The sequence below is a fragment of the Pseudoliparis swirei genome, chromosome 1, assembly GCF_029220125.1.
Source record: "Pseudoliparis swirei isolate HS2019 ecotype Mariana Trench chromosome 1, NWPU_hadal_v1, whole genome shotgun sequence".
NCBI classification, from domain to species: Eukaryota; Metazoa; Chordata; class Actinopteri; order Perciformes; family Liparidae; genus Pseudoliparis; species Pseudoliparis swirei.
This window is the reverse complement of record NC_079388.1, coordinates 20,186,773-20,258,654: the sequence shown is the minus strand read 5'-3', so window position 1 is coordinate 20,258,654 and position 71,882 is coordinate 20,186,773. Positions and strand designations below refer to the sequence as shown.

The window sequence follows — 71,882 nt, the reverse complement described above, 5'->3', positions numbered from 1 at the left end:
AATATAATGTTAAATAGTAAGAAATTTTTATTTTTTTTTGGGTTTGTGTAACCCATGTATAAATATTTTAAATTAAACTGGGTATTAATAATTTTTAAATTTTATAATATTAAAATTAAAGGGTTTGTTTTTTTATTGTGTAATTGAATTTTTATTAATTTTTTAAATATTGAGATTTTTTGTGTTGATGGATAATTTTAAAAATTTTTTAATATTTTGAAAAATTTTTGTTTAGGGTATAATTGTTTAAATTGTATTATTTGAGTTTAGTTGGGGTTTGTTTATTTCCCCCTTGGGGGTTTGTGTTTTGTGTTGTTTTCTTTTAATGTGTCTGTGTTGGTTGTTGTGTTTTGTGTTGATTTTTGGGTTGTATTTGTTGGTGATTGTGTTTTGTTTATTGGTGGTTGGGCTTTTGCCCCCTTGTTCATGAGTTTTTGGGGGGGCACCCCTCCTCGGCCCGTGGTTCTTTTCCCGGAGCCCCACCTTGCCCTGCGGGGGCGCTTTGCCTTCTTGGGCCGCCGGGTTTTTTGGGGCCGGACTTTGGGAATGAAGGCCCTTCGGGGTAATGGGGGGAAAGGCTCGGGGTTGGGAGGGGCCGGGAAAAGGAGGCTCTGGGAAAATGGGGGGAAGAGGTTTTCTGGGTTTGGGGAGGCCAGGGGAAGGGGAAGGCTCTTGGGTTTGAGGAAAAAAGGTCTTAAAAAACCTAATCGGGGTTTAAGGGGGGTTGGGGCCTTTTGGGGAGGGGCTCGGGGAAAAAGGGTAAAATTTAAACCTTTTGATTTTTCAGGGGAATTTTAATGGGGGAAAAATGGGGATTTTTGGGGCTTCATGGGTTAAACCCCCATGGGTTTGGGGGGACCTTTTCCTCATTGCCGGGAGGGGGCCATGGGAAATACACCGGGGCCTTTTCCCCGATCCAAGGGGGGTAATAAGGATTTTCTTTCCCTTTTTAGGTTTAGGGGGGAAAAAACATTACCCAGGGGTTGGGGAAACCTCCCTGGGCCCAGGGTTAATGACCCCAACCATGGGGTGGGGGGGCCCGGGGGCCCCTTTTGGGTGTAGGCGATGGGGCCTTTTTGGGAACCTGTGATTTCGTGGTTCCGGGACTTTTGGGTTTTAAAAAAAACCCCCTTTTCCTGATCCCTCCCGATCGTCCTTTTTTTCTGCCTGCCCCCGGGGCCGGGACACAATAAGCAACCCCTTTGAAACCGGAAAAATCAAAACCTGCATGAGGAAAATGAATCAATGCATTTAGCTAACACTAAGATTGTGTGTGTGTGTTTATGTATGTATGTATGTGTGTGTATGTATGTATGTGTGTGTTTTGTTTTGTTTGTGTGTTTTTAATGTATGTGTGTTGTGTTTTGTTTTTGGGGAATATGTTGTGTTTTGGTGTGTTTGTGTGTGTTGTTTTTTATTTTTTTGTTTTTGTTTTAAATATAGATTTTTTTTTTGTTTTTTGTTTGTTTTTTGTGTGTGTGTTTTCAATTTCCCCTTGTGTTTCAAATTTAAAAGGGTATGGGAAAGTTTAAGCAAAATTCCTTGTTTTGGCCAAATTGTAATTATATAAATTAAATTTGAAAAAAAACAAAAAGGGGGCCCCGGGGGAAAACCTGGGGGGGCCTTGGGGGGCGGGTTGGGGGTTGGGGGGGGCCCGGGCCCGTTTTGGGGGGGGGTTTTTTGGGGGGGCCCCCGGGTTGTTTTGGGGTTGGGGCCTGGGGCCCCCCCCTTGAGGGGGTTTGGGGGGTTTGGGCACCCCCTGTGCACCCCAAGGACCAAAACCCCCCCAGCAAAAAATTTCCCCCTGTTTTCAGGGTGTCACGCCTTCAAACCCCACACAAAAGCATCCTCTGCATCTGCTCGTTGATCTGATTGGCCGACGTGCTGCACGACTCCTCGTCCTTGGCCCCGCCCCCCTCGTCCGACTGCCCGCTCCGCCTCCTGGCGTCCAGCGTGGAAGGGGGCGTGGCCACGTGCTGGAAAAGAGGGACATGCACGTTTACTGAAGAAAACACAAAGAAAAAAAAACCCGAAGGCGTCCGATTGGTCGGGGAGGGAAAGGGGGCGTGGCCGACCTGGAACATGTGGATCGTGTCCTCGCAGCTCCTCTGCTGGGCGACGTCACACAGGCGAGCCGTGATGTCGATGCGGCGGCAGATGTCCATGTCCACCTTCATGGCCTTCTCCTGGATCTGAGAGTCCAGGGCCGACAGGTTCTGGTGGAGCGAGGGAGGGTTCTCCTCCTCCGGCCCCCCCGAGTACTGAGGAGGAACCACGAGTCAGCACATTCCTGAGGTTCTGACGAGTCATGCTGACGGAGACTCACGCTGCTCACGAGGGGCCCTTTTAAAACAGGCTCATCGGACAGCTGCTTAGCCCCCAGGGGCAACTCTCCTGGCACCCGCCCTCCTCCGCCACTGCACACACACACACAAAAACACACATGAAAACACAACACACACACACCCAAACACACACACACACACACACATGAAACAAAACATGAACACAAACACACACCCACACATGAAAACACACACAACAAAAAAATAAAAAAGAACAAAACAAAAAAAACAAAAAAGAACAAACAAAACAAAAGAAGAAAAAAAAGAAAAAAGAAAAAAAATAAACATAACCCCCACCAAACCCCACCCCCTGAACCCCCCCACCAAAAAAAAGGAAAAGAAGAAGGAACAAGAAAAAAAGAAAAAACAAAAAAGAAAAAAAAAAGAAAAAAAGAAAGAAAAAAGAAGAAAGGAACATTTAAAATTTTTATAATTAAATCCCCCTTATTTAAAGGGATACGTAATACTATCATGAAATACTTAGTGTACTATAATAAAGTACTATAAAAAGTACTATAAAAAGTACTACAGTAAAATACTATAAAAAGTACTCAGTAAAGTACTATAATAAAGTATTATAAATAAAAAAGTACTATAAAAAAGTACTTAGTAAAGTACTATAATAAAGTATTTTAAAAGAAATACCCATTTTATAAAAAATACTTACAGTTTTTGAAATTTTTTTTTATAAAACATAAAAAGGTTTTTAATCTTTAAAATCCCCCCCAAAAAGACAAAAAAAAAAAACACACCACCCAACAACAACCCACACCCACACCCCAACACACACACACAAAACACACACACACACACAAAACACACACACACACACGCAGACACACACTCACACACACACACACACACAACACAAAACACACCAACAACACACACACACAGACACACACAAAACCCCAACACACACACACACACAGACACACACAAAAACACACACACAACACACACACACACAGACACACACCCACACACACAAAAACAAACACAAAAACACACACAAAAACACACACACACAGACACACACACACACACACAGACACAACACACACACAACACACACACCACAACACAACACAACACAGACACACAAAACACACACACAACACACACAACACACACACACACAGACACAAGAACACACCAAACAAAGAAAAAAAAAAAAACACAAACAAGGGAAAACACGGCCAACACCCAACAACAAACACACACAACCAGACACAAAAAAGGGCGGGGGTTGAACTTTTGGGGGCGGGGTTTTTAGAACAAAGGGGAAAGAGGTTTGTGAGTGTTTTAAACCCAAACTTTGGAAACACAGCTGTAACACCTCCCCAACAAAACTTTTAAAAACCCCTTTTGTTTAGAGGGCTCAGACAGGGTTTAAAAACCCTGGGGGCCGGGGCTTCAGGACCATGGGGGCCCGGGGGTTCAGGACCCATGGGGACAGAGCCTTTTCCCGTTTGGTTTTGCTTTTCTCTTAAAATTTTCCTTTTCTTTTCTGGGTTAAAATCATTTATGCTGTTTAATTAGCCCCCATCCTTTCTGAGGGAAATTCTGTTTCCAAATTTCTTCCTTTGGTGTTTGAGAGTTTTGGGCCCTTTTCCCGACAGGGAAAAAAACAGCTTTTCTCCTTAGCTTTAGCTTTAAAACTCCCTTAGCTTCATGGGTTTGCTTCCTGCTGTTTGCTCGTTAGCTTCTGGGTGGGGAGGCTCGTTGGGGTTCCCTCCTGTTAAAACTTCATTGGCCGGGTTTTGTTGCCCCAAAACTGTTTACCCCCAAAAAGGGGGTTTGCCGAAAAACCTGTGTTTGCTTTTGCCGACCAAGTTCGGCCCCCAAAGGGGGGGGCTTCTCTGTTAATAGTTGGGGTTAAAATTTTTTTTTCACTTCTTTAAAGGGTTGTTGAAACCGAGGTTTCCCCCCTTTGGGCCCAAAAACGGGAAACTAAAAGATTTCATATAAGTTTTTACAGGTGTTTTTTTTTAAATTTTTTACTAAATTTTAGGGGGCCCCCTAGCCCCCTAGGAAAAACCGGCCCTGAACCAAAGCCATCACGGAAAATAATAAACGATTCCTTTGGGAAGGCAAAGGCGCCCCAAATTAAAGTTTCAAAAATTAAAAAAAAATCCGCCGAAAACCTGAAAAAGGGGGAAGGGGGGGGAAAGGGGGGGGAAGGGGAAAAAAAAAAAAAAGAAAAAAAAAAAAAAAAAAAAAAAAAAAAAAAAAAAAAAAAAAAAAAAAAAAAAAAAAAAGAGAGGTGACATCACTGGCTGTCACAGGCCAGTGCTGCATTGCAGGTACCAGGACAAGAGGGGGGGGCAGACAGACAGACAGGTGGAGGTGGTGGGGGGGGGGGACAGACAGACAGGTGGAGCTACAATGAAAGACGGAGAGGTCACGACCTCTATGGACGGCTGCAGCCCAGAGGGCAATTCAGTGGAACGGCTTCAGATTCTACAATACCCATGAGCCTCCTGCTCCTCCAACCTGACCTGCTCCACCCTTAAACCTGACCCGCTCCACCCTATGTATATGTATATATATATATATATATATATATATATATACACATATACAGGGTATATGTTCTTTAGGTGTTATTGATTTACAAAATTATTATTTTTTATTAATTATTTCAAGAAAAGTTATTTGTTTAATTTATAAGGCAAATAAAAAAAGTTTTTCATTTGATTTATGCCATATTGTGATATATATATATATATAAAATAATATACATATGGTTTAATAATAATAAATACAGTTAATTGTATAGTTTATGTGATTTTTGCCGCATTGTGATATTTATATTATATAGAAAATATAAAAATAAAAATATATATATATATATTCTATATTTAAAATAATATAAGTATATATATTAATATAAATAATAAATATATATATATATATATATAAATAAATATATATGATTTTAGTGATATTTCAGTGGACCATCAACAGGGCTCACCTGGTCTTGTACTCGTCCCTCTCTCTCTTCACTTTGGCCAGCACGTTGTTGAGGGCCCGGATCTCTGGGGTGATGGTGTCCACCTGGACCCCGACGCCGTCCGGCTGCGCCCAGGGGCCCCCGGGGGGACCCGGGGCGCACGACTCCCTCCCGAACCGGCGCGTGGGGTTGAAGGACCAGATAGCGCCGGGGAGGAACCGCGGCTGGGGGGGAGGGGGCCCGGTTCCGTTGCCGTTGGCGATGGTTCTGGACGGGTCGCTGGGGCTCAGGGCCGGACTGCTGGGGAACCCGGGCGTGGTGAGGTTGCAGTTGGAGTCCTTGGCCCCCGGGTGGAGGCCGGCCCCCAGGGGCTTGTTGTCACACAGAGGAGGGGCGTTCAGGGTCGGGGAGAGGAGGCCGCCGGGAAAGGGAGGTCCCTTGTTGGCGTTGTGGGGATGAGACCCGGTCTGGCCGGGATGGGCCCGATGAACCCGGTCTGGACCCCCATCTCCTTGGTCGGGGGCCTCTGGGCCCCGCCCCCGCCCTCCAGCGCCTGCTGCAGCTGCTTCTCCAGAACCTTGTTCCTGCGCTCCAGCTCGTGCACCTTGGCCAGGAAGCAGCGGAAGCGCAGGTTCAGGGTCTTCAGGACGCTGATGTTGGAGCCCAGGTCGTTGCGCAGCTCCGCGGCCCCGGGGGGCGGAGGGGGCCCCTGCAGGTGCAGGTAGGCGAGGCCCGAGGGCGGGAAGGAGCCCAGGTCCGGCCCGGACAGCCCGTCCGGGCCGAACCCCCCGTGGTCCCCCAGGAAGTAGCCCGGGTCCAGGATGGCGTAGTCGTTCATCATCTGGTGGGGGGGGTGGGGGTACTGCTGCTGCGGCGGCGGCGGGGGGGCCAGGACGCCGCTGTCCCCCAGGGCCGGATTCATGCTCGAATAGGAGAATCTGAAGTGCTCGAAATCCGGCATCAAGCCAGACTCCTGTCAGGACCCCCTGGCGTGTCTGAGCCCCCCCCCCGCTCCGAGACCCCGAACGTGTTTTTTTGGGAGGGGGGGCTGCGGGCTCGTCCGGTGACGCGGGTTAGAAAGAAGAAGCTTCTTCTCGGCCCCAAAACCGCAGCGACAATAACGAGGATGGAGGATCACGAGCAACGACGACACTGTGCCGCTAAGACCATGAACGCACCGCGAGGGGGGGGGGGGGCTGCACCAAAAAAGAGATGAGTTTACTTTTTATACGCCAACGTGCGCGCGCACTATAACGAAACGTTTATTCTAAGCCTTAGAATGAAGCGTTTGCGAGATATTTTTGCAGCTGTAATAGAAAAAAAAGAATCATACGTATAAATATATAAATATATCTTTATATAAATCTATAAACATATATGAGCTCCGTACCTGCAGTCAGAGGAGGAACACCGGGACTCGGCACCGGGCGGTGAGGTGTCCACGCCGGCGGCTGACTGACTGACTGCGGCGTTCAGGGACCGGAGTGACTGTAGTAGAGGAGCGCGCTCGGGCTACCGTAAGCACCGGAGGAGAGGCGCACCGCAATATTTACAACGCGTCCTGGATCAACCACGTGACTGGAGGGTTTACAACCTTAAAACACAAGACGTGCTCCTCACGGGAGTTCCTGTGCCGGACAATAGAAATATACTTAAAATATTGATAGTAATAATCATATACGGGGTTCTCTGATGATGTAATGGTGTTAAAATAAACTTTAACTTCTTACCTTTCGATCTAAAATGTTGTATTAATATTACAGGGTTCTTACATATTTAGACCAGTGGATTTCCAGGACTTTAAACCAGATGTCTGTGATTAAACTGAAATCTCTGTATAAACATGAAAAATGTAGAAAGTGTTGCGTATCGAGAGCGTACGCCGGCTTATATTTTTTTAATTACTTCATACTCGGCGTAAATGAACATGTGATTATAACACATTTCCATGACTTTTCCCAAACTTTTATGATTTAAGTTTTTTCCATGACTTTTCCAGGCCTGTAAATGACCATTTAAAAATTCCATGACTTTTCCAGGTTTTCCATGACCGTATGGACCCTGACATTAAAGTGAGCTCTGCCGTCGTGGAGACATTGATATGAACCTGTAGATCGTTCCAGTCAAACAAACGACACGGCGGTGCTCCACTCAGGACTTTATTCTCACGCTCAACAGGTCACTTCAATAAAGTTCAGTGTATATAAAAAAGGTTTTCTAATCTCTCTGGGATTGGACGGACGTCGTGGAGGACAGGGCGGCGGCGTCCAGTTACAGGTGAAGGTCGGGACGGGGATGGGGGGTCATGGGACGGGGGGTCATGGGTCGGGGGGAGGACTTCACTCCTTGGAGCTCATGTGCAGGACGAGGTCGCACACTCTGTGGCTGTAGGCAAACTCGTTGTCGTACCTGAGGAGAATAAACGTGATATTTATGAACGGGAAAAATGTTTATATATGGATATATAAATAAATATCCATAAATATTATTATATATGTATGTATTTATATATATTTAAATATATATGTGTGTATATTTATATATATACATACATATATATATAAATGAATATCCATAAATATTATTATATATGGATGTATTTATATATATTTAAAGATATATATATGTGTAAATTTATATATATACATACATATTTATATATATATAAAACATTTTAAAAATTTTAAAAAATATATACAAAATAAATATATATATATATATATATATTAATATATATTATATATGTATATATTTATATCTAAATCATTTTAAAGCCTTTTAAAATATATATATATAACACTTTTTAAAACCTTTAAAAGAAAAAAAAATATATATATTCTTATATACATGTAAATACATATATATATAATATATATATTTATATATAAGACATGTTAAAGCCTTTAAAATACATATATATATATTTAAGGAGTTTCAATACATGCTTTAAACTAAAGTGTGCAGGAAATGTAGATTTAATTAACTTTAATGTAACTAAGACGTCGTTTCCAGGCGCTCTTTAAATTATAAACTCATGAATGTTTTCTCCACTCAGTTGATAATTGGAAATTCACTTCCATCCATTTCTCATCGATCCGTTTGAGTCAGATGAAGTATATTTGATCCCGTATTTCCCTCCATGTGCTGTGTGTGATGAAGACGTGTCGTCTCGGTTCCCAGAGGACACACGCGTGTCTCTGAGCAGCCGGACACGCCCACCAGGACACACGCGTGTCTCTGAGCAGCCGGACACGCCCACCAGGACGTCCTGTCCACTCACCATGACACCAGCTTCACGGGTCTTTAGGGCGATGCCCCCGGGGGCCGGCGGGCAAGATGGAGGAGCGAGTGTCTCCGTTGAAGTCCGTGGACACGACCTGGGAGGAAGAGACACACGTTGACCTCCTCATGCTGAGAGTCCTAACACCTGTGCAGGTGTGTCTGAGGTAGTAATGCAGCATGAGTTCAGCTGGAAGAGGCTTCATAAGCTCTGGTTCCAGGGAGACGCCGTGCTGCCACCTGGTGGCTCGTAGGGGCGCTGCACCCTCTCTGCTATACCTGGTCCTCTGTGTATCCCAGAATGCCCTTCATGGGCCCGTCAGCCGCGGCTTTGATCACCTTCTTGATGTCATCGTACTTAGCCTGAAGGTAGAGACGTTTGAATTAAACGGGTTACGCCGTAATGATGATGCCGCGATGACCCCCCAAAGATGTATGATGGGTGGCGTTGATGTCATAATGATGTCCGGGTGCTTCGTTATGATGCTGTTGATGTCATGATGAGTCATTTAAGCTGTCATAATGATGTCATGATGCTGTCGTTATAATGTCATGTTTGATGTGCATGATGCGTCATGATGTGTCGTTTATGCATAATGGCGTGATGCTGTCGTTATGATGTCAAAAGGGCCAAAACGGGTTATGATGTCATAAAGGGGGGTCCGGGTGCTGTCGGGTGTCATTTTGCTGTGCAATGTGATGTCATGTTGATGTCGCGATGTCATGTTGATGTCAGATGTGTCTTTGATGTCATGATGGTGTCATGATGCCCGTCATGTTTCTGTCATGTTGTATGATGCTTTGGATGTGTTTTTGATGTCAAGATGCTGTTATGTCATGATGCTGTCCCTTATGTGTCATGATGCTGTCTGGTTTTGTCATGTTTATGTCATGTTTTGTCATGATGCTGTTTATGTGTCATGTTGATGTCGATGATGTCATTTTATGCTGTCTGCGTTTGATGTCTGAGCTGTCATGTTTATGTCATGTTTTGTCATGATGCTGTCGTGTTTATGCCCGGTTTCTGTCATGATGCTGTCGTTTTTGTTTATTTTCGGCATGATGCGTTGTCAAAGCGTTTATGATGTCATGTTGTGTCGATGGTTGTTTTTTTTCATGATGCTGTCGTATGATGCTGTTAGCGTCTGGGTGCTGTCATGTTGATGTCATGATTGTCGCTGATGATGTCATGTTGATGATGTTATGTCCGGGTGTCATTTTATGCCCTTTTATGATGGTGTCATGATGTGTATTTATGATGTCATTTTTGATGTCAAAGATGATGTCATGTTATGATGCTGTTGATGTCATGGTGTCATGATGATGTCATGGTTTATGTCATGGTGGTGTCATGATGCTGTCTGTTTATGTCATGTTTATGTCATGGTGATGTCATTTATGATGTGTCATGTTTATGTCATGTGATGTCAAAGCCGGATGCTTTTTCATGTTTATGTCATTTTATGTCATGATGATGTCATGATGAAGCTGTTGTGTTATGATGTCATGGTGATGTCATGTTTTGTCGATGATGTCATGGTTTTAAAGTCAAAGATGGTGTCATGATGATGTCAAAGTTTGATGTCATGTTTATGTCATGATGAAAGTATGATGATGTCTGGTGATGTCATTTTATGCTGTTATGTTGATGTCCCCGATGATGCCCTGTTTTGTCATGTTTCTGTCATGTTTATGTCATGATGATGTCATGTTTATGTCATGTGTTTGATGTCATGTTTATGTCATGTTTATGTCATGATGCTGTTGGGTTATGATGTCAAAGATGCTGTCGTGATATGTTATGCGTTTATGTCATGATGCTGTCGTGATGTGCCCTGTTGATGTCATGATGTGTCGAGATGTCATGGATGATGGCGTTGATGTCATGTGATGTCATGGATGTCATGGTGTCATGGTGATGATGTCATGGTTTTGTCTTTATGATGTCATGGGTGATGTCATGGTGATGTCATGATGATGTCATGATGGTGTCGTTTATGTCATTTATGTCATGGCGTTTATGTCATGGTGATGTCATGTTTCTGTCATGATGATGTTGGTGATGTCATGTGATGTCATGGTTTATGTCATGATGATGCTGTTGGGATGATTTTCATGTTGTGTCTGATGAGTGTCATGATGATGTCTGGTTTATGTCATGTTTATGTCATGATGTGTCATGTTTTGTCATGTTGATGTATGCGATGATGTTATGATGTCATGTTGATGTCATGATGATGTCATGTTGCTGTCATGATTTTATGTTATTTTTGGATGATGTTATGATGTCATGTTGATGTCATGTTTATGTCATGATGTGTCGTTTATGATTTTTCCCCTGGTTGATTTTCTGATGATGTCATGTTTATGTCATATGATGTCAAAGATGTCTGATGATGTCATGTTGATGTCATGATTTTATGGGGTTTTATGTATGTTTGATGTCATGATGATGTCATGATGATGTCATGATGATGTCATGTTGATGTCATGATGATGTCATGTTGCTGTCATGATGTTATGATGCTGTTGTGATGATGTCATGATGATGTTATGATGTCATGTTGATGTCATGTTGATGTCATGATGATGTCATGATGATGTCATGTTGATGTCATGATGATGTCATGTTGATGTCATGATGATGTCATGATGATATGTTGATGTCATGATGATGTCATGATGCTGTCATGTTGCTGTCATGTTGATGTCATGATGATGATGTTTGATGTCATGGTTTTATGTCATGTTTATGTCATGATGATTTATGATGTCATGATGCTGTCGTGATGATGTCATGTTGATGTCATGATGATGTCATGATGATGTTATGATGTCATGTTGATGTCATGATGATGTTATGATGTCATGTTGATGTCATGTTGATTTTCATGTTTTGTCATGATGTGTTATGATGTCATTTTTGGGGATGATGTCAATTTATGATGTCCCCTGATGTCATGTTTATGTCATGATGGTCAAAGATTTTATGTCATTTTATGTCATGTTGATGTCATGATGATGTCATGTTGATGTCATGATGATGTCATGTTGATGTCATGATGATGTCATGATGCTGTCATGTTGATGTCATGATGATGTCATGATATTTTTATGATGTTATGATGTCATGATGATGTCATGATGATGTTCGTGTGTCATGTTGATGATGATGATGTCAAAGGTTTATGTCAAAGATGTCATGTTTATGTCATGGTGTTATGATGATGATGTCGATGTTTATGCGTTTATGTCATGGTGTCATGTTTTCATGATGTTATGATGTGCTTGATGTCCGGTTTATGTCATGATGTGTCTGTTTATGTCATGTTGATGTCATGGGATGATGTCATGATGCTGTCTGTTTATGTCATGTTGATGTCATTTTGGATTTTATGTTATGATGTCAAAGTTGATGTCATTTATGATGTCATGATGATGTCATGATGTCATTTTTGATGTCATGATGTGTTTGATGTCATTTTTGGTGTCATTTATGATGTCATGATGATGTCATTTTTGAGATGTGTCATGATGTCATTTTATGTCCAAAGATGTGTCATGATGTGTCATGATGATGTCATGTTGTGTCATGATGTGTTATGATGTCATGTTTATGTTATGTCATGTTTATGTCATGATGATGTTTGATGTCGTTTATGTCATTTATGTGTTATGATGTTTTGATGCTGTTGGGTTTTGTCATGATGATGTTTATGATGTCATGTTGTGTCATGTTTTGTCTGATGATGCCGCGTTTATGTCATGTTTATGTTATGATGTCATGTTGATGTCATGATGATGTCCCATGGCATGTTGCTGTCATGTTTTGTCATGATTTTATGTCATGAGATGTTATGATGTCATGTTGATGTCATGATGGGGTGCTGTTGATGTCATTTTATGTCGTTTATGTCTGATGTGTTATGATGTCATGTTGATGTATGATGATGGCATGTTTTGCGTTTTGTTATGATGCTTGGGGGGCCCCTGTTGATGTCATGATGATTTTTCATGTTTTGTCTGATGAGTCATGGGTTGTGTCATGATGGTGTCATGATTTTATGTTTGTCATGTTTATGTCATGATGTTATGATGATGTTTGATGTTTGTTGATGTCATGATGTGTCTGATGTGTCGATGATGTCATGATGCTGTCATGTTGCTGTCATGATGATGTCATGATGCTGTCGTGATGTCATGTTGATGTCATGATGATGTTATGATGTCATGTTGATGTCATGATGCTGTCATGATGATGTCATGGTTTAAGAGAATTTACGGGCTTCCCAGCGGGGCGGGGAGGGGACCCCGGGGAGTTATGGCCCCGGAAAAACCCTGGGGGGGGTTTCTGGGGGAGGAAGAGGAGGGAATGAGAAGGGGAAGAATTGGGGAGGAATGAAGGAGGGAAGGAGTAGAGAGAAGAAGGGGATGAGGAAGGAAAAAAAGAAGATGAAAAAAGAAGGAGGGAAGGGAAGGGGAAGAAGAAGAAAAAAAAAAAGATGAGGAGAAGGGTGTTTTATGAAGTCTTTGTGTCGTTTTATTTATGAAAGGATGTTTCATGTTTTATTAAGATATTTTTGGGGCGGGGTTAAGGCCTTTAGTCATGTGATAGTTGAGTGGGATGATTTTCCCCCGTTGGGGGCCCTGAGGGGGGGATGATGTTTTGGGAGGGGCCTTAGAGTTAGGGGGGTCCCCCTTTTGGGGGGGGGGTGATGGGTATGGTTTCTTTTGGGGGTCAGTTATGTAGATAGAAAAAAAAGATTCTTTTTTCCCCGGGAAATTTTGTCGTGACAGTTAGCGCAAACCCCGAAAAAAACAAACCAAAATTGCAGGGTGAAAAAAAATGGTATCTTGTAAAAACCAAAAATTTATGTAAAAATTCAAAATGTCAAAACCAAATGACCAAAAAAATCTTTTAAAAAGAAGGTGCAAAAGCTGTTGTTGCGGCAAAAGAAAAGAAAAGTTTGTGTGTGGATGAAAAAAGGAAAGTTTAAGTCAGATAAAAAGTTAAGATTCAGTTATTGTTTTGGGGTTTAACCATAAACTGGCGATGATCGTTATGAGCCCCATGCCGCCGGAGGAAAGTTTCCCGATCTGTTTTTGGAGGGGGGTAGGGGCGTCTGGGGTCTTCTGCCCTGTTTTGGGGGTGGTTTTGGGGATGGGCCGGGTTTTCCTATGGGGCCCGTTTTTCCGTCCCCCTTTTAATGTTCCCGGTGCTTCCCGTTGGGGGCCGGGTGGAGAGCCCTTTTAACCCTTTGTTAAGGCGGTTTTGTCATGATGCTGTCCCCGAGACAAACAAAGGGGAAAAACACCCCGGGGCCCAACCGGGCGGTGAAATCCACCCCGGAACGTTGGGGTGAACCCGGAAAAAGGCCATCCCTTTTTACCAAAGGGAAGGGAGGAAATGGGGAAGGGGGGAAGAATTAAGAGGAAGGTAAGGGGAGGAGTGGGAAGAAAGGTTTTGGAGAAAAAGGGGGGGATGGAAAAAGAAAGGAGAAAAAAAGAAGGAGAAAAAGAAAAAGAAAAAAGGAAGATGGGAGGGAAAATGGGGTTCATGAAGGGGAAAAAAGAACGTTTTTAAATTTTTTGAATTGGAGCCCCTTTTCAAAATGTTTCCTTATTAAGGGTCCAGGGTTTTTTGGGGGGGGAACCGGCCCACCCCAGCTTTACCACCGTTTGGGTAGGGAAAAGACCCGGGGAAAAGGCCCCTTCCGGCCGGTTACCGGGGATGATGTTCGGGAGGGGCCCCGTCCCTCCCCAGAGGGTTAACCGGGGGGTCCACCGTTTCCCCGGGGGCCCGGGGGGGGAAGGGCCCCTAGAATTACACATGGGAAAATAGGGAAAAAGGATGTTGGGGAGATTTGTTAATTTTTTAAGGGAAATTTTGGGGTTCCCCGCCTATAAAAGGTTAAAACCCCAAAAAACCCAAAATTTTGGGGGTTTTTTCCCCCTTTTCAGGGGTTACTTTGGGGGTTTTAAATTTTTAAAGGGAAAAAAAATTAAAAATAACCCAAAATTTTATTAAAATTGGGGTTCAACTTTACAACAAATTTAAAAAAAAATTTAAAAAGAAGGGGGTTAATTAAATTAAAAAAGTTATGGGCCCTTCCCAAAATTTTGGTGTTCCCCCAATTAAAAAGTTTTCTCTTATGAAAATTTTTTTTTTGTAGTTTTGGGGTAAATTCCCCCGGAAAAAAGTTTGGGCCTTAAAAATTAAATTTATTTCTTTTAATTCCCCGTTAAACCTGAAAAACTTTTAAAAAATTTAAAGGTTTACCCTTAATTTTGTTAAAAACCAAAAAATTTGGGGGCAAAAAAAACTTTTTTCCAAAATGGGCAATTTTGTCCCCCTTTGGGTTTTCCCCAAACTTCCTTGTTGAAAACCGGGCTTTTATTAAAATCTAAAGTCCCCTTGGCACAATTTCCCCCAAAGGCAGACCGGGCCCCCCGGGCCGGTAGACCCTCCAAAGGGGATCCCTTTCTCCAGTTTGATAAAAATCCGGTTTTAGGCCGGTTTGGGGGGTCCTTTTTGTGGAAAGGGGAGGGCCTTTTTCCCAAAAGGGGGGGAAAGTCACCCCGGTTTTTTGGCCTTTAATGTCCACGGTTTTAGGACAACCCCCCTTTTGTTTTTGGGTTGGCCCCTGTCATGAAATTTTTTGGGGGGATTGGGTTTTTGGGCGGGGTTAAAAAAAAAATGCCCCTATTTTTGGGGCCTTTCCCTTGGTTTAAACCCCTTCAAAAAATAAAAAAAAATGGGATTTTGTAAAAAAAAAATTAAAAAATTTAAAGAAAAAAAAGAATTTAAAAATTCCTTTTAAAAATAAAACCCGTGTCCGGCTGCACTTTTTATAAAATGGGGTTTTTAAAAACCCTGCATATTGTTATTGGTATAAAATTTTAAAAATTTTAAAATTTTTTTAAAAAACCTGTTGGGGGACCCCATCTTTCTTAAGGCGGCTAATTTGGGAAATCCATAAATCGGATTATTGTTTTTTCCCTTAGGTCTTAAAAAGTTAAATGGGAGCCAAAAGCTTTTGGTTTCCAAGTCCTTTTTTAAGGAACACTTCCTTTCAGGGGAGCGGCCTAAACTTTTAAGATAAACGGGGCCCCCTTTAAAAACATTTGGGCAAAAACAGGGCCCTTTTTGGTTTCCCCCCCTTTTTTATGCTAAAAGGCTTATCTGGGGGGCAGGTTTTCCCTGGACCAAACCCCTTTCTTCCCTTAAAGGATGGGAAATTTTTTTAATCCACGTTAAAGTCCCCCGGATCCCTTTTTCTTTTCTCATTTTCATCGGCCCCTTTTGAAGGAAAAATTTTGTTAGGTTTTTCTTCTGGTGGATTCGCCCCTATTGCCACTGCCTTAACTCCGTTCTTTCCAGTTGCTGGGGGTCGTGTTCTCCACTGGGGAAAATCCTACTTGCCTATTTATTTTTCAAAAAACAGAATTTTTTAAAATTTTCTTCCTTCCCCCTTTTTGGTGATGTCCTCCTAAAAAAGGGCCCTCCCTTTGCCCCTGGCCCTTTTTTTCCTAAAGGGGGTTTTGGTTTGGCCCATTTGTGGGGCAAGGGTTTGCCCCAGGGCCCAGAATTGTAAAACCTCGAAAGCAAATTTTTTGGAAATTAGGTTTCATTTCCCGGGTTACTTTAATTGTTATTTGTGGGGGGGTTGTGTTTGGTTATTTTTTTTTTAAAGTGATTTTTTTTATTTTATATTTTTTTGATTTGGGGTTGTTTTTGGGGTGGTTTTGGGGGATAATTAGTTAATTTTTAATTTGTATATAAATTTGTTGGTGTTTAATTGTGTGGTGGGGTTTTGTTTTTTTATATAATTTATAATTTATATTTTGAATTTTTTAATTAATTGTTTTTAAAAATTAATTTTTTTTTTATTAATTTTTTTTTTTTTTTTTTTTTAAGTTTTTACTTTTGGGTATTATTTTTAAAAATTTAGTTCAATTTAAAATAAAAATTTGTAATTTGTGTTTTGGTTAAATTTAAATAAGAATTTTAAATTAAAATGGTTTTTTTGGGGTGGGGATTTTGATAATTTTTTAAAATTTTAAGGGTTTGTTTTTGTGTTTGTGTTGGTTTTTGTTTGTAATATTGTTTTGTGTGTGTTGTATATTTTTTTTGTGTTTTGGGGTTTTTGGTATAATATGATTATTATTTGATTATTGTGTTGTTTATTTTTGAAATTGTGTGTTGTTTTTTTAGTGTTTGTGTTTTTGTGTGTTTGTGTTGTTTGGTGTTTGTGTGTTTTTTTTTTGGTGGTTGGTTTTGTTTTTTGGTTTTGGCGGGTTGTTGTTTGAAATTTTTGGTGGGGGGTTTTGGGGGGTTTTTTGGGTTTTTTTGGAATTGGGTTGGGTTAGGGGTTTTGGGGGGGGGTTTTGGGGGGAGGTTGGGAATGGGGGTTGGGTTTAAGGGGGGTTGGGTTTTTTGGGGGTTTGGGGAAGGGGGGTTTATTTTTGGGGGGGGGTCGGGTTTTGAGGGGTTGGGGGGGGGAAATTTTGGATTTTTGGGTTTTGGGGGTGGGGGTTTTGGGAAAATGGGAGGTTTTTTGGGTTGGGGGCCTTTGGGGGGGGGCCCCCCTTGGGTAATAGCCCCTAAGGCTAGGGGGGGACTCCCATGGGCACCTTTCCCCTGGGGGGAGGTTCTTGGGGGGGGGCGGCCGGGCTCTTTTGGGGAGGGAGGGGGCTATTTGAACCATGGTAAGGGGACTCAGGGGAAGAAACTCATGGGTGGGGGAGGAAACTCAGGGGAATGAGGAGACTCTTTTAGGAGGGGGTCGGGGAATGGGGGAAAGAAAACCATTAAAAAGGGAGTGGGGTATGGGTTGGGGTAGATCTGGGTTGGGGTTTTGGGGGGGGGAAAAAGGGGGTCTGAAAATTGGTGATATTCCCGGATTTGGTAAATGGGGGGAAAATAATACAAATGTTATTAGGGGTAATAAAATAAAATGCATAAAAATGAATCAATGATTTAGTCACTGATTGTTGTGTGTGTTTTATTATGTTTTATTTGTGTATGTATTTTTTGTGTGTGTTTTTGTATTTTTTTGTTTGTGTTTTTTTTTGTGAATATATGTGTGTGTGTCTGTGTGTTTGTGTGTGTTTTTTGTGTTTTTTTTGTTGTGTTGTGTGTTTGTGTGTGTCTGTTGTGTGTGTGTGTTTTTTTTTTGTGTTTTCTGGGTTCCCGGGTCTTCCCCGGGGTTTTCTGTTTTGGGCTGTGTATTTTTTGGGTGGGGGGGCCCCCTTGCCCCACCCCCAGAGAACCCCCGGGAAAAAGCCCCTTCCCACAAAAAGGAGCCCCCCCCCACCCCAACCCCAAAAAAACACAAACCCTTTTCCCCCCACCCACACAACATCCTCTGCATCTGCTCGTTGATCTGATTGGCCGACGTGCTGCACGACTCCTCGTCCTTGGCCCCGCCCCCCTCGTCCGACTGCCCGCTCCGCCTCCTGGCGTCCAGCGTGGAAGGGGGCGTGGCCACGTGCTGGAAAAGAGGGACATGCACGTTTACTGAAGAAAACACGAAGAAAAAAAACCCCGAAGGCGTCCGATTGGTCGGGGAGGGAAAGGGGGCGTGGCCGACCTGGAACATGTGGATCATGTCCTCGCAGCTCCTCTGCTGGGCGACGTCACACAGGCGAGCCGTGATGTCGATGCGGCGGCAGATGTCCATGTCCACCTTCATGGCCTTCTCCTGGATCTGAGAGTCCAGGGCCGACAGGTTCTGGTGGAGCGAGGGAAGGTTCTCCTCCTCCGGCCCCCCCGAGTACTGAGGAGGAACCACGAGTCAGCACATTCCTGAGGTTCTGACGAGTCATGCTGACGGAGACTCACGCTGCTCACGAGGCCTTTGAAGAGCACGAGCTCATCGGACAGCTGCTTCGCCCGCAGGGACAACTCGTCCTGGCACACCTCGCCCTCCTGCAGCTCCTGCACACACACACACACACACACATGAACACACACATGCACACACACGAACACACACACACACACATGAACACACATGAACACACACACACACACACACACATGAACACACATGAACACACACACACACACACCCACACACATGAACACACACACAATCAAAAGGAAAAGTAAGAAGAAGAACAAGAACAAAAAGAAGAACAAGAAGAAGAACAAGAACAAAAAGAAGAAGAAGAAGAAGAAGAAGAAGAAGAAGAAGAAGAAGAAGAAGAGGGAACATATTTACCTCCTCCAGCTCAGAGACTTTCTCCTGGAGGTCCATCCTGGCCGAGACCTCCTCCTCCCACCTGACCACAGGTATGACGATGAGGTACTATCATGAAGTACTATAGTAAAGTACTATAATAAAGTACTATAATAAAGTACTATAATAAAGTACTACAGTAAAGTACGATAGTAAAGTACTACAGTAAAGTACTATAATAAAGTACTATAATGAAGTACTACAGTAAAGTACTATCATGAAGTACTCTAGTAAAGTACTATAATAAAGTACTATAACAAAGTACTATAACAAAGTACTACAGTAAAGTACTATAATGAAGTACTCTAGTAAAGTACTATAATAAAGTATTATAATAGAGTACTATAATAAAGTACTATAGTAAAGTACTATAATAAAGTATTATAATAGAGTACTATAGTAAAGTACGATAGTAAAGTACTATAATAAAGTATCTTGACAGTTTTCCTGAGTCTTCTTCTATACAACATGATGCTGCTGTTTTCCACATCTCTCACACTCCCCTCCAACACACACACACGCACACACACACACAGACACACACACACACACAGACACACACACACACACAGACACACACACACACACACACACACACACACACACACAGACACACACACACAGACACACACACACACAGACACACACACACACACACACAGACACACACACACACACACACACACACACACACACACACACACACACATACACACACACACACACACACACACACAGACACACACACACACACAGACACACACACACACACAGACACACACACACGCACACACACACACAGACACACACACACACACACACACACACACACAGACACACACACACACACACACACACACACACACACACAGACACACACACAGACACACACACACACACACACACACAGACACACACACAGACACACACACACACACACACACACACACACGCACACACACACAGACACACACAGACACACACACACACAGACACACACGCACACACACATACACACACACACACACGCACACACACAGACACACCAGTGGCGGCTGGTGAATCTTTTTTTTGGGGGCAGTTGGGCGACGCGGTTTAAATATCACTGAACAATGAGAAAGAGGTTGTGAGTAGAATATATAGAACACAAAGCTTTAAGGAACACAGCGTGCTCAACACGGTCCAACAACAACTAAACACACTGTGACTTTAGAGGCTCAGAGCAGCTTTAAGGAACATGGGGGGCGGGGCTTCAGACACATGGGGGGCGGGGCTTCAGACACATGGGGACAGAGCCTCTCCTGTAGAGTCGCTCCTCTCTCTAAAGTCTCCATAACTCTCTGGTTAAAGTCATCATGTCTGTAATCAGCCTCCATCATTCTGAGGGAAAGTGTCTGTTTCACAACTTCTTCCTTGTGTTTCGATGCAGTTCGGTCTGCAGACAGGGTTAGCTTCAGGCTGTTAGCTCGTTAGCTTCATGCTGTTAGCTTCATGCTGTTAGCTTCATGCTGTTAGCTCGTTAGCTTCATGCTGTTAGCTTCATGCTGTTAGCTAGTTAGCTTCATGCTGTTAGCTTCATGCTGTTATCTCGTTAGCTTCATGCTGTTAGCTTCATGCTGTTAGCTCGTTAGCTTCATGCTGTTAGCGAGTTAGCTCCATGCTCTTAGCTAGATGCTGCGTTAACATTCGTGCTTTCCACTTGTCTGCAGCTCTTTAGGCCCCTCCCCCCGTTGTAGTCCAGAGAGTTTCAGTCCCTTTGGAACAACAGACAGGGGAAACTAAACAGCATTACTCACTGAGCTCCAGCTGACAGCTCCGTTAGCTAACAGCGCCGTTAGCTACCTGCTCCCGTAGCTCTGTGGAGCTCTCTGGCTGAGGGAACGATACCGGTCTCTGATTGGCCGAATAGTCCAGTCACGTGAAATAATAAACGATGTCATTGGCCAGGGCACATTTTTGCGCCCCAAGATTCTCGTTTCATCCTCCAATGAGAAGCCGTCCTTGCCGAAACGACCGTGAAATGTTTGCTCGCTGTCAGACACATCGTTGGGCGCCCCGTAAAGGGGGCGGGGCTTCTCTCCGTGATAATGGCGATATATTATATTTGTTCACATTAACTTAAGTGGTTGTTGACAGGCTTACGGTCTCCCGCACACATTTAGCGCGTCAACACGGTATATTTACTATTGAAATGATTTGGCATATAATGTTTTTTGACAGGATGTATTTTTATTTTAAATTTTTTTTCATCTCAAAATTTTAAGAGCGGCGGCGCCCTAGCGCCCCCTATGGACGCACCGCCACTGACACACACACAGACACACACTCACAGACACACACTCACATACACACTGATCCCTCCTGAGATGATGAGTCAACAGGGACGACAAATAACGTTTCAATAAATAAATAAAAAATACACAGAACAAGAAAACATGAAAATGGAGAGAGAGAGAGAGAGAGAGAGAGAGAGAGAGAGAGAGAGAGAGAGAGAGAGGGAAAGAGAGAGTAGACCGGTGACATCACTGGCTGTCACAGGCCAGTGCTGCATTGCAGGTACCAGGACAAGAGGGGGGGACAGACAGACAGACAGGTGGAGGTGGTGGGGGGGGGGGGGGGGGGGTGACAGACAGACAGGTGGAGCTACAATGAAAGACGGAGAGGTCACGACCTCTATGGACGGCTGCAGCCCAGAGGGCAGTTCAGTGGAACGGCTTCAGATTCTACAATACCCATGAGCCTCCTGCTCCTCCAACCTGACCCGCTCCACCCTTAAGCCTGACCTGCTCCACCCTTAAACCTGACCCGCTCCACCCTATGTATATGTATATATATATATATATATATATATATACACATATATATGTTTTTTAGGTGTTATTGATTAACAAAATTATTATTTTTTATTAATTATTTCAAGGAAAGTTATTTGTTTAATTTATAAGGCAAATAAAAAAAGTTTTTCATTTGATTTATGCCATATTGTGATATATATATATATATAAAATAATATACATATGGTTTAATAATAATAAATACAGTTAATTGTATAGTTTATGTGATTTTTGCCGCATTGTGATATTTATATTATATATAGATATATATAATATATATATATATATATATATATTCTATATTTAAAATAATATAAGTATATATATTAATATAAATAATAAATATATATATATAAATAAATATATATGATTTTAGTGATATTTCAGTGGAACATCAACAGGGCTCACCTGGTCTTGTACTCGTCCCTCTCTCTCTTCACTTTGGCCAGCACGTTGTTGAGGGCCCGGATCTCCGGGGTGATGGTGTCCACCTGGACCCCGACGCCGTCCGGCTGCGCCCAGGGGCCCCCGTGGGGACCCGGGCGACGACTCCTCCCGTGGCGTGGGGTTGAAGGACCAGATGGCGCCGGGGAGGAACCGCGGCTGGGGGGGAGGGGGCCCGGTTCCGTTGCCGTTGGCGATGGTTCTGGACGGGTCGCTGGGGCTCAGGGCCGGACTGCTGGGGAACCCGGGCGTGGTGAGGTTGCAGTTGGAGTCCTTGGCCCCCGGGTGGAGGCCGGCCCCCAGGGGCTTGTTGTCACACAGAGGAGGGGCGTTCAGGGTCGGGGAGAGGAGGCCGCCGGGCAGGTAGGCCGCGTTGTTGGCGTTGTGGAGCGGGATGAGACCCGGTCTGGCCGGGATGGGCCCGATGAACCCGGTCTGGACCCCCATCTCCTTGGTCGGGGGCCTCTGGGCCCCGCCCCCGCTCTCCAGCGCCTGCTGCAGCTGCTTCTCCAGAACCTTGTTCCTGCGCTCCAGCTCGTGCACCTTGGCCAGGAAGCAGCGGAAGCGCAGGTTCAGGGTCTTCAGGACGCTGATGTTGGAGCCCAGGTCGTTGCGCAGCTCCGCCGCCCCGGGGGGCGGGGGGGGCCCGCGGTGCGGAGGGGGCCCCTGCAGGTGCAGGTAGGCGAGGCCCGAGGGCGGGAAGGAGCCCAGGTCCAGCCCGGACAGCCCGTCCGGGCCGAACCCCCCGTGGTCCCCCAGGAAGTAGCCCGGGTCCAGGATGGCGTAGTCGTTCATCATCTGGTGGTGGTGGGGGTGGGGGGGGTGGGGGTACTGCTGCTGCTGCGGCGGCGGGGGGGCCAGGACGCCGCTGTCCCCCAGGGCCGGATTCATGCTCGAATAGGAGAATCTGAAGTGCTCGAAATCCGGCATCAAGCCAGACTCCTGTGTGGTCTCCTCGAGGAATCAGGACCCCCTGGCGTGTCTGAGCCCCCCCCCGAGACCCCGAACGTGTTTTTGGGAGGGGCTGCAGGCTCGTCCGGTGACGCGGGTTAGAAAGAAGAAGCTTCTTCTCGGCCCCAAAACCGCAGCGACAATAACGAGGATGGAGGATCACGAGCAACGACGACACTGTGCCGCTAAGACCGTGAACGCACCGCGAGGGGGCTGCACCAAAAAGAGATGAGTTTACTTTTATACGCCAACGTGCGCGCGCACTATAACGAAACGTTTATTCTAAGCCTTAGAATGAAGCGTTTGCGAGATATTTTTGCAGCTGTAATAGAAAAAAAAGAATAATACGTATAAATATTTAAATATATCTTTATATAAATCTATAAACATATATGAGCTCCGTACCTGCAGTCAGAGGAGGAACACCGGGACTCGGCACCGGGCGGTGAGGTGTCCACGCCGGCGGCTGACTGACTGACTGCGGCGTTCAGGGACCGGAGTGACTGTAGTAGAGGAGCGCGCTCGGGCTACCGTAAGCACCGGAGGAGAGGCGCACCGCAATATTTACAACGCGTCCTGGATCAACCACGTGACTGGAGGGTTTACAACCTTAAAACACAAGACGTGCTCCTCACTGGAGTTCCTGTGCCGGACAATAGAAATATACTTAAAATATTGATAGTAATAATCATATACGGGGTTCTCTGATGATGTAATGGTGTTAAAATAAACTTTAACTTCTTACCTTTCGATCTAAAATGTTGTATTAATATTACAGGGTTCTTACATATTTAGACCAGTGGATTTCCAGGACTTTAAACCAGATGTCTATGATTAAACTGAAATCTCTGTATAAACATGAAAAATGTAGAAAGTGTTGCGTATCGAGAGCGTACGGCGGCTTATATTTTTTTAATTACTTCATACTCGGCGTAAATGAACATGTGATTATAACACATTTCCATGACTTTTCCCAAACTTTTATGATTTAAGTTTTTTCCATGACTTTTCCAGGCCTGTAAATGACCATTTTAAAATTCCATGACTTTTCCAGGTTTTCCATGACCGTACGAACCCTGACATTAAAGTGAGCTCTGCCGTCGTGGAGACATTGATATGAACCTGTAGATCGTTCCAGTCAAACAAACGACACGGCGGTGCTCCACTCAGGACTTTATTCTCACGCTCAACAGGTCACTTCAATAAAGTTCAGTGTATATAAAAAAGGTTTTCTAATCTCTCTGGGATTGGACGGACGTCGTGGAGGACAGGGCGGCGGCGTCCAGTTACAGGTGAAGGTCGGGACGGGGACGGGGGGTCATGGGACGGGGGTCATGGGTCGGGGAGGACTTCACCCTTGGAGCTCATGTGCAGGACGAGGTCGCACACTCTGTGGCTGTAGGCAAACTCGTTGTCGTACCTGAGGAGAATAAACGTGATATTTATGAACGGGAAAAATGTTTATATATGGATATATAAATAAATATCCATAAATATAATTATATATGTATGTATTTATATATATTTAAATATATATGTGTGTATATTTATATATATACATACATATATATATAAATGAATATCCATAAATATTATTATATATAGATGTATTTATATATATTTAAAGATATATGTGTAAATTTATATATATACATACATATTTATATATATATAAAACATTTTAAAGCCTTTACAAAAATATATACATATATATATATTGATATATATGTATATATTAATATATACATATATATGTATATATTTATATCTAAATCATTTTAAAGCCTTTTAATATATATATATATAACACTTTAAATCCTTTAAAAGAAAAAAAAATATATATATTCTTATATACATGTAAATACATATATATATAATATATATATTTATATATAAGACATGTTAAAGCCTTTAAAATACATATATATATATTTAAGGAGTTTCAATACATGCTTTAAACTAAAGTGTGCAGGAAATGTAGATTTAATTAACTTTAATGTAACTAAGACGTCGTTTCCAGGCGCTCTTTAAATTATAAACTCATGAATGTTTTCTCCACTCAGTTGATAATTGGAAATTCCCTTCCATCCATTTCTCATCGATCCGTTTGAGTCAGATGAAGTATATTTGATCCCGTATTTCCCTCCATGTGCTGTGTGTGATGAAGACGTGTCGTCTCGGTTCCCAGAGGACACACGCGTGTCTCTGAGCAGCCGGACACGCCCACCAGGACACACGCGTGTCTCTGAGCAGCCGGACACGCCCACCAGGACGTCCTGTCCACTCACCATGACACCAGCTTCACGAAGTGCTCGTTGAGGGCGATGCCGGCGCCGGCGTCGAAGATGGAGGAGCGAGTGTCTCCGTTGAAGTCCGTGGACACGACCTGGGAGGAAGAGACACACGTTGACCTCCTCATGCTGAGAGTCCTAACACCTGTGCAGGTGTGTCTGAGGTAGTAATGCAGCATGAGTTCAGCTGGAAGAGGCTTCATAAGCTCTGGTTCCAGGGAGACGCCGTGCTGCCACCTGGTGGCTCGTAGGGGCGCTGCACCCTCTCTGCTATACCTGGTCCTCTGTGTATCCCAGAATGCCCTTCATGGGCCCGTCAGCCGCGGCTTTGATCACCTTCTTGATGTCATCGTACTTAGCCTGAAGGTAGAGACGTTTGAATTAAACGAGGATTCACGCTGTAATGATGATGTCATGATGACGTCATGATGATGTCATGATGACGTCATGATGATGTCATTATGCTGTCATGTTGATGTCATGATGATGTCATGTTGATGTCATAATGATGTCATGATGCTGTCGTTATGATGTCATGTTGATGTCATGATGACGTCATGAAGCTGTCATAATGATGTCATGATGCTGTCGTTATGATGTCATGTTGATGTCATGATGACGTCATGATGCTGTCATGATGATGTCATGTTGATGTCATAATGGCGTCATGATGCTGTCGTTATGATGTCATGATGACGTCATGAAGCTGTCGTTATGATGTCATAATGACGTCATGATGCTGTCATGTTGCTGTCATGATGCTGTCATGATGCTGTCGTGATGATGTCATGTTGATGTCATGATGATGTCATGTTGATGTCATGATGCTGTCGTTATGATGTCATGATGCTGTCATGATGATGTCATGATGCTGTCATGATGCTGTCATGTTGATGTCATGATGATGTCATGATGCTGTCATGTTGATGTCATGATGCTGTCATGTTGATGTCATGATGGTGTCATGATGCTGTCATGTTGCTGTCATGATGCTGTCATGATGCTGTCGTGATGATGTCATGTTGATGTCATGTTGATGTCATGATGCTGTCGTTATGATGTCATGATGCTGTCATGATGCTGTCATGTTGATGTCATGATGCTGTCATGATGCTGTCGTGATGATGTCATGTTGATGTCATGATGATGTCATGTTGATGTCATGATGCTGTCGTTATGATGTCATGATGCTGTCATGATGATGTCATGTTGATGTCATGATGCTGTCGTGATGATGTCATGTTGCTGTCATGATGCTGTCGTTATGATGTCATGATGGTGTCATGATGCTGTCATGTTGCTGTCATGATGCTGTCATGATGCTGTCGTGATGATGTCATGTTGATGTCATGATGATGCCGCGTCATGATGCTGTCGTGATGATGTCATGTTGCTGTCATGATGCTGTCATGTTGATGTCATGATGATGTCATGATGCTGTCGTGATGATGTCATGTTGATGTCATGTTGATGTCATGATGCTGTCGTGATGATGCCATGTTGATGTCATGATGCTGTCATGTTGATGTCATGATGATGTCATGATGATGTCATGTTGATGTCATGTTGATGTCATGATGCTGTCGTGATGATGCCATGTTGATGTCATGATGCTGTCGTGATGATGTCATGTTGATGTCATGTTGATGTCATGATGCTGTCGTGATGATGCCATGTTGATGTCATGATGCTGTCATGTTGATGTCATGTTGCTGTCATGATGATGTCATGTTGTCATGTTGATGTCATGATGATGTTATGATGTCATGTTGATGTCATGATGATGTTATGATGTCATGTTGATGTCATGATGATGTCATGTTGCTGTCATGTTGATGTCATGATGATGTCGTGATGATGTCGCGTTGATGTCATGATGATGTTATGATGTCATGTTGATGTCATGATGATGTCATGTTGCTGTCATGTTGATGTCATGATGATGTCGTGATGATGTCATGTTGATGTCATGATGATGTTATGATGTCATGTTGATGTCATGATGATGTCATGTTGCTGTCATGATGATGTTGTGATGATGTCATGATGATGTTATGATGTCATGTTGATGTCATGATGATGTCATGATGCTGTCGTGATGATGTCATGTTGATGTCATGTTGATGTCATGATGCTGTCGTGATGATGCCATGTTGATGTCATGATGCTGTCATGTTGATGTCATGATGATGTCATGATGATGTCATGTTGATGTCATGTTGATGTCATGTTGATGTCATGATGCTGTCGTGATGATGCCATGTTGATGTCATGATGCTGTCGTGATGATGTCATGTTGATGTCATGTTGATGTCATGATGCTGTCGTGATGATGCCATGTTGATGTCATGATGCTGTCATGTTGATGTCATGTTGCTGTCATGATGATGTCATGTTGTCATGTTGATGTCATGATGATGTTATGATGTCATGTTGATGTCATGATGATGTTATGATGTCATGTTGATGTCATGATGATGTCATGTTGCTGTCATGTTGATGTCATGATGATGTCGTGATGATGTCATGTTGATGTCATGATGATGTTATGATGTCATGTTGATGTCATGATGATGTCATGTTGCTGTCATGTTGATGTCATGATGATGTCGTGATGATGTCATGTTGATGTCATGATGATGTTATGATGTCATGTTGATGTCATGATGATGTCATGTTGCTGTCATGATGATGTTGTGATGATGTCATGATGATGTTATGATGTCATGTTGATGTCATGATGATGTCATGATGCTGTCGTGATGCTGTCATGTTGCTGTCATGATGCTGTCGTGATGATGTCATGTTGATGTCATGATGATGTCATGTTGATGTCATGATGATGTCATGATGCTGTCATGTTGCTGTCATGTTGATGTCATGATGATGTCATGATGATGTTATGATGTCATGTTGATGTCATGATGATGTCATGATGCTGTCATGATGCTGTCATGTTGCTGTCATGTTGATGTCATGATGATGTTATGATGTCATGTTGATGTCATGTTGATGTCATGATGATGTCATGTTGATGTCATGTTGATGTCATGATGATGTCATGATGCTGTCGTGATGATGTCATGTTGATGTCATGATGATGTTATGATGTCATGTTGATGTCATGATGATGTCATGATGATGTCATGATGCTGTCATGTTGATGTCATGATGCTGTCATGTTGATGTCATGATGATGTTATGATGTCATGTTGATGTCATGATGATGTCATGATGATGTCATGTTGATGTCATGATGATGTCATGATGATGTCATGATGATGTCATGTTGATGTCATGTTGATGTCATGATGATGTTATGATGTCATGTTGATGTCATGATGATGTCATGATGATGTCATGTTGCTGTCATGATGCTGTCATGATGATGTCATGATGATGTCCTTGATGATCATATGATGTCATGTTGATGTCATGATGATGTCATGTTGATGTCATGATGATGTCATGATGATGTCATGTTGCTGTCATGATGCTGTCGTGATGATGTCATGTTGATGTTATGATGTCATGTTGATGTCATGATGATGTCATGATGATGTCATGTTGATGTCATGATGATGTCATGATGTTGATGCGTTGATGTCATGATGATGTCATGATGCTGTCGTGATGTCATGATGATGTTATGATGTCATGTTGATGTCATGATGCTGTCACATGTCCGCGATGATGTCATGTTGATGTCATGTTGATGTCATGATGATGTTATGATGTCATGTTGATGTCATGATGATGTCATGTTGCTGCCGCGATGATGTCAGCGTTGATGCCGCGATGATGTTATGATATGTTGATGTCATGATGATGCGTCGATGATGTCATGATGCTGTCATGTTGATGTCATGATGATGTTATGATGTTGATGTCATGATGATGTCATGTTGATGTCATGATGCTGCGATGATGTCATGTTGATGCCGCGTGATGATGTCATGTTGATGTCATGATGCCGCGATGATGTCCTTGCCGCGTGATGATGTCATGATGATGTCATGATGATGTCATGATGATGTCATGTTGATGTCATGATGATGTTATGATGTCATGTTGATGTCATGATGATGTCATGATGATGTCATGATGCTGTCATGTTGATGTCATGATGATGTCATGATGCTGTCGTGATGATGTCATGTTGATGTCATGATGATGTTATGATGTCATGTTGATGTCATGATGATGTCATGATGATGTCATGTTGCTGTCATGATGCTGTCGTGATGATGTCATGTTGATGTCATGATGATGTTATGATGTCATGATGATGTCATGATGATGTCATGTTGCTGTCATGATGCTGTCGTGATGATGTCATGTTGATGTCATGATGATGTTATGATGTCATGTTGATGTCATGTTGATGTCATGATGATGTTATGATGTCATGTTGATGTCATGATGATGTTATGATGTCATGTTGATGTCATGATGATGTTATGATGTCATGTTGATGTCATGATGCTGTCATGTTGCTGTCATGATGATGTTGTGATGATGTCATGTTGCTGTCATGATGCTGTCGTGATGATGTCATGTTGATGTCATGATGATGTTATGATGTCATGTTGATGTCATGATGATGTCATGATGATGTCATGTTGCTGTCATGATGCTGTCGTGATGATGTCATGTTGATGTCATGATGATGTTATGATGTCATGTTGATGTCATGATGATGTCATGATGCTGTCGTGATGTCATGTTGATGTCATGATGATGTCGTGATGCTGTCGTGATGATGTCATGTTGATGTCATGATGATGTTATGATGTCATGTTGCTGTCATGATGATGTTATGATGCTGTCGTGATGACGTCATGTTGATGTCATGATGATGTTAAGCTGTCATGTTGATGTCATGATGACGTCATGAAGCGGCCATAATGCTGTCATGATGGTGTCATGATGCTGTCATGTTGCTGTCATGATGATGTCATGATGCTGTCGTGATGATGTTATGATGCTGTTGTGATGATGTCATGATGCTGTCGTGATGATGTCATGATGATAATATGATGCCGCGATGCTGCCGCGATGATGATGTCAGCGATGCCGTGATGTCATGTGTCGGCGATGATGTTATGATGTCATGTTGATGTCATGATGCTGTCATGATGATGTCATCAAAAGGTGAAGAGACACTCACGGGCTTCTCCAGACGGATGACGATGGGGTCCGCGAGGAGGCGGAGACGTTCCGCACACACTGAAAAGCCATGCCGTGAGTTTACTGGTGAGGAAGAAGAGGGAAGAATTGGAAGAGGAAGGTGAAGGAGGAGAAGAAGTAGAAAGAGAAGAAGGAGAAGACGAGGAAGAGAAAGAAGAAGATGAAAAGGAAGAAGGAGGAGAAGAAGAAAAAGAAGGAGAAGAAGAAGAAAAAGAAGAAGATGAGGAGAAGGATGTTCTCATGAAGTCTTTCAGATGAATCGTTTTATTTATGAATGGATGCTTCTCTACTCGTTTCTATTAATGATCCAGTTCTTTGGGGGCGGGGCTTAACGGCCTCCTCCAGTCATGTGACCTACCCGTTGAGCTCGGGGATGACCTTGCCCACAGCCTTGGCGGCGCCGGTGGAGGCGGGGATGATGTTCTGGGAGGCGCCGCGTCCGTCTCTCCAGAGCTTACCGGAGGGCCCGTCCACCGTCTTCTGGGTGGCGGTGATGGCGTGGATGGTGCTCTGGAGGGGGGGGGGGGGGGGGGGAATACACGTTATAGATAGATAGAAAGATAGATATATACTTTATTAATCCCCAAGGGGAAATTTGTCGTGACAGTAGCAGCAACACACAAGAGTAAAAACAAAACACAAAATATAAGAAACAGGGATGAAAGATATAGAAGTATACAAGTAAAATAAAAGTAAAATACAAACAAAATATATATGTAAATATACAACACACATGCATACACAACACACAACAACACTGACAAATCAAATACACAAAATATTAAATATAGACAGAGTGCAAAAAGCAAAGTGTGTGTGTGCAGAGCAAATGAAATGAAATGTGTGTGTATGTGTGTAGTGCAACCAAATGAGATGTGAAGTGCAGATCAACATAGTAAGTATTCAGTTATTGTTGGGTTATATTGCAATCACGATCTGGCAAGAGGTGGACCGTTATAGAGCCTCATAGCCGCCGCAGGAATGTTCTCCTGTAGAAGTTGCTGTCCTTGTGGCAGCGTGAGGAGACGCCTGGAGAAAGTACTCCTCTGTCCCTGTAGGAGGTGGTGGAGAGGGGTCGGGTGGTCCGGTTGTCCAGTATGGACAGCAGTTTCTTCAACGTCCTCCTCTCCACCACCTGTTCCAGGTGCTCCAGCCTTCCTAACCAGTTTGTTGAGACGGCGAAAGTCACTGCCCGGCGTTGCCCCCAGCAGACAATGGCAAAGGTAAAGACACTGGGCTACAACCGACTGGTAGAATAACTCCAGCATCTGCTGCACACGCTGGAAGGATCGAAGCTTCTTGTGAAAAAAAAGAGTCGACCTCCCCCTTCTTGTACAGTTGATGTTGGCCTTCCAGTTCAGTCAAGGTCATGGAGACGCCCAGGTACTTGTACTCCTCCACCATGTCCACGCCCAATTTGCGTGACACTCCAGAGGGGAGAGCTCTCCTCCTGAAGTCCACCACCATCTCTCTGGTCTTGGCCACGCGTTCAGCCGAAGGTGGTTCCCATCGCCCACCTTTACAAAGTCACTCACCACTGCTCCTGTACCTCCTCCTGTCCATCCCCATTACACCTGACCACTGCAGAATCATCAGAGTACTTGCAGATGGCATGACTCGTGTTGTACTGGAAGTCACTGGTGTACAGGGTGAAGAGGAAGGAGACAGAATAGCCCTCAGCCTGGGCCACTGACCACTGCTCTAGACAGCACACGCCCCATTCTGACAACCGTGGCCTGTGAGGTGGCCAGTGATCCAGAGATGGTGGACGGGCTCATTCTACCACTGGCATTTCTCACCAGGCAGCAGTGGCTGATGGTGTTAAATGCACTGGAGAAGTCAAAGAGTGACTCTCACAGAAAGACACCGGGTTCCATCCAGGTGCGACTGGAGCTCGCTGGTGGCAGGTAGATGATGGCGTCCACCCCACATGAGGCTGGGAAGCAGATTGCAGAGGGTCCAATCGACGATTTCACCTGCGTCGGAGGTGGGCTAAGACCAGCTCTCCAGCACCTTCATCACATGGGAGGTGAGGGCGACCGGTCGGTAGTCGTTGAGGCTGATGGTGTTGACTTTGGGATAGGGACCAGGTACTGGCTGTCTCCATAGCACCGGGATTTCAGCCCAGGCTGAGGTTAAGAGGCGCTAGAGGACACCAGAGGAAGCGGGTGAAGCAGGTCTTTAGGACTCCTCAGCTGATATCAGGATTCCTTTCAGCTTCCGCGCTGGTGTGAAGCCCAGCTGTCTCTCACCTGGGTCAGCCTTCGCCACAGAGAGAGGGGAGGTGATGGTTTACTGTTATTGAGGCCCGGTGGATGTGCAGCCCATAGGGGGACAGAGGGGAGGTGTTTGGTGTGATGTGTGAGAGACAGAGAGGGTCAGAATCAACCTATTGAAAAACAGTTCAGCCTGTTGGTGTCGCCCGACTCCGTCTCTCTCCCCCAGCAGACAATGGCAAAGTGCAGCACAGCCTAACAAATAGTAGAATAACTCCAGCATCTTGCTGCACCACGTTGAAGGATCGAAGCTTTCTCGGGAAAAAGTGACTCCTCCCTTCTTATTACAGGTGATGTTGACCTTCAGATCAGTGTCGACTGTCGATGGAAGCCATGAGGTACTTGCTGTGTAGGTTTCCAGCTGTCTTCTCACCTGGTCAGTGTCACAGGAGAGGGGTGGAGGGCCCATTGTTATTGAGGAGCTGGGTGGTGCAGCTCAGCAGGAGACAGAGGGGGAGGTGTTTGGAGGGTGTGATGTGTGGAGAACAGGAGGGGCTGTGAACGCTGAGCCTATTGAAAAACAGTTCAGCACAGTTGGCCCTCTCCAGGGGAACCCCCAACTGTCTCCTCCCACCACTTAAACCAGTGTCTGCTTCATGCCAGACCACACATCCTGTGTTTGCATTCGCTGAGTTTGGCCTCCAGCTTCCTCCTGTGAGGTCCTTGCCCACTCCCTGAGCACCTTTTTAAGTTTAGCTGAACCTCATCATCCTGTCTCCCGGGCCTGAAAGCAGCAGCTTTCTTCATGTTGGCTGTGAGTCCCTGGTGATCAGGGCTTGTTGTTGGGAAGCAGCGCACGGTGTAGTGATGGGATGGTGGTGTCACAGAACTTGATGTATTCCGTGATGCAGTCGGTCATACTGTTGATGTCCTCCCGTGCGGTCCACACAACACATCCCAGTCCGTTGACTCGGCAGTCCGGTAGAGCGTCGTTAGCCTCCAGAGACCACCTCCTCACAGTCCTGGTGGTCACAGCCCTCACCAGAGGAACAGACCTGGTGTCAGCCGACCAGGTCATGATCAGACCTGCCGAGGGGGAAGGCAGTGGCGCTGTATGCGTCCTTAGTATTAGCATACAGCAAGTCCAGAGTTTTATTGTTCCTTGTTGGGCAGTCTATGTATTGATGGAAGGTTGGCAGAGCTTTATCCAATGTGGTGTGGTTAAAGTCACCAGTGATGGCCATGAATGCTCCAGGCTGATGATTCAGCAGAGCAGACACAGTGGAGTGGATGGTGTTGTATATATGTTGCCATGTGCATGTATTTGTTTACGTGTATTAGTTTTTTGGGTTCAGAATATAATAAGAAATAAATGCAGTATTTTTTGGGGTTCTTCTTCAACACTCGGTATGAATACATTACATTTAATTAAATAAAGTAAAAAATGCATTAAAGTAAAAAAAAAATTATATATAACAAATTAAATGAAGTAAAAAATGAATGAAACATTCAAACTTAAATAAAGTAAAACATTTAACAAAGTAAAAAATTAATTAAATTAAAATGAAAGTAAACAATTCAATAAATGAACTAATAAAAAAACATAACACATTTTAAAATGTAAAAAATTCAAGAAAGTAATTTTCTTTTATAAAGAAATTCAAGAAAGTAAAAAAAATGAAACATTAAAACTTAAATATATATATCTTTTTAAATAAAAATAAAAAACTTAAACAATGAAAAATGTAAAAAAATAAATAAAAGAAACACAACTAATTAAATGACATTAAATTTCAGAAAATAAGTCATTTTTGTCTTGGGTTTCAGGCATCAGGCTTCTTGTGAATTGCTTTTATTAATAATGAATAAATAAAGTCTAAACTGTGACCATTTGACTAAGTAAGCAAACGGGCTCTTTACCATGAGACCCTCCACGATGCCGAAGTTGTCGTTGATGACCTTGGCGACGGGCGCCAGGCAGTTGGTGGTGCAGGAGGCGTTGCTACGGAGACGGAGACCCATTACAAACCAGCCATTGAAAAGTCACCCACGACGTTTTCCTGCCCGACGACACGCCACTCACCTCACCACCTTCATGGAGTTGTCGTACTTCTCGTGGTTGACGCCCATGACGAACATGGGGGCGTCGGCGCTGGGGGCGGAGATCACCACCCTCTTGGCTCCGCCCTTCAGGTGAGCCTGGACGGACCAATGAGGTGGAGGCGGGGGGTCAGCGGCTTAAAAAATGCAGCTTTAAATCCATTGAATCACTTTAACTGAGCTTACGGAGGCCTTCTCGATGGTGGTGAACACGCCGGTGGACTCCACCACGTAGTCGGCGCCGGCGTCGCCCCACTTGATGTTGGCGGGGTCCTTCCTGTTGGAGCAGACGGGTTTTAAACTGCGCTGGGATCAAATGTTAAAGAAGAAGACGTGACTTTAACGATAATAGTTCTCTAAAGTGGTCGTACTCGTGGAAGATCGTGATGTGCATGCTGCCGATGACCAGCTTGCCGCCCTCGGCCTTCACCTCTCCGAGCTTAAACACGCCGTGGGTGGAGTCGTACTTGAACATGTAGACCTGCGAGACGGGGAGAAGGGCAGCAGAAGCTCTTCGGTCAGATGTGATTGGAACGTTTGGAAAGTCTCTCGTTCTCTCTCAGGAGAGACGGGTGAGCAACAGGAAGTGCCCTCACCATGTAGTCCAGGTCGATGAAGGGGTCGTTGATGGCCACCACCTCCACTTTGCCTCCCGAGGCGGCGGCGCGGGTCACCAGGCGGCCGATACGGCCAAATCTGAAGAGGAGAGGCTGTTTATTCATGGAAGCGACCGCTGCACTGCCCCTCTCCGGCCAGCAGGGGGCACTGTGAGCCAAACTGAGAAGGGAGTCGCGGGACGAGGGACGCGGCAGGGGGCCATGAAGGCCCCGCCCCCTTTACTGAAGATAACGATGGCCGGCAGCCGAGAGCCTAAACATGGCCGCCGGCACGGGGTCAAACGGAGAGGGGGGGGGGACGGGAGTCGGGTTACATACCTGCTGCGTCTCGTCGAGACAGTTTGACAATCACTGCCCCCCCCCCCCCTCTCGTAAAGGTCAGGTCCTGAAAGGTCCTGGAGGATTGGCTCTGACATCAGAAGCAGCAAGACGTGCTTCATGTGCTTCATCAGACTCCTGAAGAAGGTTCTCAGTAGAACCTTCTGGGGGGTTCTGTGAACCCACTGGATGACAACAACCCGGCTGAAACCTTCAGCATAGAAAAGGGGTTGTCGGTAGAACGCCCTGGTCCGGTTCTTGTAGCAGCCATAGAAAGTGGAAAGGTTCTCTAAAGAACCTCTCAGAGGGTTCTGGTGGAACCATTACACCTGATAAGAGTCCTCTATAGAACCTCTCAGAGGGTTCTAGTGGAACCATTACACCTGATAAGAGTCCTCTATAGAACCTCTCATCGAGGGTTCTGGGTGGAACCATTACACCTGATAAGAGTCCTCTATAGAACCTCTCATAGAGGGTTCTGGGTGGAACCATTACACCTGATAAGAGTCCTCTATAGAACCTCTCATAGAGGGTTCTGGGTGGAACCATTACACCTGATAAGAGTCCTCTATAGAACCTCTCATCGAGGGTTCTAGTGGAACCATTACACCTGATAAGAGTCCTCTATAGAACCTCTCATAGAGGGTTCTGGGTGGAACCATTACACCTGATAAGAGTCCTCTATAGAACCTCTCAGAGGGTTCTAGTGGAACCATTTCACCTGATAAGAGTCCTCTATAGAACCTCTCATCGAGGGTTCTAGTGGAACCATTACACCTGATAAGAGTCCTCTATAGAACCTCTCATCGAGGGTTCTGGGTGGAACCATTACACCTGATAAGAGTCCTCTATAGAACCTCTCATAGAGGGTTCTGGGTGGAACCATTACACCTGATAAGAGTCCTCTATATAACCTCTCATAGAGGGTTCTGGGTGGAACCATTACACCTGATAAGAGTCCTCTATAGAACCTCTCATTGAGGGTTCTAGTGGAACCATTACACCTGATAAGAGTCCTCTATAGAACCTCTCATAGAGGGTTCTGGGTGGAACCATTACACCTGATAAGAGTCCTCTATAGAACCTCTCAGAGGGTTCTGGTGGAACCATTACACCTGATAAGAGTCCTCTATAGAACCTCTCATCGAGGGTTCTAGTGGAACCATTACACCTGATAAGAGTCCTCTATAGAACCTCTCATCGAGGGTTCTGGGTGGAACCATTACACCTGATAAGAGTCCTCTATAGAACCTCTCATAGAGGGTTCTCGGTGGAACCATTACACCAGAGATGAGTCCTCTATAGAACCTCTCATAGAGGGTTCTAGGTGGAACCATTACACCAGAGATGAGTCCTCTATAGAACCTCTCTCAGAGGGTTCTGCGTGGAACCATTACACCTTAGATGAGTCCTCTATAGAACCTCTCATCGAGGGTTCTGGGTGGAACCATTACACCTGATAAGAGTCCTCTATAGAACCTCTCAGAGGGTTCTAGTGGAACCATTACACCTGATAAGAGTCCTCTATAGAACCTCTCATCGAGGGTTCTGGGTGGAACCATTACACCTGATAAGAGTCCTCTATAGAACCTCTCATAGAGGGTTCTGGGTGGAACCATTACACCAGAGATGAGTCCTCTATAGAACCTCTCATAGAGGGTTCTAGGTGGAACCATTACACCAGAGATGAGTCCTCTATAGAACCTCTCTCAGAGGGTTCTGGGTGGAACCATTACACCTGAGATGAGTCCTCTATAGAACCTCTCATCGAGGGTTCTGGGTGGAACCATTACACCTGATAAGAGTCCTCTATAGAACCTCTCATAGATGGTTCTGGGTGGAACCATTACACCTGATAAGAGTCCTCTATAGAACCTCTCAGAGGGTTCTGGGTTCCGTGATCAAGAGCAGAACGTTCCTGAGGCTCAGTGTCGGTTCCAAAAGGTTAGAGGATTAAAAATAGACAAGAGGGGGGGGGGGGGGGATGAAAGGAGTGAGACAGCTGAGGAGTGATACGGACGGAGAGGAGATTGGAGGCGGAATGAGGGAGGGGTGTGTTTGGGGGGGGGGGGCAACCGTGCCACCGCAACCCTAAGAATAACCAGAGAATAGACGGGTCCTTAGGCTCCGCCCCCAAACCGCATTTCGAGAGCTTTGAAGATCAACAAGCGTTCAACATTCTTCAGGCTGTTTGTCTGTTTGTCAGAAAATCAACGTTTGTGCATTTTTTATTATATTTTATTTTGCGTTACGTTCATTTGTGATTTAAAATGTATACGCTTAAAATTCATTTAATTGTATTAATTTAATGCATTTAATGTAACGTTAAGGCTTTAATACTGTGTAGAGATAACACATATGTGGTATTAATTGATTAATAATGTGAGGAAATGCTTAAAATTATTATTATCCAATATTCACAATGTCCTAAAAACTAAATTATTCTTTAAAAAAATCATCAAGTTAATCAAATAAAAACTAAATAATCCTAACATGTTGCGTACAGTATTTAATCCATAAACCACAAAGAGGAAGTTATATTTTGTATTTCTTTTGGATTAAATCAGCAATAAAATATTAATTTCGTTAGTAGTAATAATAATAATAATAATAATGCATTTATAGCGCTTTTCAAGCTACTCAAAGTCACTTTACATAACATTTAAAACATCCTAAAAGCTTCACAATACAAATAACTAACATGACAATAAAAACAATAAGAACATTAAAACAACAACAGAGAGCTTGGACTCACCCGTTGATTCCGATCTTCACCATGTCGTCTGAGTGTTCTCACTGCAGAGACGGCGTCATGCATTAACTCAGAGACACGTCACGACAGGAATAAACAAATACATTTACAAACAAACAAAACTTTAACTTACAAACTTCATAAAAACTGAACTTTGAACATGAATTAACTTTTTAAAGCTGCAGAAGCTTTAAGACCTCAGGAAATATGAGACGAGTTTGTTTCTCTACAAATTTGATGCATACAAAATTAAATTAAACTAAAATTAAACTACAGCGTTGGTTCATAAAGTGTAAAGTATAAAGTACAAAGTATAAGGAGTATAAAGTATAAGGAGTATAAAGTCTACCGTGAGTGAAGTCTGTCCTCGGCTGGGAGAAGTGAGAGCGGGGGACGAGCTCGAGGACTCAGGGCCATATATTCTCACAGCCCCCCCCCCCTGTCACACACACACACACACAGAATGTCAAGGTCGCGTGCAGCTGCCGGTCAGTCCAGAGGTCACGGGGTTTACAGGAGAGTCTTTTTACACAAAACTAAACTCATGTCAAACATTCAGATTTATTCTTTCTTTATTTATTTATCCTGTATTCATGGGATAAAAATATTTACGGCGTAAACAATGTGGGTGCTTTAAAATTAATAAAAGTGATATTCAACACATTCCTCCTCAGAGCAAACTACATTAAATCATAGAAAATATTCCTAATAATATGCCCCCTGGTGGTCAGGAGAGAGAATGCAGCTTTAACACATGAAGCATAGACTTCTATACAACCAGAGGAGTCGCCCCCTGGTGGTCAGGAGAGAGAATGCAGCTTTAACACATGAAGCATAGACTTCTATACAACCAGAGGAGTCGCCCCCTGGTGGTCAGGAGAGATAATGCAGCTTTAACACATGAAACATAGACTTCTATACAACCAGAGGAGTCGCCCCCTGGTGGTCAGGAGAGAGAATGTAGCTTTAACACATGAAGCAGAGACTTCTATACAACCAGAGGAGCCGCCCCCTGGTGGTCAGGAGAGAGAATGCAGCTGTAACACATGAAGCATCGGCTTCTATAATAGTGTGAATAAGTTTAGCAGCTGTATCGTGAACTGGGTCTCGAGGCTCTCGTGTCTGAGCCTGCAGGACGGAGATGAGGGATTAAACCCAAACGTCACCAGAGAGTTGCGTGGGATCCGAACCCGAGCGCCCACAATGCTGCCGGCCGACGGAAATACAGTTCTTTAAGTCAGCCGGGGCGGGTCGACGTAAAGGTCGGTCTATAAATACGACGCCCGACCTTCTCGTGCTCCGAGCCCGACGCCGGCCGGGACCTCGAATGTCAAAGGGTTCCACATTTGGTCGCGAGACCCGACGAGCCGGGAGGTCAAAGGTCGGGAGCGTCTCTGGAAAAAGAAGAAAGAAAATAAAAGGGACCGTCTCTCTGCGTTTGAGCTAAAACAAACAAAAATAACGATAACATGTTGATGAATATTATAAGCCTAGGTTGTTTTATCTGTGGAAACGGGTTAAATAAATACATTAAAAGGTAAATATCTATCAAAGCTTTGGTGTTTTCTTCCAGGTGAGTTTCGGTCTCTCAAGGTGCAGCAGGTATTACGTAACTTTAAAACCCATTTGGATTTGCCCAAAATGAGGATTACAGCAACAAGCAGCTGACTTTTGTATTTCACATTTATCATTTTGTTCAAAGGAACTTCAAAAAACATGTTTCCATACCTGTGCTTAAGTACACAATTGAGATCAGACTTGTTTTATTCTCACTTCAAAATAAAACGGACATGTTTTTTTATTGTGGCGTTCCCACTTGAGCATATTGGCCGTTTGTGTATTTTTGGACTCCAGTGTCTCGTGAGGGTCGTTGGTCGTCACTGAAGTTCAGGAGACGCGTCACATGACCTTCTGCTTGGGTTCTGATTGACACGAGTCACCTCTAAATTATAATTAAAACAAATTTAAAATGTACCAATTAGTAAAAAAAGATGATGCCACGGAAAGTAAAAATAACTAAAATAAATTCAGATTTAGATTTTTTGTGCCACCATCTTTTTTTTTGTTATTTACAAAATAAAGGAAAATAAATCCTTATTTGTTTGAGTTATATTTACTTTTTTAAATGTTATAAAAAAGGTTAGCATTTTTTTAAATAAAATTATTTAAAAAAGTAAAGATAACTATAATAAATATTTTTTCAAATGTTATAAAAAAGTTATAACATTTTTTCTAACATTATTTAAAAAAGTAAAGATAACTAAAATAAATATTTTTTCAAATGTTATAAAAAAGTTATAACATTTTTTCTAACATTATTTAAAAAAGTAAAGATAACTAAAATAAATATTTTTTAAATGATAGAAAAAAGAAAAAAAACGTAACCATTTATTTTTACTTTAAAATGTATTTTTATTTACTACATATTACAAAATAAAAAAAAGACATTTCTTTTCTTTGATATCATATTTATATTTTAATATGATATAGGAAGACGCACCATAAAGGTCAAGAAGCGGATTAGTGGGCGATGAAACCCGCCGACCCCCCGGGCGAGTCTGTTATCGTCTTCATCCTAAAACATGACGAAGACGAGCCGGGAAAAATGTTTATAGGGAAATAAAAATACGACACAGGACTTTCACCCAGGAGACCGGTGTTCAAGTCCAAGAAGTGGACCAAGAAGTTTTGTTGCGTTTTCATGATTGTTTTTTAACATTTTGAGTCAAACCTTCTTTTTTATTTTGATAAAACTAAAATGAAACGTTGACGACGTTTACTCTGAAACGTAACTGGAGGATGAAGAGAAGAAGAGTCAGAAGAAGATAAAAGAGGACGAACAGATGATCTGCTTGAAGAGGTCTCCATCGCTCTCTCTGCTCTCTGGCGCCCTCTAGTGGAAACACCAGGAGACGCACCGCCGGCACAGCTGTGACCTTCTGAAGTCGCTGGAGTCTCTTTGTGTCTCTTGACAGCTTCTGCCTGGAGTCGTGTTGTGTGTCTTTGTGTGTCTTTCTTTCCCCTCTGCTGTTCTCCCTGTACACCAACAGCTGCACCTCCAGTCACCAGTCCGTCAAGCTCCTAAAGTTCGCGGATGACACCACCCACATAGCAAACTGACTCCGTTCCAGATCCGCCCCAAATCCGCCATAGACTCCGGGAAGGCTCCGCAAAACGGGTCCGGATCGGCGGCTAAATGCACACCGCGCCGGATCCGGAACAGATGCGCGCTGCGTAATATTGGCGGATACGGGGCGGATACGGGGCGGATCCGCCCCGTATCCGCCAATATTACGCAGATATTCATAAAATATTGACCCTTCCATAAAGCGGCTCATTTGGCCCAGATCAAGCTAACAAATATGCATCAATGCAACAACAACAAAATGCAAACGTAAATAATGTCAAACAGTTTTTTATTTGAAAGGACAAATTTATATACACACACATTTAAAAAAGATATATTTTAAGTCTGTTCAGTGTGGGGGACGTCTACAGTAGCACGCCTCCTGGAGCTACCCCGGTCTGCTGCCAGGTTGAACCACCGAATGGCGTGCTTAAGAACCTGGTCGTCAGTGGACGCATGTGTTGAGTGATTCTTTCTGACAGCATCTGTAATCACACAAGCAGATACAAAATCACATGAATACTCAGTGCAACATAAATCAGACATGCAGTCTAAAATCTAGTGGCTGTCTGGCACTTAAAGTGTGCTATGCTAAATATAGTCAAGTCAAGTCAAGTCAAGTCTTTTATTGTCAGATACACAGAAGAAACTGTTCTCCAGTCTCTGTGTGCGAGACCGGATGATACGGTACCGCCTTCCAGAAGGCAGCGGGGTGAACAGGCTGAAGGCTGGATGATGGCAGTCCTTTAGGATCCTGCCAGTCTTCCTGAGGCATCGTGTGCGGTATGCGTCCTGCAGGGCTGGGAGCTCCCTACCGATGATGAACTCCGCAGTCCTGACCACACTGCGTAGGGCCTTGCGGTCCTTGGCTGTGCAGCTCCCACACTGTGATGCACCCAGTCAGGATGCTTTCTATTGTGCATCTGTAGAAATTGGTGAGGATGACTGAATCCATGCCAAACTTCTTCAGTCTCCTCAGGAAGAAGAGGCGCTTCTTGGCCGCTGACCACCTTGTCTGTGTGAGCAGACCAGGTGAGGTCGTTGCTGATGTTGACCCCGAGGAACCTGAAGCAGCTGACCATCTCCACTCCATAGAGCTAATATATCATATAACTATTATGTAAAGGTATAGTTGAGTAACATTCACCTAAATAGAGAATAAAGTTGCAATTCAAACATTTTATTTAGAAACATGGTTATTCGTTAGTTTGAACACAAAGACCTCCGGGTGAAATCAAATTGTTTTCATTATATATGAGTTACTTACGCAGGAGCAAAGTCTTGGACGTCATTAGATTGAAAGATTTTTTTCCATGAATCCCTTTCCAATTTATGGACTTGCCAACATCATCAGTGAACATGCGTGCGAGGATGTTCCACGTTGCACGTTTTACATCATGTCCTCCGATTGTTCCCAGGGAGGAAATCTAAAATGGATAGAAAAAGTACTATTAATATTTGATATTGTTTAAAAAAACATTACCATCAAACAGGGTATTATCTAGTGTTAATGACATACAATAGATTTTAATGAGCTTTGCGTGAGATTCTTAACCCTTGTGTTGCCTTAGGGTCATTTTGACCCGAATCAATATTACACCCTCCCCCCGCCTTAGGATTAATTTGACCCCATTCAATGTTTAATGTCGGTGTTCTTTCGGTAGTCAACAAACAAACATAAAGTGCCTCACACTTAAACTTGGAAAACAATATTAATTCTAATAATTTTCTGGAGGTTTTAATTGCTGGCGTCAAATTGAACCCAAAGGGTAAAATATGTTAGTAAATATAAAGGTAACAGGAGGGTGAAACATTGAATCGGGTCAAAATGACCCTAAGGGTAAAATATGTTAGTAAATATAAAGGTAACAGGAGGGTGAAACATTGAATCGGGTCAAAATGACCCTAAGGCAACACAAGGGTTAAAAAAACAACAACTCACCACTCTCCTTCATTATAGCGTTGGCTGGATCTTTGAGCTGTTGCTCGTAAAAAAGGGAAAAAGGTAACGATTAAGAGATTTTACATCAAATATGGAAACATCAAGTGTTATACAACTCCATTAATCCAATCGTAATGATCATATTCACTTGGATTCAATGTGACAGTGTGTATTGCATGTCTCGTATCCAATTTACCATCGTTAACATTGTAAAAAGTGAAATGATTAAAAAGATTCAATTTGAATCCCATAGCTGTTTGAGTTGTTGCTCACCACAGCAGGCAATGGTGTCTGAACCACACCTCGCCCCTCGCCAGGTTGGTGTGTACCCTGCATGGCTTGTTCGCTGTCCTGCTGGTGATGAAGTCTGTGGAGGAGATGGGACAATAGTTGGAGGAGGGGCAACTGTCCCGCTAGTAGATTCTTAAAACAAAACAAAATCTCACCACACTCTTCTTCATTAAAGCGTTGGCTGGATCTTTGAGCTGTTGCTCAAACATGTCCACTTCCTCCATTGTGGTCAACGGAAACGGGTCTCTCCACTCCACTTCTTGACCAGACATTTGTGTCACGCTGGGGCGAACAAAGCTGTCAATTTTGGAAGTTAATTGATGGACCTGCTGTGTTAATTGATGGACCTGCTGTGTAAGCGTCTCCAGCATGGCCATCATTTGAACTTGAGCAGCTATAAAAAAAAACATTAGAATAGCATTTAAAAAGGAGATTTTACATCAAATATGGAAACATCAAGTGTTATACAACTCCATTAATCCAATCGTAATGATCATATTCACTTGGATTCAATGTGACAGTGTGTATTGCATGTCTCGTATCCAATTTACCATCGTTAACATTGTAAAAAGTGAAATGATTAAAAAGATTCAATTTGAATCCCATAGCCGTTTGAGTTGTTGCTCACCACAGCAGGCAATGGTGTCTGAACCACACCTCGCCCCTCGCCAGGTTGGTGTGTACCCTGCATGGCTTGTTCGCTGTCCTGCTGGTGATGAAGTCTGTGGAGGAGATGGGACAATAGTTGGAGGAGGGGCAACTGTCCTGCTAGTGGTTGGACCCTTTTTTTTTTTGGGGTGGCGATTTTCAGTCTCGCTGTCTGCATCCGAGTCCCCAAAGAAATGGCTAGAAATGGAGTTAGGAAAAAAATGTATTATTTGTCATACTATAACATTGAATGACAGACACTTTATTTTATGAAGGTAAAAGAGTTCTAAAGAATACAATTTATACACATTTACTCACACAGGCATTGGCTTTCTCCTTTTAGAACTTGCCTCCTCTTCTGAATGGAGATCAGATGTGTCACAGGACATATATTTTGTTAACCATCGCCTTGCCACCAAGTAATCATCTAAAAATTAAGTCAAAACACAATGAAAAAGTACAGAATTATGACCAGAACAATGTGATTAAAATGTTGTTTCCCCACCCCATATGTAACATAAGGTAAATGTTTTTATGTATTTGTTTAAACTGCTAATTATTAGAATATTAATATAATTAGCATACCGCATGATCTAATTATTCTGACATAATGTGTCTGCCAGTCAGGTTCAGGTTCTTGACGGACCGCCTTGTCCACCCTTTCATCCCTCGGGTAATCTGGCCAAACGCAGCCACCACCACTGTACCAGCTTTGTGGCACGACTGCTACTGTTTTGCTGTCCAAGAATTCAATCAGTCATCAGTCACAGAAATATAACTCTGTTCCAAGAACTTCTGAAAACAATTTAGCAACTAGAAAACAATTTAGCAACTTTAATAAAAACACTACGCTATACATTAAGATAGTATTTTAATGGATTAAAACAAATCTGGTCATTTTAAAGTTAAACAGGTTATACAATTCCCTCTCAAATGTGTCTTTAAGTTGCTGTGAAAACTTCCCTCCAAAAAGACATGCTTACCTGAATTGTAGAGATCGATCCTGATGAACACTTCTGTAAAACTGAGGATGACATTTCAAATTGTAAATTATGTGTTGAGAACTCAATACATACGAATTAAATAAAAACAGGTTTGTGCTGGCCATCTTTATTAGCTTGCGAGCTAGCGCTCTCGTTATTAGCTCGTAGCTAGCGCCTCGTTATTAGCTCGTGAGCTAGCGCCCTCGTTATTAGCTCGTGAGCTAGCGCCTCGTTATTACCTTGCCCAGCTTCAATCGCGCACCTTGTGGAGCTTAAGTATACTAAGTATACTTAAGCTCCAACCAAGAACCACTGAAAATTCAGCGCTAGCTGCAGAAGATAGCTCACCCTAACCCTAACCGAGATAGTTCGAAAAATAGCCATAATTCGACAGTAGCAACACAATTCAACACTTACCTAAGTAATATGTCTGGCGCGAAGAGCTGCAGGTTTGAAAATTCCAGTTTGGAAAGTCGAGGCGCAGAAGTCAGAGGAGCAACGATTTAGAACAACCGCCGCTGTGTGAACCGGATGCAGATGCGGGTGGATCCGGTTCACATGACCAAACCGAGTGCGGCAGTAGGGCGGATCTAGCGACCTGAGGGCGGATCTAGCGACCTGAGGGCGGATCCGCCCCGGAATCAGCTGCTATCTGGGCACCCTCATTGGGCTCATCTCTGGTGGGGACGAGACCGCCTACAGGTGGGAGACTGACCACCTGGTGACCTGGTGCAGCCAGAACAACCTGGAGCTCAACGCTCTAAAGACAGTGGAGATGGTTGTGGATTTCAGGAGGAATGCAGCCCCACCCGCCCCTCTCATCCTGTGTGACTCCCCCGTCGACGCTGTGGAGTCCTTCCGCTTCCTGGGCTCCATCATCTCCCAGGACCTCAAGTGGGAGCTGAACATCCGCTCCATCACCAAGAAGGCCCAGCAGAGGATGTTCTTCCTGAGGCAGCTGAGGAAATTCAACCTGCCAGGGAGAATGATGGTACAATTCTACACGGCCATCGTTGAGTCCATCATCTGCTCCTCCATCACCGTCTGGCACCCTGCAGCCACAGCCAAAGACAAGCGCAGGCTGCAGAGCATCATCCGCTCGGCCGAGAGGGTTATCGGCTGCAATCTGCCTTCCCTCCAGGTCCTGTTCACTTCCAGGTCACTGAAGCGGGCCAGAAAGATTGTCGCTGACCCCTCCCACCCTGGACACTCCCTGTTCGAGTCCATCAGGACAAAGACCACCCGCCACACCAAAAGTTTTTTCCCGTCGGCAGTCGGGCTCATCAATGGAACCCGGGACTGACTGACTGTCACCCCCAGGACTACCACCTCTTCTTCCACCTTCCTCTCTCCTCCTTCTTCCCGCTCCTTCCTCTTCCTCCTCCTCCCTCTTCCTCCCACTCCTCCTCCTCCTTCTTCTTCCCTCCTCCACACACGTCACTTTAACATGCACTTTAACTTGAGGCCTCCTCCACACACATGCCACTTTATTTGCATGCACTTTAACTTAAACACACGCCACGCGTAACATACACTTTTAACTAAAACACACCACTTGAAGCACACACCCAAACACTTTCACATTATTTGTTGTCTTTCTGTCGTGTTGATTGTTGTTTGTTTGTCATGTCCAAATGTTGCACCTTCCGCCAAAAAAAATTCCTCGTTTGTGTAAACATTCCTGGCAATAAAACTGTTTCTGATTCTGATTCTGATTCTGATTCTGGTTGTGTTGTGTGTCTTTGTGGTTGTGTTGTGTGTCTTTGTGGTTGTGTTGTGTGTCTTTGTGGTTGTGTTGTGTGTCTTTGTGGTTGTGTTGTGTCTCTTTGTGGTTGTGTTGTGTCGTGTGTCTTTGTGGTTGTGTTGTGTGTCTTGGTAGTTGTGTTGTGTCTCTTTGTAGTTCTGCTGTGTGTCTTTGTAGTTGTGTTGTGTGTCTTTGTGGTTGTGTTGTGTCTCTTTGTAGTTGTGTTGTGTGTCTTTGTGGTTGTGTTGTGTCTCTTTGTAGTTGTGTTGTGTGTCTTTGTGGTTGTGTTGTGTCTCTTTGTAGTTGTGTTGTGTGTCTTTGTGGTTGTGTTGTGTGTCTTGGTAGTTGTGTTGTGTGTCTTTGTGGTTGTGTTGTGTCTCTTTGTGGTTGTGTTGTGTGTCTTTGTAGTTGTGTTGTGTGTCTTTGTGGTTGTTTTGTGTCTCTTTGTGGTTGTTTTGTGTGTCTTTGTGGTTGTTTTGTGTCTCTTTGTGGTTGTGTTGTGTGTCTTTGTAGTTGTGTTGTGTCTCTTTGTGGTTGTTTTGTGTGTCTTTGTGGTTGTTTTGTGTCTCTTTGTGGTTGTTTTGTGTCTCTTTGTAGTCGTTTTGTGTCTCTTTGTAGTCGTGCTGTGTCTCTTTGTAGTCGTTTTGTGTCTCTTTGTAGTTGTTTTGTGTCTCTTTGTGGTTGTGTTGTGGATCTAACTGTTTGTCTTCAACACACACCCGACCAGCTGGACAATAAGGGATGCACACACACACACACACACGGCTATAAATAGAGAGTGAAGTCTTTGACATGAAGATACGTAACATTTCTCCTTCTTGTCATCTCTCTCCTCCTCTCCTCCTTCCTTTCCTCTCGTCTCTCTCAGCCAGAATACTAAAACACCTCCTCCTCCCCGTCGTCTTCCCTCTCTCTCTCTCTCTCTCTCTCTCCAGCTCAATTATTTTTTTCATTCCTACAGAAACTCATATTTCCCATAAATGTTCTCAGCGTGAACTCGTTGTCCTCGACTCTCAGTGTGACTCATAGACTTTACCCTCTTCCTCCCTCACTCCCTCCTCTTCCTGCCTCACTCCCTCCTCTTCCTCCCTCACTCCCTCCTCTTCCTGCCTCATCCTCCCTCACTCCCTCCTCTTCCTGCCTCACTCCCTCCTCTTCCTCCCTCACTCCCTCCTCTTCCTCCCTCACTCCCTCCTATATATTTAGAGTGTTTGCCGACTCACCACATGACGTCACACCAGGGGGCGACTCCTCTGGTTGTATAGAAGATGCATTCTCTCTCCTGACCACCAGGGGGAGACTCCTCTGGTTGTATAGAAGTCTATGCTTCATGTGTTAAAGCTGCATTCCCTCTCCTGACCACCAGGGGGCGACTCCCCTGGTTGTTTATAAGTCTATGCTTCATGTGTTAAAGCTGTATTCTCTCTCCTGGCCACCAGGGGGCGACTCCTCTGGTTGTATAGAAGTCTATGCTTCATGTGTTAAAGCTGCATTCTCTCTACTGACCACCAGGGGGCGACTCCTCTGGTTGTATAGAAGTCTATGCTTCATGTGTTAAAGCTGCATTCTCTCTCCTGGCCACCAGGGGGCGAGTCCTCTGGTTAGGATGTATATGAAGTGCATGCTGTTGGATTCTTTGTGTTCATTGTTGTGTTTCCTCCAAGACAACAACAGAAAATAAAAAGTGTTTGTGCGACTACGATGACACTAGATGCAGTGTGTGTGTGTTTGTGTGTACGTGTGTGTATGTGTGTGTCTGTGTGTGTATGAGAATCCAGCGAGCAGACTCTCAAAGCTGGAAAACAAAAAGAAAACAGGTAAAGAGAAATTAATTCAACAAAGACTGAACATTAAAACTGAGATGTAAATATAACTTTAAACTCACCACACGTCTTCGTCAGGTGAAGAGTCAGCTCAAAGTTATGATGTTTATTAACTATATATACATATAAATATATAATATAAATAGATAAATACAGTATATATATAAATAATGATATATTATATATAATTATATATAAAATAAATATAAAATAAATAATTATTTATATTTAATAATATAATATACATATATTTATGTATATATATATATAATTGTATATAATTAAATATATTTAATTCTATACAACAATATATAGAATTAAATATTAATAATTATATCCATAATTAAATATATAATTGTGTACAGTTATGAACAGCACATCTGGATATGAACCTGTTGAAAACTCACACCACGTGACCCCCGCGTACTGACGCCGTAGACAGGAAGCAGCCGGTCATCATCACGACGTCATCACGCATCGCGACGTGTGATGTCATCGCGATGTGTGATGTCATCGCGACGTGTGATGTCATCGCGACGTGTGATGTCATCGCAACGTGTGATGTCATCGCGATGTGTGATGTCATCGCGACGTGTGATGTCATCGCAACGTGTGATGTCATCGCGACGTGTGACGTCATCGCGATGTGTGATGTCATCGCGACGTGTGATGTCATCACGATGTTATAACGATGTGTGATGTCATCGCGACGTGTGATGTCATCACGATGTTATAACGATGTGTGATGTCATCGCGATGTGTGATGTCATCGCGATGTGTGATGTCATCACGATGTGTGATGTCATCACGATGTCATCGCGACGTGATGTCATCGCAACGTGTGATGTCATCGCAACGTGCGATGTCATCACGATGTTATAACGATGTGTGATGTCATCGCGACGTGTGATGTCATCGCGACGTGTGATGTCATCGCGACGTGCGATGTCATCACAATGTTATAATGTGTGATGTCATCACGTGTGATGTCATCGCGATGTGTGATGTCATCGCAACGTGTGATGTCATCACGACGTGTGATGTCATCACGATGTCATCGCGACGTGTGATGTCATCGCAACGTGTGATGTCATCGCAACGTGCGATGTCATCACAATGTTATAACGATGTGTGATGTCATCGCGACATGTGACGTCATCGCGACGTGTGATGTCATCGCGACGTGTGATGTCATCACGACGTGTGATGTCATCACGATGTCATCGCGACGTGTGATGTCATCGCAACGTGTGATGTCATCGCAACGTGCGATGTCATCACGATGTTATAACGATGTGTGATGCCATCGCGACGTGCGATGTCATCGCGACGTGCGATGTCATCACGATGTCATCGCGACGTGTGATGTCATCGCGACGTGTGATGTCATCACGATGTCATCTCGACGTGTGATGTCATCGCGACGTGTGATGTCATCACGATGTCATCGCGACGTGTGATGTCATCGCGACGTGTGATGTCATCACGATGTCATCGTGACGTGTGATGTCATCGCGACGTGTGATGGCATCACGATGTCATCGCGACGTGTGATGTCATCACGATGTCATCGCGACGTGTGATGTCATCGCGACGTGTGATGTCATCGCAACGTGTGATGTCATCGCAACGTGCGATGTCATCGCGACGTGTGATGTCATCGCGATGTCATCGCGACGTGTCTCGTGGCTGGAATGTAAATCCAGTTCATGGAGTCCTCGACTGCTGAGGGCCGCTGTGTGTCTTCATCTTCATATTGTGTGTGTGTTGGTGTGTGTGTGTATGTGTGTGTGGGGTGAACAGCTGCAGAGTCCACTGGGCCGACACACATTAACATGCATCGGGTATCGCTCGCATGAAACACTCAAACCCTCCAGAGACGACACGTCGGACAGTGTGTGTCACTCAGTGCGTTTACATGATGGTATAATTCTAATCTTGCTTTAGTCGGACTCTGCTATCTTTTGGGGGATCTTCTGTTATCCCAACATGGCAGTGAGTGAATCATTGGCCTTTGAAAGCATGTCATATCCGATACGATAGGCGGCGCTGTTTTCATTACAACTCGTGGTGATACAGCCATTTCCACTTGACCTCTTCACCACCACCAGCAACAACATTTGGAGAAAGATGGCGAACAGAGAGCGAGGCGAAGCTACATCCCTCTGCTATTCTTCCGTGGTGTTAATAGGAGTACAGCGAATGCAAATGGCGCTGTTGGCTGAGTTGATAACGGAGAGAAGACGCCGTCGCCGAAGGTACACGGAGAATTTAATTTATCGTCTCTTTCGACTTCCGGGTCACGACATGGGAGGGAGGGAGGAGGAGGAGGGCGGCGGGATCTGGAGCATGCGCAAAGATGCAAAGTCCAGTTCCGAATCGAATTCAGAGTTACATGCCGCGAGAGTCGAATTATCAACTGGATCGGACCGAGCTATCCAGGGTGTTAATCGGATCGAAGTCGGACCGCACATAGTCCGACTAAGGTGTTTACATGAAACGGATCATTCGATTTCAGTCCGACTCAGCCAATAATTCGATTGCATGTAAACGCACTGAGTGTGTGTGTGTCAGTGTGTGTGTCAGTGTTTGTGTGTATGTTTGTGTGTGTGTGTGTCAGTGTGTGTGTATGTTTGTGTGTCAGTGTGTGTGTGTGTATGTTTGTGTGTCAGTGTTTGTGTGTCAGTGTGTGTGTGTCAGTGTGTGTGTGTATGTTTGTGTGTCAGTGTGTGTGTATGTTTGTGTGTCAGTGTGTGTGTGTATGTTTGTGTGTCAGTGTTTGTGTGTCAGTGTGTGTGTATGTTTGTGTGTCAGTATGTGTGTGTCAGTGTGTGTGTGTGTATGTTTGTGTGTCAGTGTTTGTGTGTCAGTGTGTGTGTGTATGTTTGTGTGCCAGTGTTTGTGTCAGTGTTTGTGTGTCAGTGTGTGTCAGTGTGTGTGTATGTTTGTGTGTCAGTGTGTGTCAGTGTATGTTTGTGTGTGTGTGTGTCAGTGTGTGTGTGTCAATGTTTGTGTGTCAGTGTGTGTGTCAGTGTGTGTGTGTATGTGTGTGTGTGTGGTAATCAATGTGAGCAGTCATTGAACCATGTATATATTTTGGGTTTTTGGAGTTTATTGTTGCACATTATGAGATATAGTATTATTTCTATATTTATTGTTGTTATCATATTATTATAGACGCTTTACAAAGTATTTATTAACCAATAATATTAGATGTTTTACAAACTACTTATTGGCATTTAACAAGTTATTATACAAAATAATGTTTATTAATTTAGTAAATAAAAGTGACACTGTATATTATAATTATTCATGATTAGTGAACACATCAAAATAAATCAACTATTAACTGTTATCAATAAGCTCATTGATTAATAGTCAGTTAATAATGATTCAACCTGTTTGATTATAGTGTGTGTGTGAGTGTGTATGTGTGTGAATGTGTATGTATGAGTGTATATGTGTGTGTGTGTGAGTGTGTATGTGTGTGAGTGTGTATGTGTGAGTGTGTGTGAGTGTGTATGTGTGTGTATGTGTGTGAGTGTGTATGTGTGTGAGTGTGTGAGTGTATGTGTGTGTATGTGTGAGTGAGTGTGTATATGTGTGTGAGTGTGTATGTGTGAGTGTGTATGTGTGAGTGTGTATTCAATTCAATTCAGTTTATTTGTATAGCCCAATTTCACAAATTTGTCTCGGAGTGCTTTACAATCTGTACACATAGACATCCCTGCCCCAAAACCTCACATCGGACCAGGAAAAACTCCCAAATAACCCTTCATGGGGAAAAAAAGGGAAGAAACCTGGAGGAGAGCAACAGAGGAGGATCCCTCTCCTAGGATGGACAGATGCAATAGATGTAATGTGTACAGAAGGACAGATTTAGAGTTTAAATACATTCAATGAATGTGACAGAGTGTATGAATAGTTCATAGTAGGCATATTCCACGATGGAGACCTCCACGATCCATCAGGCAGATGGCGGTGGGGAGGAGGAGTGGGCGGAGTCTCAACAGGACAGTGGCGTAGTCATGAGCAGGAATTCCACGACCCAGACGATCCATCAGGCAGATAGGATCTATGCCGTCTCATAGGGTCCGATGACCCCATGAGACGTAAAGTCAAAAGGACTTCCGGGGAGAAAGCAGAGTTAGTAACGTGTGATTGTATGTGTGAGTGAGTGTGTATGTGTGAGTGTGTGTGAGTATGTGTATATGTGTGTGAGTGTGTATGTGTGTGTGAGTGTGTATGTGTGTGAGTGTGTATGTGTGAGTGTGTGTGTGTATGTGTGTGTGTGAGTGTGTGTGTGTGTGAGTATGTATGAGTCAAAAAGACAGTGAGGGGGGCAACCAGGGGCGTGCGACGATGGCAAAAAGAGAGAGAAAGAGAGATAGGGAGGGAGAGGGAGAGAGAGAGGGATGGAGAGAGAGAGAGAGGGAGAGAGAGACAAAGACAAAGAGTGATAGGGGGGGAGAGAGAGAGAGGGAGAGAGAGAGAGAGGGAGGAGGGAGAGAGAGAGAGGGAGAGAGAGAGGGGGAGGAGGCGACGTGGATGACACAAACACATCCTCTCTGCTCCTCACACACAGGAGGAGAGGAGGACGGCGAAGAGGAGAGGAGGAGAAGAAGAGGAAGAGAGGGGAGAGAGAGAGGGATGGATGTCCTGTAGAGCCTCTGGGAGACGACATGGGCTGCATCGGATCCCGGACCATCGGTGAGGACCAGCGCCATGTGGACGGGGGATGGAGGGATGAATGGAGGGGTGGAGGGAGGGAGGGATGAATGGAGGGGTGAAGAGGTGGAGGGATGAATGGAGGGATGGAGGGATGAATGGAGGGGAGGAGGGAGGGAGGGATGAATGGAGGGGAGGTCAGAGGCGCCGGCACGAGGGTCTGTTATGGTTCACTAGACCTGTTAGACCTGTTAGACCTGCTAGACCTGTTAGACCTGCTAGACCTGTTAGACCTGCTAGACCTGTTAGACCTGTGGATGTCTGTGTGTCTGTGTCTGTGTGTGTGTGTGTGTGTGTGTGTGTGTCTGTGTGTGTGTCTGTGTGTGTGTGTCTGTGTGTGTGTGTCTGTGTGTGTGTGTCTGTGTGTGTGTGTCTGTGTGTGTGTGTGTGTTGTCATGGCTTGGCTCTCAGCCACAACAAACGCACGATGGAGACCGTGGCGCGAGTAGAAAAAGAGAGAAGTTTTATTCCACCGCTACCGGATAACAACACCGGCGGAAACACAATTCATAGCCCGGAGGTCAGCTGTTCCTGGCTGCTCCTCATCCTACATCCTCCGGCCAGAGAGAGAAAGACTGCAGCCCTCCTCAGGTCCTTTATGGAGATCCTGATTGGATTGAGAGCACCTGGGGAGAGGCTGCACCTGGAGACAATCAGGGAGAGAGAAGCACCCACACACCCCCCCACACCCCAGCAGAGACAGTGAGGCAGAGGTCGTCACACCCACCCCCTTAAAGTCGGTGTCCCAAGGACCACCGGCACCTGCAACCAACCCTATCCCAAACCAAAAAGTAATACTTAGTGCCATGGGGCCCGTGACAGCGCGTCAGCAATAACATTGTCGGACCCCCTAATGTGCCTAATATCAAGGTTGTAAGCCTGAAGAAACAAAGACCACCTCGTCAGTCTTTGGTTGGGACACTTCATTGAATGTAAAAAGGTCAGGGGATTGTGATCTGTGTAAACCACAATTGGTCCTCCTGCTCCCACATATACAGTGAAATGCTGCAACGCGCAAATGAGTGCCAACGCTTCCTTCTCAATAACCGAATAATTCCTTTGGTAGCTGTTAAGTTTCTTTGAAAAGAAACTGACGGGTCTCTCTACCCCCCCCTTGTCAAGCTGGAGCAGAACCGCACCGATTCCCACTTGGCTTGCATCTACTTGGAGACTAAAAGGACGATCAAAACATGGAGCCGCTAACGCCTGAGAGGAGCACAACAGAGCCTTAACCCTCTCAAACGCTCTCTGGCAGTCAACCGACCAAGTATATTTTTCCTTAGCCCTAAGAAGTTCAGTCAAAGGAAACACTGTACTGGAAAAATGTTCACAGAACCTCCTGTAGTAACCCACCATACCCAAAAATCTCTGGAGTTCCTTTTTGGTTGTGGGCTGTGGGTATTCAGATATTGCTCTGACCTTGGCCAGAACTGGAGCCACACAACCCTGACCTACCACATGGCCTAGATATGTCACTGTTGCCTCGGCAAAGACACATTTGGCCAAATTAATAGTCAGATGTGCCTCCGCCAACCGTTCAAACAACCTCTCGATGCGCTGAACATGAGCCGTCCAAGTATCACTGCAAATTACCAAATCGTCCAGATACACCGTACAGCCCTCTAAACCCGACACCACGCGATTCATCAACCGTTGGAATGTAGCAGGGGCATTTTTTAACCCAAACGGCATTACCTTATATGAATAAAGTCCCGATGGTGTGATAAATGCCGCTATTTCCTGTGCTCGCTTGGACAAGGGGACCTGCCAATACCCTTTAAGCAAATCAAATTTGCTAACATATTTTGCAGACCCCACCTGATCTATACAGTCATCCATCCGCGGCAAAGGAAAAGAGTCAGATTTTGTTACCGCATTTACTTTTCTTAGATCAGTACAGAATCTAGGTGTCCCATCCTGCTTCGGCACCAAAATACATGGAGACGCCCAACTAGATGCTGATGGGACCGCAATTTTATTCTCCAACATGTAATTAATCTCTGCATCCAGCCGATTACGCTTGACTGGTGGCATGCGATAAAAATGTTGCTTAATCGGCTGAGCGTCCCCAACATCAATATCATGCTCAGCCCAGTCGGTTTGTGAAGGTGTGTCTCCAAACAGACACAGATATTTGTGTACCACTGCTGAGAGTTCCTCACGTCTTGATTCTGCCAAATGAGACAACAACTTGTCTAAATTATCTAGCGATTCCGAATTTCTCAAACGACCACAGAGCAAACTATCATCTGGTTCAGGCACTATATCCCCTTCATGCGTCAAACCATGTGTCACCGCCACAGCCGACTGGCCTTCCTCCTTCTCCACCCCTGTGTTTGTGTTACCCTTCCGCTTGTGGTAGGGTTTCAGAAGATTTACATGACAGAGGCGTTTAGTCTTCCTTCGTTCTGGTGTTGCCACAACATAATTTAAATCAGAAGTTTTCTCAATGATAGTGTATGGACCTGAATACTTCGCCTGAAATGGGGAACCAATAACAGGCATAAGTAATAGGACCTGGTCACCTGGATTAAACTCCTGTCGTGCCGAACGACGGTCATACAACTTTTTCATTTTCCTTTGAGACACTGACAGCTTTTCCTGTGCCATACTCAAAGCAACAACCAACCGACGTCTGAAGCCATTCACATAATCCACCAAGCTTCGTGGTGGCTCAGTGTCCACACAACCCTTTTTCAGCACTGCTAAGGGACCCCGTATCGTATGTCCGAAAACTAACTCATTAGGGCTAAACCCCGTACCTTCATGTACCGCCTCCCTTGCAGCCAACATCAACCAAGGAAGACCTTCCTCCCAGTCTCCATCTAGCTCAGTACAGTAAGCACGTAACAAGGATTTCAATGTCTGGTGAAACCTTTCCAAAGCACCCTGACTTTGGGCGTGGTAAGCTGTTGACTGGTTCTTCTTAATCTTCAAAAGTTTCAACACCTGAGCAAACTTGTGAGATGAAAAATTGGAGCCTTGATCACTCTGAACGACCTTAGGAATACCAAATATTGAAATAAACTGCGACAAAGCCCTAACCACAGCCTTAGTTGTAATCGACCTCAAAGGATAAGCCGCTGGATACCTAGTGGTTTGACACATCACAGTCAGCAGATATTTGCAACCAGACTTTGAACATGGTAAAGGACCCACACAATCCACAATGAGATGTGTAAATGGTTCACTTACCACTTGTATCGGCTGTAGTGGTGCTGGTTTGATCTTCTGGTTTGGTTTCCTGTCAGCTGACACACATGACATGTTCTGATATACTGCGACACATCTGTCTTTAGACGTGGCCAAAAGTAGTGCCTCAGGATGTTCAAATATGTTTTCCGAACCCCAAAGTGTCCACACTCATCGTGTGCGACTTTCAGGACAAGAGGACGAAGCTTAGTTGGCACCACCAGCTGGAAAACCTCAGTTTCTCTACCATCAACAGCCATCCATCTTCTAAACAACAAGTCATTACGCAACATGTATCCACTTGAAGCGTTTTCCCTTTCTGCCATTGGCGCAGCACAGTCAAAAAGCCCCTTCAATGAAGAATCCTGACGTTGCTCCTTTCCCACCTCATGGTGTGTAAGTAACACCGAAAACTCAGACAAAGATGAAACCTCCACTGTGTCAGTTGACTTTCCATCTGATAGCAAGTCATGATCCTTTTGGCCCTAGCCCGTGTGATCACACACGAGGCCGTAACGTCTGGCACCACTGTAGAGCGCCTCTCAGCTCCTGCCTCAATCAGACCACCAGTGACTACCACAGAAGAACCATCAGCCCAGACTACCACCTGCTAAATCGTTACCCAGAATGAACTGTATCCCCTCGATTGGAAAAGCCGGACGTACCCCAATAGCCACATCCCCTTTAACAAGATCACAGTCAAGATACATCCTATGAACAGGAACAGGAAAAACCGTTAATCCCATCCCCCGAGTCCGAACCGTGTCACCAGTGTCACTTTTCTCCGACAAAGGCAGAACAGAGTCAATAATAAAGGAGTCAAACGCCCCTGTATCCCTCAAAATTTTGATTGGAATTTTGACCTGGCTACCTACCAATGACACCAACCCCTCTCTTATAAAAGGAGCATAGGATGCCAGAACCTCAGGTCCACACAAGTGGTCCGTAAGCGCCTTGTCAACACAGCCACTACTCACAGGAGCAGCGAACGCAACTGGTTTACCCACAAATCTTCCTCCCTTGGATTTTGCTCTAAGCACCGGACAATCTGGTTTCCAATGGCCTTTCTCACGACAATAGTTACAAGTATCCTCCGATTTTTCCAAAGCCACTTTCTTTGGATCCATCCCCAATGACCCAACATCAACAGCCCTTCCACTTCCCCCAAACCCAGGCAGATCTCCAGCGCCCTCCGAACTTGCCCTTATGCAGTAACACAAACTCATCCGCTGCTCCTGCAGCCTCGGATGCCGAAGTTACCCTGTGTTCTGTTATATAGGTTGCAATGTTGTCAGGAAGGATGTTTTTGAACTGTTCCAAAATCATGAGTTCACCCAATTTGTCAAAAGAAGTGATGTCCAGAGCAACTACCCAACGTTTAAAATGAATCGACAAATCCCTTGCCATTTCCACATAAGTCTGCCCCTGTTTTTTCTCCAAGGACCTAAACCGCTGTCGATAAGCCTCAGGAACAAGTTCATACGCTCTAAGCACCGCCAACTTTATTTTACATAGCTAGAGCTATCCTCCGAACATAAGCGCAGAATACGCGGACTGTGCTTTTCCTGTGAGTACACACTGAAGCATCAGGGCACAGTCTGCATCCGGCCATTCCTAGCTTTAGCCACCCGTTCAAAAGCAAAAAAAAAGTGTCAGGATCACTTTCATTAAATTGCGGTAACAAGCGCAAGTTGTTAGCATCGAACCGCGGAGGCGACTTGGGCCCCTGTACACTGTGCCACTCACCCATGGAAAGACGCTGTCCTTCCATATCAATTTTGGCTTTCTCAGTCTCCTGCCGCATCCTCTCCACTGCAATCTCCTTTTCAAACTCCATCTCATACCTCCTTTTGTCATGACTCAGCTGCAACAATAACATCTCCTTCTGCTGCTCAAAGGACAGTGAACTAGCTTGCAACAGAGGTTTTACCACCCCCTCTTTCTCTGCCGGCAACACTCCCGTTTCCCATAATGCCGACACAATCGAGGCTTTTATAGTGCTTTTTAGCCTCTTATCGCCCACGACTTCCACCGAGAAATGTTCCGCAATAATGAGCAGCTGCTCCATTGAGAAATTTCCAAGGGCTTCCTGAGACGGAGCCCTGATAAACGCGTCTATATCCGCCATACTACAACGCAACACAGGAGTTTACACTGAGAGAAAAAAAAAAAAAAAACTGATTGGAGTTTCCCCACTCACTATGACACCCGCTAACTAATCACCTCCCTAGTCTTCATGTGGTTACTTGCGGCGGGTACTTATGCACTACAGACCGCTGGCCGAGCAAAGCGACTAGCAAGCTAGCAAAAATACTGCGACCACGGCCATGCTCCCAAACCGAAGTTTCAGCCACTTTCACCACAACATTACACCCCGCACAACGACCCCAAGGGAACCGTCGCTACCACCTATCAGGAGAAACTCCGTACAAAATAACGAACTAACTCAAACACACAACCTTATCTTCCCAGTTTGGACGAGCCCCCAGCTGTCATGGCTTGGCTCTCAGCCACAACAAACGCACGATGGAGACGGTGGCGCGAGTAGAAAAAGAGAGAAGTTTTATTCCACCGCTACCGGATAACAACACCGGCGGAAACACAATTCATAGCCCGACGGTCAGCGGTTCCTGGCTGCTCCTCGTCCTACATCCTCCGGCCAGAGAGAGGAAGACTGCAGCCCTCCTCAGGTCCTTTATGGAGATCCTGATTGGATTGAGAGCACCTGGGGAGAGGCTGCACCTGGAGACAATCAGGGAGAGAGAAGCACCCACACACCCCCCCACACCCCAGCAGAGACAGTGAGGCAGAGGTCGTCACAGTGTCTGTGTGTGTGTCTGTGTGTGTGTGTCTGTGTGTGTCTGTGTGTGTGTGTGTGTCTGTGTCTGTGTGTGTGTGTGTGTGTGTGTGTGTGTGTGTGTGTGTGTGTGTGTGTGTGTGTGGAGGAGGCGGGGCAGACAGGCGGCGGCGCGATGTCAGCGGAATATGATGCAGCTTGAGTCCTCATGTCCACATGGATGACACCGGAGAGAGAGAGACAGAGAGAGAGGGAGAGAGAGAGAGAGAGAGAGAGAGAGAGAGAGAGAGAGAGAGAGAGAGGAGAGGGAGAGGGAGAGAGAGAGAGAGAGAGAGAGAGAGAGAGAGAGAGAGAGAGAGAGAGAGAGAGAGAGAGAGAGAGAGAGAGAGAGAGAGAGAGAGAGAGAGAGAGAGAGAGAGAGAGAGAGAGACAGGAGAGAGAGAGAGAGAGAGAGAGAGAGAGAGAGAGAGAGAGAGAGAGAGAGAGAGAGAGAGAGAGAGAGAGAGAGAGACAGAGAGATTTTTTTTTTTGATTTTTGAAAAACACTTTATTTACATTTCTTTAACCATTACGTTTCTTTAAAAATGAAGTGTTTTTAAAAATCGGGTCGTTTAAAATAAAAGCAAACAAACAAAACAAAATATTTAAAAAACAGAAACACATGCTTTACCTAATAAAAAGTGGTGCAAACACCAGCTCCTCCTCCACCACAGAACAAACAATACCTTTAAAACACCAGCGTTGTTTAAAAGCATCCAGGTCTCCAATGTGTTTATAAAACCTGAACTCCAGCCAGAGTCTGGCTCTGATGTTACAGAGCCACACTGCCCTGGCTTCCTGCCCCTCTCTGTTTTCCACCCGCACCTTCCTTCTTAAATATATGGCCATTTGGCCCGGATAAAAATTAAGGAGCTGCCACTTTTCTTTTCCGTTTTTTGTAGGCAGCTCCCATGATAAAAACCTTCTCTGTAAAGCCACATTAAAAGACTAAAACCAATGTTAAAAGAGTGAAGAAACTCAAAAGTCTCTTACACTCGTTAAAAACATGGTAAATAGTCTCCGGAGGTCACAGAAGGGCACTGGCTCAGGACAGCGGGATTGATTACCAAATAAAAGCGTTGGACGCGACAGCACCGTGTAAAATCCGCCACTGGAGGTCAGCGGTCCTTTTCTTCAGGGAGGCTTGTATAGGACCCCCACTGCGGGCCAGGGCCTCCATGCCCAAGTCTCTCTGACCACACAGTGGGCGGTCTGTTGCACAGTCTGGACCTGTTGATACTCTTCACGAGGTTAAAATACAAAGTCTTCTTGTCTGCTTTGTTCAGTGTGCAGTTTTCTGGGTGGCTCGTTCTTAGCAGGGGCGGTGAGTCCCCAGCCCCGGGCTGAGGAGATGTCTGGGAAGGGGTCTGCAGGGTCCGCTCTGCTCTCTGCTGGCTGTAGTCGCTGAGGAGGCTCCTCCCAACCCGGTCAGCCTCTGCCTCCACAGCTCCAGGAGCCTCCCGCCACCAGGTCGAATGCATCCCCAGCAGGAGCCCAGGGCCGGGGTCGCTCAGCCGGCCCCACTGCATCCACCAACTGCTGCAGGAAAGGGTCTTTGTTCGCAGCAGCGCCCGTTAGTCCAGGGTGACGCTGCTGCTAATGTCCAGTCGTGCATTATAAATTAATGGTTCTCTCAACAACCAGAACAGAGAGTCAGACTGTGGGCACCTTTCGTGCTTAAAAGGGCCCACGACTTTAAAACACCCTGATAAAAGGAGGCAGCCCACTTAGTTTTAAAATGCTGGAGTCTATTAAAACAGAGCAGTATCCAGCCCCAGGTTGTCAGCGCCTGAGGATGCAGCTGGCCACGCCTCGCCACACTAAAAACCCCGGACTCGTTAAAAACTTCTGAACAAACTGTAATCTAAAGTGGCCGTCGGCTGGCCAGGTGGACAAGGCCCTGGCCCCCCTCCTCTCTGGCTAAAAACAGCACCCCCTGTGGCACCCAGTGTAGACCCTCCCAAAAGAAATCCACCATCTTCTTTTGTATGTTAGCTAAGAAGCCAGAGGGAGGGTCTAACACGGTCAACCTGTGCCACAGTTGGGATGCAATAAGATTGGTGTATATTTGGAGGGATTTTCTCCTATCAACCGTGACCAATTATTTTCAACGGTTTCTACTTCGAACACGTCTACCTGTCTTGACCCCATCCCGACGAGGCTGCTTAAAGACGTTTTGCCTTTAATTGGCGGCTCTCTATTAGATATTATCAATGTGTCTCTGCTAACAGGCCACGTACCACACTCCTTCAAGGTGGCTGTTATTAAACCTCTCCTGAAGAAGCCCACTCTGGATCCAGAGGTATTGGCTAACTACAGACCCATCTCTAACCTCCCTTCTCCAAGATCCTTGAGAAAGTGGTGCAAATCAGTTGTGCGACTTTCTACATCATAATAGTTTATTTGAGAAATTTCAATCAGGGAAAACACCACAGCACCGAGACGGCACTGGTGAAAATTACAAATGACCTCTTAATGGCAGCAGATAAAGGACTCCTCTCTGTCCTGGTCTTGTTAGACCTTAGTGCTGCATTCGACACCACCATTGACCATGACATCCTGTTACAGAGACTGGAGCAGTACATTGGCATTTCAGGCACGGCACTAATTTGGTTTAAATCCTATTTATCAGATCGATCTCAGTTTGTATTTGTAAACGATGGCCCCTCGATAACCACCAACGTTAATCACGGAGTTCCACAAGGTTCTGTGCTTGGACCAATTTTATTTACCTTATACATGCTTCCTTTGGGCAATATTATCAGGAAACACTCCATAAACTTTCATTGTTATGCAGATGACACTCAACTATATTTATCGATAAAACCAGAGGAGAGCAACCAACTCTGTAAAATTCAAGCATGTCTTAAAGACATAAAAACATGGATGACCTGCAACTTCTTGATGTTAAACTCAGACAAAACCGAAGTAATTTTAATGCCCTGAGCACCTCAGAGATCAATTATCTGGTGATGTGGATTCTGTAGACGGCATTGCCTTAGCATCCAACACCACTGTAAAGAATCTTGGCGTTATCTTTGATCGACTTGTCCTTTAACTCCCACAAAGCAAATCTCAAGGACTGCATTCTTTCATCTACGTAATATTTCAAAAATCAGGCACATCTTGTCTCAAAAGATGCAGAAAAATTGGTTCAGCGCTCGTTACTTGAGACTGGATTACTGCAACTTTATTAGCATTAGCAGGCTGCTCTAATAAATCTCTTAGGTCCCTCGAGTTGATCCAGAATGCTGCAGCTCGTGTTCTCACTAAAACTAAGAAAAGAGATCACATCACTCCTGCACTAGCTGCTCTGCACTGGCTCCCAGTAAAATCAAGAATCACTTTTAAAATTCTTCTCTAACGTACAAAGCCTTGATTGGTGATGCACCATCATATCTTAAGGAGCTTGTACCATATTGCCCCACTAGAGAGCTACGCTCACTAAATGCGGGACTACTTGTAGTTCCTAGAGTCTAAAAGTAGAATGGGAGCCAGAGCCTTTAGTTATCAAGCTCCTCTTTATGGAACCAGCTTCCAATTCAGTCCGGAGGCAGACACAGTCACCTCGTTTAAGAATAGACTTAAGACCTTCCTCTTTGACAGAGTTATAGTTAGGGCTGAATCAGGTTTGCCCTGGTCCAGCCCCTTGATATGCTGCTATAGGCTTATAGCTGCCGGGGACGTTTTAGGATGCACTGAGTACCTATCTCCTTTTTTTTCTCCTTAAGGATGAATTTTCATCTCTCAATCACACGTTACTAACTCTGCTTTCTCCCCGAAGTCCTTGACTTTACGCCTCATGGGGTCATCGGACCCTATGAGACGGCATAGATCCTATCTGCCTGATGGATCGCCTGGGTCGTGGAATTCCTGCTCATGACTACGCCACTGTCCTGTTGAGACTACCACCCTCCTCCCCACCGCCATCTGCCTGATGGATCGTGGAGGTCTCCATCGTGGAATATGCCTACTATGAACTATTCATACACTCTGTCATATTCATTGAATGTATTTTAACTCTAAATCTGTCCTTCTGTACACATTACATCTATTGCATCTGTCCATCCTAGGAGAGGGATCCTCCTGCTGCTCTCCAGGTTTCTTCCTTTTTTTCCCTGAAGGGTTATTTGGGAGTTTTCCTGGTCCGATGAGGTTTTGGGACAGGGATATGTGTACAGATTGTAAAGCACTCCGAGACAAATTTGTAATTTGTGAAATTGGGCTATACAAATAAACTGAATTGAATTGAATTGTTTAAAACCAGTACTCTACCCTTAAAAGACATCTGGGGGAGCAGCCACTTCCATTTGGAAAGTTTCCCCTCTATCTTCTCTGTGACGCCCTCCCAGTTCTTCTGGACCATGCTCGGTTTCCCCAGGTATATTCCTAAATATTTAAAACCGTCCTTTTTCCATATGAGCTTTTGTGGAAGAACCGGAGGCGCATACGCCACTCCCCACAGCGAGGGCCGCTTCTTTCCAGTTCACCGCTGATGATGCTAAAATCATGTACTATTTGATTTAAAGGTTTACATCATTTTGATTCTTGATAAAAACAACAACGCTGCCGGCATATGCCGATAAAATCATTCCTTTACTAAAACCAGGTAAACCAAACCATGTAGGCTAGAGCGTATTTTAATGAGGAGGGTTGAGGGAGAGTGCAGAGCATCCCGGACAGAGCACAGCCCTGCGGACCCTCTACTCACTCTAAAAGGAGCACACAGCCTGCCGCTTTATCTTCAGCACACTCTCAACATTACTGTACAACACCTTGATCTTAGCTATGAAGCCAGCGCTGAACCCAAACTTCCCAGAACTTTCCAGAGGAAGCCGTGGTTCAACGCGGTCAAAAGCCTTTTTCCTGATCTAGAGAAATCAGACCAGTATCCATACCCAACGAGCTGGAGACCTCCAAACGTCTATGAGGAGGTGACGTTGTCCACCATGGACCTGCCGGGCACACAGTAGGTCTGGTCCGATGGAGGACCTGCTCCATAGCTCCCTCAGCCTGGAGGCCAGGACCCTGACAGAAGCTTGTAATCCACACACAGCAGAGACACAGGCGCCAGTTACCTGTCCTGCGGGTTTCCTTTTTGGCAGTAAGGCCAGCACTGCCTCCCGGCAGGACATCGCATGGAACCAGAGGCCAGACTCTCATTGAAGACGTCTAGGATGTCCCTCCGAGACATCCCAGTATTTTTGTAAAATTCAGCGGGAGGCCGTCGATCCGGGCGCGCCTCCTGCATTCCTGCAGGGCAGCTTTCAGCTCTGGGGGTTATGGGTCTGTCGAGGCCTCATTAGTCTCCTCGGAGACCTGAGGCAGCTCCCACAGAGCCTCCGTCGACTCTCCCTCCTCCCTATACTCAGTGGCATAAAGGGAGGAGTAAACCCACCGCCGCTTCCGGATCTGGCTTGGCTCCACAACCGACTGCCCCGCGTCCGTCAGCAGTGAGTGGATCACTGCCACTGCCCACCCTCTCCAGGCCAAGAAGAAGCTAGAGGGAGTGTCCATCTCGATGGTCTGGAATCGACCTGACCAGTGCGCCTTGCACTTTTACTGAACAGGTCGGGCGAGCCGCTTTACTTTTGAGGACTTCAATATGTCCTCGATCTCCTGTGGACTCGCTTAAACTTTCTAGGTCCACTATCTCAGTCTCCAGGTCCTTCATAGATCTGGTGACGTCTAGTGACGTTGAGTGTGCTGCTGACAAAGGAGCTTAATTTCTACTCCACGGTCCCACCACTGCCTAAGATTATTAAAATCACTCTTCCTCAGCCTAAAATGCCCCAAAATAAAACAACACCTCTCTAAAATTCCTATCGAAAGTTAAAACTGTATTAAAATGCCAATATGCGCTCCTAGGTAAAAAATTCTAATAAAAACATGACATAAAACCAAAGAGTGATCAGTAAACCAGCCGAATAATGCTGCACATTTTAAAAATATTAAATGGTGCTTAAAAACATAAATACGGGTATAACCTGGCTGAGGAGATCCTTCCCTAACGTGGGACCATGTGTACTGTCGGCAGTCCGATGCATCCTTCTCCACACGCCCACCAGACCATGAGAATGGACCAGCCTCCTCAGCACCTGCTGTGAAGCTGGATGTGGCTCTGTGGTTTCTGTCATTAAAATCATCCTCTGTGCAGTTAAAACCTCCCCAAGAATAAAAAATCCTCCGAGGCACAGTCATTTAAAACATCATTAACTTTGGATAAAACAGCTGCCTCTCTGTCCCAGTTGTTGGAGCATAGATATTTATAAAACACGTTAAAAGGTCGAACTGTGCCACAAAGAACAGACAACCTCCACGATGTGTTTGAGGTCCAGTGACCGAGGGGTGAAGGCCCTGGAGAAGTGGAAGCCCACCTCCGCTGAGGTTGGTGTTGTGGCCCAGGAGGACTTCCCCCCACTCCTCCTCCAGTCCGCCTCGTTGGTGCTGTCGCTGTAGCGTTTTGTAAGAAGAGAACATCGTTGGCCTTCATCTTGTTAAATTCATAAATTGATGTTCTCTTCTTACTGTCCTCGCTCCATTTACGCTTAAAACTCCGACTCTGAATGTGTTCATTAAAAGAAAGAGTTTAAAAACAAATAAAACTTAAACCAACAAATCAAAACACACATTGAGCTCTCCACCTCCCCTGCTGGATGCACTCCTTTACTTTGGGCAAAAACTTTGATCCTAAAACCTCTTGTTTGTCTAATTTTTTCCCCTCATGTGGAAATGGCACGAGGTATGAAGGCCACGAGGTCAGGAAGTGATCCTTGACCTCTACTTTTTTCCCCTTTTGTTTTGTGCAGAAACAGCCTGATCTCATCATCTGTGTACAGCTTTGCCTGACTATTTGTTAAAACAGAGGAGAGTCGCTGTCCTGACCCTCCTCGTCACTACTGTCCTCCACCGGCCCCGCCCCCTGACTCCTCCTCCTCACTTCCACCCTGCTGGCCTTGGCCTCGCTGCCAGCACTCTGGCCACTCTTCTTTCTCTTTGAGGCTCCTTTCTGCCCCCCTGCTTCCTCCTCGTCCATCTCCACCTGCTCCGCCCCTCCTCCCCTGCACCGTCCTCCTCCACCTCTTCGCCTCCCCACCTGTCCTACCCCTCAATGGGCTTCTCACCCTGTCCTCGCTTTTTTTCTTTTCTCCTCTTTCTCACTTTCCTCATTATTCTCCACAGCAGTCCCAGCTTCCACCTCTAAGTGCTTGCCACCATCACCACCATCACCAATATTTTTTGTTTTTTAAATCTTTTTTTGTTTTTCCCCCCTTCTTTTTCTTGTTTTTTTTTCTCCTCCCCACTCCCACCTCACCCCAGCCTCTACCCCACTGCTCTTGGCAGATCCCCACATCCCTCCATTTTTTGGTCCGCTTTTCCTTCTTTTCCTTTCCTCTCACCGCTCCGACTCCACCCACAGCCTGCCTTCACTGCCCTGTCCAGCATCCCCACCTCATCCCACCCTCACCACCTTTGCCCGCATCACCCCATCACTCACCCTCATTCATACCCACCACATGTGTGTCGGTGCAGCAGCAGTGACGCCGCCGCCTGCTTGGAATCGGCGGCGCCGCCGCCACAGCGCCGGCCTCACCTGCTGTTCCCCACGCTGGTGTAGCGCGTCGTGACGCGCCGGACGGACCCGAGCCGCCGGACCAGCTGGCGCAGGGTCGCCTCGCTCGAGCAGGCCTCGCGGTGTGCCCTCTCCCCGTTAATGAAAGCACTTCATCGCCGGCGAAGACGCCAGAGACGCGTAATTAACATCATCTACTCTGACGCTGAAGCGCAGGTTTAACTCAGCGCCCGTCGTTGAGTATCATATAAACCGATCTACGGTAACTCATGATATGCTTCATCGAGCTCTCCTTGAACCCCGGAGATCTCTCATCGGGAGACCAGCTTTCCGTGCCGGGAGGCTCTGCTGAGAAACTCATCGGAGATGAGCGGAGGGACGTTGAAACGAGGACTCTGGTGGACGGCTGGTCCAGCGGAAACACCTGCACAAACAAATCTCCACCGAGAGACCCCTCTACCACGCTTACCTTCCCACCTGATCCAGGAAGATCACGACCGAGCTGTTCATCTTGGCGGACTTCACGCTGCTGAACCCGACTTTCTTCCCGACTGCCGAGCCAATTCCACGCTGCACGAGAGTCACCGGCAATCTTCATACCGTGTCCTCGTGAGCAGCGGGGAATCGGGCAAACATTTCCGCCACGACCGAGCCGGTGAGGCACCGCAGCGGAAGACACCCAGAGAAAACCCAACTAATCACCAAACAATTTAAACTACTGTGAAACCCAACTAATACACCACATAAACTAAACACACATAACTATGAAAGAACAGAAAAGAGAGTAACACACAGACAACGCTCCGCAGCTCCCAAACACACACCCTGTCGCTCTGACGCTCAGCGTGAACTGAGAGAGAGAGAGAGAGAGAGACAGAGAGAGAGAGAGAGGAGAGAGAGAGAGAGAGAGAGGGAGAGAGAGAGACAGAGAGAGAGAGAGAGAGAGAGAGAGAGAGAGAGAGAGACAGAGAGAGAGAGAGACAGAGAGAGAGAGAGAGAGAGAGAGAGAGAGGCAGAGAGAGAGAGAGAGGGAGAGAGAGAGAGAGACAGAGAGAGAGAGAGAGGCAGAGAGAGAGAGAGACAGAGAGAGAGAGAGAGAGACAGAGAGACAGAGAGAGAGAGAGAGAGAGAGAGAGACCTCCACCGCATTGATGAAACTAAGGTCATTGCATGTTGGGTGTCTGAGAATATTCCTATCTCTCTCTCTCTCTCTCTCTCGTCTCGCACTGTGCGTCATGCAGCTACGTAATACATTGAAGACGCACTTAGCTCACGCTGGGTTTTCACACACACAGACACACACACACAGACACACACACACAGTCACAAACACACAGACACACACCCACACACAGACACACACACACACACAGTCACACACACAGACACACACAGTCACACACACACAGGAGGGAGCTCATGACTCGTGCAGGATGAGTCAGAACCGGGCCGGTACACTCAGGTGAGTCTGAAGGCTCTGCACATGTAGGTCAATTCTGCAAAGTCAACGGTGCCACACCTACACACACACACACACCTACACACCCCCCACACACACAGACACACACCTCCACACACACACACAGACACACAGATACCACACACACCCTTTCTATACTCAACAACCTTTTCAAACAACAATTGAAACACTGTGTCCTGACACACACCTGTGTGTGTGTGTGTGTGTGTGTGTGTGTGTGTGTGTGTGTGTGTGTGTGTGTGGGGGGTGTGCAGGTGGTATATACCTGGAGTCCCCACATTCAGAAGTGTCCTTGAGCAAGGCGCCTCGGTCGCTCGCTGCCTTCGGCATGAAGCTCTAAATATAAATGAAGTCCATCTGGAACATGTGGAGAGTCAGCGCTAAGGCTGCATTCTCCCTCCTGACCACCAGAGGGTGACTCCTTTGGTTGTATAGAAGTCTATGCTTCATGTGTTAGAGCTGCATTCTCTCTCCTGACCACCAGAGGGTGACTCCTTTGGTTGTATAGAAGTCTATTCTTCATGTGTTAAAGCTGCATTCTCTCTCCTGACCACCAGGGGGCGACTCCTCTGGTTGTATAGAAGTCTATGCTTCATGTGTTAGAGCTGCATTCTCTCTCCTGACCACCAGGGAGCGACTCCTTTGGTTGTATAGAAGTCTATGCTTCATGTGTTAGAGCTGCATTATCTCTCCTGACCACCAGGGGGCGACTCCTCTGGTTGTATAGAAGTCTATGCTTCATGTGTTAGAGCTGCATTCTCTCTCCTGACCACCAGGGGGCGACTCCTCTGGTTGTATAGAAGTCTATGCTTCATGTGTTAAAGCTGCATTCTCTCTCCTGACCACCAGGGGCGATTCTCTGGTTGTATAGAAGTCTATGCTTCATGTGTTAAAGCTGCATTCTCTCTCCTGACCACCAGGGGGCTCCTCTGGTTGTATAGAAATCTATGCTTCATGTCTTAAAGGTGCATTCTCTCTTCTGACCACCAGGGGGCTCCTCTGGTTGTATAGAAGTCTATATAGTGACTCTACTTCTCTTGATGTATTCCCTCAGTAAACATTGTAAACATGAGTTTATGTCTCAGTCTCTAGTTTCTAGTCTTCTTCTATACAGCCTGATGTCATCATTTATACTTTATGGTTTGTAGAGTCACACAGACCATACGGGACACTTTGGGGGCGGGGCTTAAGGTGATTGACAGGTGGTCCGGTCTGCTCCAGGTCTTTTGGTCCTTTCACTGTTCATAAAGTTAATGGACACACTGTTGGACCAGATGTCCTGACTCAAGGTCTAAACTGGTCCTCACAGAGACGGACACACGGACACACACACACACACACACACACACACACACACACACACACACACACACACACACACACGGGACACACTTCAAGCTGCTCTTTGTATGTGTCAAGGAAAGCATGGTCACCCTTCCTGTGAGTGTGTGTGGGAGTGTGTCATCCTTTCCCATGAAGTGAAGCATGCAGCTGGTGTGTCCAGCCTTTACACTCACACACACACAGATGCACACACACACAGACACACACGCGCACACACACACAGACGCACACACACACACGCACACACACACACAGATGCACACACACACAGATGCACACACACACGCACACACACACACAGACACACACGCACACACACACACGCACACAGACGCACACACACACACGCACACACACACACACACACGCACACACACACACAGATGCACACACGCACACACACACACACACACACACACGCACACACACACGCACACACACACACGCACACACACAGACGCACACACAGATGCACAGACACACACACACACAAACACACACACACACTCCCTGCGTCTCCATCAAAGCCACATCAGCTCCTTTATGAGGACAGATAGAGGCGGCTGGGGGGAAATAAACAAAGGGAGGGAACGTTTGACCTTTGGTTGTCATTGAGTTGGACGGAGGGATGGAGAGGGGCGGAGGAGAGGAGGAGGAGGAGGCTGATGAAGAGCGATAAGGACGGGGAGGGAGTCGAGGGTTTTTTGTGGCGTGAGGATAGAACATGTTTTTTGTGGTTTTGTGTCTCTCCTCTCCTCTCATATCCCCCCCTCCTCTCCTCCTCCCTCTCTCCATTATTCGTGGTGTCAGAAGTAGATCAAAGCACATTGAGCTCGGCGTGTGTCTCTGTGTTTATATTCTGTTTCACAAACGAGTCGAGAGCCACGAGCAGGACTGAGTCAGAGGCTTCGGGGGGGGGGGGGGGAGAGGGGGGGGATCTCTGATACCTGCTGCCCCCTTTGGTTCAGGGGAAGTTCAGATATTCGTCTCTACTATAGTTACTAAGTCACGTAAAAAAAACAAATTGTTTGCAATAAGGTCAAACGCCAGCTGTGATTACGCAACACGCCTCGGTCCCTCGTGGTCAACGTCTCCACTGGCAACGAGGAGCTGGAGGTCAGAGGTCAGAGTCCTCAAACATCTTGTTTGTGATGTTTTTAAATGAACACAACACGCCCTGATGGAGGTCAGAGGGTCATGGTTTACGAGGACGTTGGAGGAGCCAATAGAGTCTCATCTATAAACCAATAGCTCCTCCCACAGTTAAAGGGCCGGTACGCTGCGAGGACGAGGGGGCGGATCCTCCAACTTGTTTCCTGCAAGTGACGAGCGTCTATTCTTATATTTGGCCCGAGCGAGAGGCTGCTGCTAAAAATAGATCTGTGGGGGGGGGGGGGGGGGGAGGAGGGGGGGGTCAATGAGAGGGAGGAGGGGAATGATACAGTAAATATGGGTCAGCAGCTCTCTCTCTTACTCTCTCTTCAGTTTCTTCTTCTCACCCTTGACTTTGTACATATATATACATATATATATATATACATATATATATATATACATATATATATATATATATATATATATCAGCAGCTCATGGTTCACGTGTAGGGAAGGAGAGGCGCTCCTTTGTCATTTAA

At 45.1% G+C, this 71,882-nt stretch overlaps 2 protein-coding genes, 2 long non-coding RNA genes and 3 pseudogenes across 5 annotated transcripts in view; 1 reads left to right on the top strand and 6 right to left on the bottom strand.

The window, feature by feature from the left end:
* The window catches only part of LOC130198357 (non-homologous end joining factor IFFO1-like), an 11,238-nt pseudogene extending 4,976 nt beyond the window's left edge, over positions 1–6,262 (bottom strand).
* A 1,180-nt stretch (positions 6,263–7,442) lies between these two features.
* LOC130203944 (glyceraldehyde-3-phosphate dehydrogenase-like) lies at positions 7,443–8,964 on the bottom strand (annotated as a pseudogene).
* Positions 8,965–17,190: 8,226 nt separating this feature from the next.
* Positions 17,191–23,032, bottom strand: LOC130198348 (non-homologous end joining factor IFFO1-like; annotated as a pseudogene).
* A 1,177-nt stretch (positions 23,033–24,209) lies between these two features.
* Positions 24,210–38,954, bottom strand: LOC130204108 (glyceraldehyde-3-phosphate dehydrogenase-like). Its single transcript, XM_056430670.1, is given in 12 exon segments — positions 24,210–24,473; positions 25,342–25,439; positions 25,621–25,704; positions 30,515–30,539; positions 30,830–31,044; positions 34,671–34,752; positions 34,834–34,949; positions 35,037–35,127; positions 35,222–35,331; positions 35,447–35,546; positions 38,541–38,581; positions 38,887–38,954. Coding segments are annotated over 11 exon segments (1,032 nt in total). The 5' UTR covers positions 38,564–38,581; positions 38,887–38,954; the 3' UTR covers positions 24,210–24,385.
* Positions 38,955–41,936: 2,982 nt separating this feature from the next.
* Positions 41,937–45,184, bottom strand: LOC130204243 (uncharacterized). Of its 2 annotated transcripts, XR_008833607.1 has the most exons (9): positions 45,131–45,184; positions 44,864–44,972; positions 44,526–44,743; positions 44,053–44,291; positions 43,880–43,973; positions 43,607–43,643; positions 42,932–43,091; positions 42,480–42,811; positions 41,937–42,149 (listed from the first exon to the last, which is right to left on the bottom strand). It is a non-coding gene; the product is annotated as an uncharacterized LOC130204243 (long non-coding RNA). The 2 variants fall into 2 exon arrangements; XR_008833610.1 differs by lacking the exon at positions 42,480–42,811.
* Positions 45,185–45,193: 9 nt separating this feature from the next.
* On the bottom strand, positions 45,194–46,121 carry LOC130204302 (uncharacterized). Its single transcript, XR_008833625.1, has 3 exons — positions 45,946–46,121; positions 45,529–45,569; positions 45,194–45,282 (listed from the first exon to the last, which is right to left on the bottom strand). It is a non-coding gene; the product is annotated as an uncharacterized LOC130204302 (long non-coding RNA).
* Positions 46,122–53,757: 7,636 nt separating this feature from the next.
* LOC130198341 (protein FAM131B-like) overlaps positions 53,758–71,882 on the top strand; it is a 35,100-nt gene continuing 16,975 nt past the window's right edge. Inside the window, exon 1 of the mRNA XM_056421494.1 lies at positions 53,758–53,805. Coding sequence (XP_056277469.1) covers positions 53,778–53,805 — 28 coding nt within the window. The 5' untranslated portion in view covers positions 53,758–53,777. The remainder of the gene's footprint in view (positions 53,806–71,882) is intronic.